The 72,089-nt window shown below is 34.8% G+C and overlaps 1 protein-coding gene across 1 annotated transcript; it reads left to right on the top strand.

Moving 5' to 3' along the window:
* The first annotated feature begins 41,107 nt into the window (after window positions 1-41,107).
* Window positions 41,108-45,187, top strand: LOC149373802 (uncharacterized). The gene is made up of 5 exons (XM_089595728.1): window positions 41,108-41,299; window positions 41,606-41,962; window positions 42,006-42,369; window positions 42,522-43,749; window positions 44,899-45,187. The coding sequence occupies exons 1-5, from the start codon at window positions 41,108-41,110 to the stop codon at window positions 45,185-45,187; spliced, it is 2,430 nt and encodes an 809-aa protein (XP_089451854.1).
* Window positions 45,188-72,089: the final 26,902 nt, after the last annotated feature.

Genomic DNA, 72,089 nt, shown 5'->3' with positions numbered 1-72,089 from the left:
TTGTACGTGGATGTTGGTAACGAAATTTCGATTATAAAAATAGCTATCTGACAGCAGACACGCTCATGGATGTGAATGGCAGAGATATAGTTCTAACAACTGGTGTAGCACAGGGTGCACGTTGAACGTGAGGAAAAATTCAAATACCTCTGAACGGTAATAGGGTAACTCTGCACGTAGTCCCCAATAACTTCCTGATCAATGTGGAAGGCATAATTGGCTGGGACACGTTTAAATTGTATGGTGGCTGTATAAGCGCTGAAAGTGAAGTACTAACATGAAATGGCACTGAGATGACCCTATACGAATGGGAATATTTAGAGATTCCAGCAAAAACGAGAAATAATATTTGCACCCGTAAAAGAAACTTAGGACAATTGTAGTTGTTGGCTGGGTTTTTCTATAAAACATAAAATAGAAAATCCTGTTCAAAAGCTTTATAGCAGAAAATAGAGAGGGCCAAATGTATGCAGCAATAATAAATATAACTAATTAAAAAGTAAAGGTACCAATAACGGAAATAGAGTTAATAAAATGCGAGACAACGTGAAAGGCAGGACCATTTGGCATCGAAGAAAATAATGCTAGATGCTTGCAAAAAGCGGTAGTAGGACTTATTAATTCAGAATCAAATAAAAAATCAAAGAAAAATCAAGCAGGGGCAAACAACGCCGAATCAGTAGATGTTCAAGAATGTTAACGTTGGGCAAAGGGGGAAGACAAAAAGAATTATAGTGATAGGGGGGCACATATACTAGCTCAAAAGTAAACATACAAGAACGGGTAGGAGATATGATAAAAATTGTCGATACATAAAGCTGCAACGATGAAGAAGTAAGGCACGTGCGAGAATTAATAGAGTTTGATTCTCTCGTATTCAGTCTAGAGAGTAAATCACTAATGGCAACAAACTTATTAACACATAGGATACAAAGAACGACAGATAGACTCATTGCTGCAAAAATGTCTAGATACCCTGTGAAACTGAGGGAACAGATGCAGACGGAACTAGAGAAACTACAAAAGTAGGGTATAATCGAGCCATTAAAATCACCATATAGCTCCAACATATGGATTGTGCTGAAAAATCCAGGCCCAAATGGGGAAAAATGCTGGAAAGTCGTGACAGACCTTAGATTAATTATTAAATAAGGTGATTGTGGGCTTGTAGTACCAGTTACCATTTCAAAATGAAATTTTAGAAAATTTGGCTGCTACGCGATACATAACCATTATAGACTTGAAGAACAGGTTATTTCAGGTACAAATACACGGGGATGACGCAAACAAGACCACATTCTCTAGTTTAAAAGGACACTACCAATATAAAAGAACGCCGACGTGATGCCGTGATTCACCAAATACCTTTGTGCGAAACACTGGCGGTTTCAGGACTGAAGGGCCATAAAATCGAAATACATATGGATGATATTATGGTGTTCGAAAAAAATCTGGAACAGCATGGCATATGGCTTAAGAGATCGTTGCAAAGGCTAGCGGATGCAAATTTAACGATAAAGCCCAAAAAATGCCAATTTCTAAAGTATGAGGCAAAGGTACTGGGACACAGTGTTAAAAACGGTAAGAGCAAGGCAAACCCACAGACGATTAAGGCCGTAAAAGAACTTCTCAGACCGGCGAATGCCAAGAAAATAAGACATTTTCTCATGCTTTCGGAGTACTGTAGATGGTTTATGAGATATTATGCAAAAAAAGCCTAACCACTTTTAAAACTGATAATGAGAACTATTGAGTTCAAATGGGAACAGACAGAGAAACAGTCATTAGTAAAACTGAAACACGCTTTATGTAGCTAGCCAGTGCTTAAAGCCCCAGACATAAGTGAGCCATTTATAATTACACCTGGCGCATCTTACTACGCCATTAAAGTAATTTTTAACCAACGAAAAATAGGCTCAGATCACCCTTATGAATACGTGTCCAGATGATTAAAAGGTAGCGAACTACGGTACCCAACATACGCTAAGGAGTTGTTGGCGATAGTGTACGCTAAAAAGAAATTATGACCATATTGGTTTAGTCGTAGGCTTACAGTGATGTTAGACCACGAATTGCTCGAGCATTTTCACACATCAGAAAAGTTGGACTCAAGATTAACAAGGTTGAAGGCAGAACTTCGAAAATATAAGTTTGACATTGTCTACAGACCCAGACTAGTAAACAAGGCACTGGGTATCCTGAATTTGATACGAAAGAATAAGTAAGATAAAATAGAAGCATCTGACTAAAATGAGTCAGGCAAGAAAGTTATTTTCAAAAAACCCAGGGAACTTGGAGCAAACGAGCACATATTAAGCACCAACAACTACAGAGATAGAGATATAGGACCAGAATGGGAGGGAATGAAAAAATCACAAGATAAGACAGATAAAGATATTTTTGCAGTGATAAACAAAAAAGAGGAAATTTTGTCACAAGGACCATTGGACAAAAAAGCTAGCATACATGTGCAAGAAGAAAAACATGACAAAAGGGGTGAAAACAACGAGCACACCGTTTATAAACGAGTGTATCATAGAGAGAATTCAACAAAAAAATTGTTAACGTCAACTGGCCACACTACATAAGAAAATACCAGACTTTTTTAATACGCCTGAGCATTCACACAACTTAAAGGAGATTATTATTGCGCATGGTAACTTACTGGTAGAAATGCAGAGTAAGCCCAAGCCAGCAAAACATAATAGAATCTAACTGGTGTGGACTAGCGAGGCAGCCGAAATAGCAGAAAAAGAGACCTAATTACTTATTTAAAGTTAATTTTTAATAAAAACAACGAATTGATTTTGAGCAAAGGTCTTAATTGACGTTAAAATAAAAGATATAAGGGAAAAAGAGAGCACAAGAACCGATTTGTTGGAAATAATGATACAATGATAGTGATGAACAAAGAAGAAGACCCAAGGATTCGAGTATCTAGGACTTACTGCGTAGATCTCGACAAATAGCTAAAAATGGTTTATGTCCCTAGGGATGGAAGCTGTCTGTTTCATTGCCTAATACTCATGTACGGGTTGGAAAAATCAGCAGATGAATTAAAAGAAATACTATTTAGGTCAAAATGAAAAAACAAATGTAAACACCCAAAAGAAGCGTAATAAATTTTTAATAACAGCCATGAATCCAGTAATAGTGAATGCGCTATTTAATTTTTACAACAGTATATGGCAAGTATATGCATACACTCACAAGTGACACCCGATACAGTAATAAACTATCACTTTATAGAGGGAAAAAACGCAGAATTCGAGCATATACACATTCAAAACCAACATTTTTAAGCTCTCATCCAGGACGCTGGCAGTGATACATCACCTACAGCTAATAATAAGAATCAAGACAACGACCCCAATGAACTAAATTCTCTAGATGATATTGAAGAAAACCCCGAGGAAGATAGCAACTACCAATCTGCTAACAAACTAGACAGAAAGACTAGAGAAGAGAGCCAGTGGGACACAGAGTGCGAAAAAACAGGCAAGAAATGATGATAAAACGAATTTGTTAATACCAAGGTTTCATAAATCGTTTGACAACCAAAAATACATAACTAGAGAAAGAAAGCGACAAGGCTGATAAAGAACCCATCATACCCCTACCTAAGCCTCCACCACCACTGAACACTAACACCAAAAGAGACTTTCTCGTATCAAATAGTGACCGAGGCCTTAATGAAGCTTTAATAGAAGAAAGTGACAATAGTCCTGGTGAGAAGAGGAAAACTTTCGACAAAACGGGTACAATAGAACAGTACATAGTATGAAGGGCACGATTGCCACGTGACATACCCCAATGGGCCCCACAAGACGGCTCGACCCCGTCCCGTTTTGAAAAATAAAAAAAGTCGAAAATCAGCTGTACAGATATCTAGACAACCCAGCTGTTTACATTGTAAATAACAGACGATATTCCAGGCACAGTGACCATCAACGCGCTATACAAGCAAGGCTATATAAACCCAGTAGTTTTAAATACCGAGACAAAGGCAGTCAGTGACGACATGCTTTCCAAAATAAGGAAAGTTAGCGTTATTTGGATGTATGTGAAAACTCACTTCGAGAATTCAGCACTAAAATCCAACATAGAGAGTGTGTGATAACTTTCAAATCACTGGTTATGGTGAACAAATTAAAATTAATAGGAAATATAAGAGATTCAGTGTTACTAAATCTCAAACTAATGAGCACACGTGGTCGAACAATTTAAAGAAATTTTTAAAGACATAAAGATAAGCGCTAAGATATACACAAATACGATGGTAGTGCCACCAGTAGATCAAGAATATAAGATCATAGAAGAATACCATAAATTGGCAGAAGAAGGACACCGTGGTATTAATAAATCATGTATCAAAACAGCAAAAGCCTTCTGTTGGCAAAATGTGAGACTAGACGGGAGGCAGTACGTACTCGGCTGCTCATCATGTCAATCGAAAAAGCTTGTGCAGACGGAAACAAAAAAGGCTATGGGCATTACTGACACTCCGAGCATATCATTGAAAAAGATATCGATAGACTTCTATGAACCGATAGACAAACTCTTAGCTCACAACAAAACACAAATTTTATCAGTACACGGTTGGCTAACCAACTATATAGTGCTGGCCCACGTCCAAAAACGACAGCAGAAGAAACAGTAAAAGCCCTAACAGACAAATTCATGTCATATTGCAAGGCCCCAGAAAGTCGACAAAATCAGTAGCACAGCTCATCACCCCCAAAGTAACGGTGTAATAGAGTGCATGCACTAAGTCCTAACAGAATATTTGGAAGCATTCGTCAGCCAGGTCGAAAAATGGAACGAGGTATAACCACTGTGCGTATACAATACGTCAGAGCACAAGAGCACAGGCTACTCTTCTCATGAGCTCGTATTCGGTCAACGTGCAAAACTTTTAACAAGCTTTAAACAGCTGAATGAGGATATACGTACACAGACTTGCTACAATAAATAATAGGGAACCTTACACATTTAAAAACGCTGGCAGCAATGACACGGACATAAAATAAGTATAGATCAAATTACATTCACGTCAGGAAAATGAATACGAAGTTATCTATGGTTGGAGAAATGGTATATAAATTGAAAGAACCGTCCAAATGGAAGAACGAAGACCGTTTCAAGGAGCCATACAAAAAAAACAGGCATATATTACAAAAATAACAACGTAAAATTACAAAAAGACAAGAAAATATGAGTAGCAAATTTCGACAAAATTCAAAAGCATAAATACTTAGATCCCCTACCTGGCAGAAAATTAAAAGAAAATGAAGCAAGATTCTACATAATTAACACGATACTTTTTTTTGCAGCTCTCAGACGAGCTACGAGAGGACAACGAACGATACAGAGGGAGAATGTAAGATCATCGATAAATGTGCAACCTTCGGATGTTCAGACAGTTAAAATCCTCCCCTTCTTACAAAAATAATATTGATGAAATCCATACAAAGTTCATAATTATTTTTTCGCGACCCCAGATGCCCCCAGCATGTCACAAAAATCTTACAACAAGACGTAGACAAAACTTTCTTTCTATATCCACAAAAATTATAATTCATTACTCCATTATCATTACTGTCCACTATAAGTTTAAAAGAGAAAGAAAATAAAAACAAAATCACTTCAGTTGAAAAATTTTCTTTTATATATGGCAAATGATTGTACACCCAACGTTCACGGATAGATCATTGTACGAATAATAAGTTACATTTTGCAAATCTTAAAGTTAAATGGTTTAAGGCAATAAGGGATATCATTTATAATAATAGAATTATATGGTTCCACTCACAAATGCTGAGAGAAAAAAGAATTATGTTTTTATAAAGACAAAAAAAAACTTTGGAAAAAATAACAAGATAAACTGTTATCAACAAGAAAAAGATTAACAACAAAAATTTAGTAACAAACATACTCGTGGGCATAATATGAAGTACACTTTAGAGCTGTGTAATTAGTAGGTTTTAGAGAATGTAAAAAATGCGAATTATTAAGAAAAAGTATCTCCAAGTAATGTTAACTTAAACTATAAAGAAATATACTTGCAATTCGAAGCTTGCATCAATTGAGCACTAAGGTATAGTTTCTTCATTACCTTATTCATGAAGATGCTTCAATTCCTTACCAAAAAAAAGTTAGCAACAAAAAAAAAAGATAATTATCTAACTTGCAAGATCTCCTACTTTGGAATCACACAGAAAGCTATGACTGTGTAATTAATTATAAGATTTGGATTGAACAGTTATCAGTGGATAATAGGAACTACTTAAAATTCTAAAGATTTGTTTTATACATCACGACTAAAATAAAACTGAGCAAAAAAAAATAATCACATAAATTTGGTTTCAAGGCCCTGTAAAATAAGGTACCTTTCACCATGTGAGGGATTGAAATTACAATTTTCTCTAATGCAGTAATTCACCGTGACAATAGCATACACATACGCAGTAACACAACATTATAAACCCTATAAGACACAGTTCTCAGAAAAAAGTACAAAAGTTGAAAAGCATATATTAAAGAAAAAATTAAAGCATACACGTGTATGTTAATAATAAACCCTACCCAAGAGAATAGTATGAGTCATAAGTCTCATAAACAAAGTCAGAACATTATGAGCAGACACCTGTGATACAATTTTAAAGAACTCGCTGTGAGCCTAAGCCATAAGTTGCCAGAATGATTGAGCAACCCTGCTACTAGAAAACCTCATGGTATTATAAGTAAATGTCAGCACTACAACAGCAGAAGACATGTGCACCAGTAAAACAAAAGAAAAAAAAAATCACAACTCGATGAACCACGTCATAAAGAGAAGCCAAAAACCCTAGTACTGTCAAACAAGAGTATGTGTCCAAAGGAAAAAAAGCCAAATATCTGCTGGTTATACAGAAATAAGAAAAAAACCAACAAGCTGCTGCTTTAAAGTATCTACGAATATCCTACAAATTTTCCTTTCAACAATATACATAGTCTCTACTCAGAAAAAGTAGCAAATATTTATTACAGCTGAGAAACGTTTTTAATTATTATCGGGTTCGAAGGAAAAAACACGTTTTGTATATGATTGAACTGCGTACGTAATCAACTCATCCTTCATATAAGTAATAAAAAAAAAGGAAGAAGACGATTTTATATTTAATAAGAAAACTAGTACAAGCATTTTGTAAACAAAACAAAAGTTGGCTATAAAAGAATAAGAATTTAATATAAGGCAATAAAATATATGTGTAAAATAGATGAAAGATATAAAAACTTAATATAACCAATCCATTTACATAATACGTTAGTGATGGATCATTTTTCTCCCGGTACGTTGAGCGAACACATTCAGTGTATTCACTCAATGCATATTCTCTTTCTTTATTACAACAGTCGCATCCAAGTGACGTTTCTGGGGGGCCCCACTACTGATTGTTCTAGAATCATTTTATGTAACAGGCGAAAAAGCACCAATCAAAGAGCCAACAAGACGTTACTGGACAATTGTTTGGTATTGAAAACAGCAATCATATTACAGGAAGGAATAAAAACAATTTTAAGTGACGTATTGATACAAGAGCAATAATCATCCAGGCAACAAAAAAAATAAAAAATTTAAGAATGATAAGTTAAGTAAATTACAATAAGACTTTGACCAGTGCATCTTCGACAACAATCTTAAAATACATTGACCATGATAACTAACACCATTAGTACCATAATAAAGTAAAAAAAAGACAGCGAGAAAAATTGTAGATGCATTGTAAGATGAATATAGTAAAAAACACACTCTGCACTAAAATACTCTTAACGCCATATATATGTGTATACATTAACTATAAGGAGCAATATTATGAAAGAAAAGAAAAAAAACTTTTATGTATGATAAAAAAATAAAAATAAAAAAACAAAAAAATAACCGTAACATTAATACAATTATAATTATACTTAAAAATATGACATAATACTAACAATACTACTAGAAATAATTCAAGCATCTCTACTAGAAATAAGTCTTTTCCTGACTACGCAGAAAAAAAGAAAAAAAAAAAAAAAAAAAAAAAAACAAGTTCAAAACTAACAATTATATAATTATGCAGTAGTTGCTTATGGATTAATGCGAACTGATTGTATAGCTCAGACGTAAATAAATCTAGAAACAATAAAGAATATATATGTTAGCCATTTTATACCTTAAATTACTAAGAAAATCTAGAAACATATTTTTTCTATGAGGGAAACGCGCAAATCACAACCAAAAATGTATTCACACGAAAACCAGCGGAATAAACCAGTAGAGAAAATAAAAACAGGGTGCTTTAATCCACCTTTGTTTCTCTCACTGAAAATAGTATAAAACACAACAACATCACACAGACACTACTTTATCACAGACATACAGATCAAGAAGGAAATTGCTACTAAGGATATCGGCGTTGCGGTCGCAGACGTGATACGTACGATAATATGTAGATATGTACGCGTGCGCCCCCGCTGGCCTATGCCCAAAAGGGTAGGGGACTAAAGAGGAGAAGGCATAAGAAGGGAGACGAAGCAACAGAGTAAGAAAGGGATCAGCTAGAGATGCGAGAGCAAAAGGACCAGGTCTACGACACTAGAGTACACCCGCAACTCTCCTCTAATATAGGTTATGCTAATAAATCATTATTCAACACTAAGTAGCACTTTTATTTATTCCTGCACTGAGAAACCCAAGTAACAATTGAGATTACAGATATTTATTAAATAGACTATCAGATTATGGTTAACAAAAAACAAATTTGTAAAGAATTAGAACCAGCCCTTTGTCAAGCCCTTAAACTTGCATATGATGATATAAACGAACCATTTATTGTATTAACATACTTATTAATTGAGGGTCTTGGTGCTGTTTCAGATTAAGAAGAGCTGAAAGATATTAAGTCTGCAGCCTACATGTCTCGTACTTCTAATAAAAGCTAATGAAATTACTCTACTACTAAAAATTTTTTAACTGAACATTTTTTACACCATTTGAACATGTGGAAATTTGCAGTTCATAGATACCACGAGCCTTTAACACAGATCAATAAAAGATTTAAAACACAGATTAAATCAATAAAAGATTTAAAAAGTCAACAAACTGAATGAAGAGCAAGACTTTCCTGTTACAACTACAGCTATAAGCACCAACCCATACGTTTTAATTTTAATGCTGATGCTTCATTACGTTACCTCAAAAATTTCAATTAAATAAATGTAGTAAAGGATGTTATAAATTGTAAGGAGGAGTGTGAAAGTTTTACAACATCCAGCAGCAACAAAATCAGTGGTCAATTCAACAGCTTAAGCTCTGACAACGAGTTTAGTAGTAATAAAATATTACAATTTCATATGCTATCATTTCGGCCATTTTCAAAAAGCCCCTAACAAATATTCCTTTTACATGCTTATAAAGCAAGTAATACACACAATCAAAGCTTAAATGAACACAAATACACTGTTACAACAAAACAGGTAACGAGAGAAAAAAGGGCTTTAATTGTCCTTTTAGTATACTGTGAGAAATAAAAGTATAATAACTAAGTCTCTCCAGAGCATTAAAAGCTTAATGAGTATTTCAGTACCAAGTTGAAAAAAATAAACTATATTTCCTCTGATGGACCTACGGTCTTTTATATTCGGACAACACAGTTATTTTGAATACATACGAAGGTGAAGAGAACTAGACAGCCCCGATACCCTGAAGAAATAAATTTATTACCCTTCCCTACCACATCAGATTATTATAAAGAATAAAAAGCTTAAACTGTTGTCCGTGACTTAAAAAAATATTTAACCCCTTAATACAACCACTTACTGCCAGGACTTAGACAAGTACAAAAAATTGAAACAGCACCTCAAAAAATAGTAGAATTCAACTTTTACAGCGACTTATTAGATTCATTGGAAGATAAAGTGATTACTAAATTAAAATAAAACTCGAAACTACAACTAATTGCTCACAAATTAACGCATAGACATGATTTATAATAGAGTTCTAACGAAAGTAATGATAAGGAATGTCCTTAACCTAATAGTTTGCAAATGTAAATATTGTTAACACTTCTTTACTTGTGGGATATAACATACCACGGGAACTAATAAATACAGTAGAAACAATAGGAAGTCACAAACCAAACTTTAACAAGAGTCATTGAGAATTTAAAAACTTCGTATGTCTCACTAAGCTCTGGGGGAGTAAAAATTGTACAAAAAAATAAACCTTTGTGACGAAATTAAAATAACCTATAAGACGCTTCAAGGCTTCATCTACACTAAAATGAGACGATGTTATAAATGTATAAAAAAGCCTTATGTTTCTACTATCGAACAAGAGGGTAGTGTAGATACTAGAGAGAAAAAAAGGCTTAGTTGCATATCTTTTACCCCTTCTTGTTTAAGTACTAACCAGTAAGACATATTTATAAGACAGCATTTCACTCTAAAGCAGATTTATAACCATAGTCTACTCACCTCACAGTCACATTTAAAATGTGAGAACACTAATAGAAAGCTAAACGCAATGAAATACTGTAATTATTTATCACCAAACACTCAATTATAACAGAAAGAAATTACCTCAGAAGATTGAGTGCACAAAAATATTTGCACAATTGTTGAAAAAATATATAAGTATTATGTTTAGTTATCAAATCGAAAAAAAATTTAATTGAAGATTGGCTTAAGATATTCTTTCGTGCTTAGCAGGTGAAGCTAAGGCAATAAGAATTACAATAATAAAAATATTCAAAATATCTTGGAAGGGTAGATAAAACTTTTGATTTGCTAAGAAAAACATTGCCCACAGAAATTCCTGCAGAACTTAGTAATGTGATCATTGAATAACTGTATGTTTTGGTAAACGTGCTTACTTATAAAATAAAGTAAAACAAAAAAAATTAATTAAAAACAACGTCCAATGGTGGTACTGTCATATTTTGAATTTATTAAAAAACAAAACGACGTTTCGGCCGTTGGGACAACGTCCCGGCCCTCATCAGGTACAAAAATCTATGAGTAACAAAATTCTTTGCAATACAAATTTAAGTAAAATATAATAAACGCAAATTAAGTTACATGTATGACATACCCCTGACTCTTACGAAAGGGATGTAAAATCGTAATGTAGTCAGAGTTTCAAGCTAAGTTGCTTTTATACCCTGCACATATACAAATGACATAGTACACGCACATAATACAATCGAATAAGAATCGCAAGCAGTTACTTGAGACGCACATAAAAAGTTCATGTTTTCCTAATACTATGAATAAAAGAGGTCCTCGAATCATGTATATAAAGTTAGTCACCTTTCTTAATGACATAACGAGAGACCTATAACAATCTTTCAATTTTTCTGTATCTTGTTGTCTATTAATATTATTATTAAAGTAATGTATATTTAACATTTTGGAAAAAAGGTGCTTCTTGTAATTTTGTTCTATGTCTAAAATTTTAATATTATCAAAATTAAAATTATGTGTAAACTCAATGCTATGTTGTGATAGAACCGATGTAATTTTTTTTTTCTCGATGTCTCTTTTGTGTTCTGTCATTCTAAACTTTACAGCTCTCGATGTTTGACCAACATAACAGCAGTTGCAATTCGCACATGGTGTGTGGTAAACAACATTTTTTTTATCCAGTGGCTTAGTTACATCTTTTCCAAGTGAAAAGATCGATTTTAATTGATTGTTTAAACTGTATATAAGACCAATGTGAAGCTTCTTACAATAATATTTAATATGACTATGCAAGTGGGGAATATACGGTATTGATAAGATTAATTTATATTTATTTTTATTTCTGTTGCTATTGTCAATCATATTTATGTTTTTCAAGGTATTAATACTTTTATTCACAAATTTGTCAATAAATCTTTGAGGATAGTTGTTAGCTAATAAAAATTTATTAATTAATTTTAAACTATAATTATGAAATTGTGTGTCTGCTAATTTAATAGAAAAGTCTACTAGTGTGTAAATAATACCTATTTTATGTTGTATTGGATGGTGGGAAAAAAAATTCAAGTATCGGCCTGAGTGTGTGGGGTTTTCGTACCAATTAGTTAGAACTGTGTTATTTTTTTGAATAATAATCTCCAAATCTAAGAAACTGATGCTGTTATTATTGTTACATGTCTCAACAGTGAATTGTAATTCAGGACAATAGCTACTAAAAAAGTTTTTGGTACAGTTGATATATTTAGTAGGCACGCATATGAGGATATCATGCACATACCGTACGTACAATGGAACATCAAAACATAACTTATCTAAACATGAAATTTCGAGTAAACGCATTACGAGATCACACATTACTGGACTACAGGGACTGCCCATTGGAGAGCCGAAAACTTGTTTGTAAAATTTTTTGTTAAATTGAAAAAAAGTTGAATTTAAAACCAATGACACTCCTGCGCAAAATTCATTTAAAGAAACATTGATCTTATTATTCAAGAATTTTAAAAAATGTTTTATTGCATTTTTGATTAAGGTTTTACTAGTATTAGTAAATAAACTAACTACATCTAGACTAATAAGAGTGTAACCAAGTGGAATGATAACTTCTTTTAACTTATTTTTTAATTCATAGCTATTTTTTATGTGTGATTTTGCCAGCGGAATATTCTTAATCAAAAAATCAAAAAGGAATTTAGAGAAACTATATGTGGGTGAATTCAATGTTGGGACAATGATGCGGATAGTAAATTTTTTTTGTGTATTTTTATCAGTCCATAGCATTTAGATAAGTCTTCTTTATAAATATCTTTATCAAATTTACTTAATTCATCAAATTTATCAAAAACACTGTATTTATCCCACTTGCTTACAAAATTCTTAGTATCTTTTATTAATTGGTATAAAGGATTTTTTTTTATTTGTAAATAATATTTATCATAATTAACAATTCTTCTACTTTATTAATGTAAGTTTTTTTTTTAATGACAACAGTGGCATTACCTTTGTCTACTTTAGTAATTAAAATGTGTTCATTATTTTTAAGGAAGGCTCGTGTTCGCTTTAAATTGTCTTGGAGAACTACATCATTTAAAGAAAGACGAGTAGATACATTATGTTTATTGTTTTTGATAATGTTAAGAAGTTCCTTTCTAACAGTCTCAAATTCTCCAGAATATTTAAGTGAATGTTCAACATTCTTAAAAAGATGAAAATAATCAGATTTTTTAATATTAGAAACAAAATTAAATTTATCGCCTAATTCTAATATGCTTGATACACAATCTGGCAGTGGTGTATTAGAAAGGTTACATAGCCAGTTTTCTTTTATTTCACTTGTGCCTTCATGGTTGACGATTTCAGGGCACCGAACCAGGCCAGGGTCACTGACACTTGTAGCTGAAAGTGTATCGTATACCCCTTCGCGCTCGGATTCTTCGTGTGATAAAAGGGCATCAAACTTTCTATTTAACTTACAACGATATTCGCGAAAAATACTATTTAACTTTTATTCGTAATAATCAATAAATAAATTAATTATAACAGATTCACAGCCATTACTTTAAATCTTATTTCGTATTAGTTAAATTTTATTTCTTAAATAATAAGTTCTTGTGTAAGAGTCCGAAATTTCATTATTCAAAATTGATTTATGTAATTTAGATATGGTAGAGTTATGTTTTATTTTCGATCGGAAGTTAAAGAAGGTAATATATTTAAGCTTGTTAGTACTTTGTGTAATATGTTTTGGGAAAACGCCACAAGCCCTACATTTAATTAAAAATTTGCACTTCAACTCACTGCTCTTCAATTCGCTCTGAACACAACTAAGCTTATAAAAAATAAAACTTACATTTCTACCAAAGCGTGTACTTATAGAGTCCAGCACCCTTGAAAAAGATTCGAACTTTCTACTCGTAAGGATGATTAGTAGTTGTTGCAGTCTGGTGTTCTCCATAGTAGCGTAGTGCAGATGCAGATGTAGATCGAAAGGACGTACAGCTTTCACCAGCGTCCAAAAATATTCAAATAAAACGTCCAATGACAGTTGGTAAATAATTTAAAACAACGTCCAATGGTGGTACTGTCATATTTTGAATTTATTAAAAAAAAAAACAACGTTTCGGCCGTTTGGACAACGTCCCGGCCCTCATCAGGTACAAAAATCTATGAGTAACAAAATTCTTTGCAATACAAATTTAAGTAAAATATAATAAACGCAAATTAAGTTATATGTATAACATACCTCTGACTCTTACAAAAGGGATGTAAAATCGTAATGTAGTCAGAGTTTCAAGCTAAGATGCTTTTATACCCTGCACATATACAAATGACATAGTACACGCACGTAATACAATCGAATAAGAATCGCAAGCAGTTCCTTGAGACGCACATAAACAGTTCATGTTTTCCTAATACTATGAATAAAAGGGGTCCTCGAATCATATATATAAAGTTAGTCACCTTTCTTAATTGACATAACGAAAGACCTATAACAATCTTTCAATTTTTTTGTATCTTGTTGTCTATTAATATTATTATTAAAGTAATGTATATTTAACATTTCGGAAAAAAGGCACTTTTTGTAATTTTTTCTATGTCTAAAATTTTAATATAATCAAAATTTTGCGCAGGAGTGTCATTGGTTTTGAATTTAACTTTTTTTCAATTTAACAAAAAATTTTACAAACAAGTTTTCGGCTCTCCAATGGGCAGTCCCAGTAGTCCAGTAATGTGTGATCTCGTAATGCGTTTACTCGAAATTTCATGTTTAGATAAGTTATGTTTTGATGTTCCATTGTACGTACGGTATGTAGATAATATCCTCATATGCGTGCCTACTAAATATATCAACTGTACCAAAAACTTTTTTAATAGCTATTGTCCTGAATTACAATTCACTGTTGAGACATGTAACAATAATAACAGCATCAGTTTCTTAGATTTGGAGATTATTATTCAAAAAAATAACACAGTACTAACTAATTGGAACGAAAACCCCACACACTCAGGCCGATACTTGAATTTTCTTTCCCACCATCCAATACAACATAAAATAGGTATTATTTACACACTAGTAGACTTTTCTATTAAATTAGCAGACACACAATTTCATAATTATAGTTTAAAATTAATTAATAAATTTTTATTAGCTAACAACTATCCTCTAAGATTTATTAACAAATTTGTGAATAAAAGTATTAATACCTTGAAAAACATAAATATGATTGACAATAGCAACAGAAATAAAAATAAATATAAATTAATCTTATCAATACCGTATATTCCCCACTTGCATAGTCATATTAAATATTATTGTAAGAAGCTTCACATTGGTCTTATATACAGTTTAAACAATCAATTAAAATCGATCTTTTCACTTGGAAAAGATGTAACTAAGCCACTCGATAAAAAAAATGTTGTTTACTACACACCATGTGCGAATTGCAACTGCTGTTATGTTGGTCAAACATCGAGAGCTGTAAAGTTTAGAATGACAGAACACAAAAGAGACATCGAGAAAAAAAAAATTACATCGGTTCTATCACAACATAGCATTGAGTTTACACATAATTTTAATTTTGATAATATTAAAATTTTAGACATAGAACAAAATTACAAGAAGCGCCTTTTTTCCAAAATGTTAAATATACATTACTTTAATAATAATATTAATAGACAACAAGATACAGAAAAATTGAAAGATTGTTATAGGTCTCTCGTTATGTCATTAAGAAAGGTGACTAACTTTATATACATGATTCGAGGACCTCTTTTATTCATAGTATTAGGAAAACATGAACTTTTTATGTGCGTCTCAAGTAACTGCTTGCGATTCTTATTCGATTGTATTACGTGCGTGTACTATGTCATTTGTATATGTGCAGGGTATAAAAGGAACTTTGCTTGAAACTCTGACTACATTACGATTTTACATCCCATTCGTAAGAGTCAGAGGTATGTTATACATGTAACTTAATTTGCGTTTATTATATTTTACTTAAATTTGTATTGCAAAGAATTTTGTTACTCATAGATTTTTGTACCTGATGAGGGCCGGGACGTAGTCCGAACGGCCGAAACGTCGTTTTGTTTTTTAATAAATTCATAATATGACAGTACCACCATTGGACGTTGTTTTTAATTATTTACCAACTGTCATTGGACGTTTTATTTGAAAAAAAATTAATATTACTTATTATAAATTAATAGTTAAAAATTAATACAATATTTATTAAATTTTAATAAGTATTGAAATATTGAGTTACTGAACTATTATAAAAATTTCTAATGGCACAATACAATATTAAAAATATGTAGGCTACCTAGAACAAGGCTATGTAGTTTTTTTGAATACCGCTTTCTCTAATACGGTAGTATTAAATGCCAGTGAATATTTCTTGAAGACGTTCATTGCACGTACATTTTTTTTGAGAAGTTCTATTTAAATATTTAATGTGTATGGAAAATAGCATACAAAACGCACACAAAATCATGCAGCTTATTTAACTGGATCTATTTTTATATATGCTTCTTTTAAAGAAATTCCAATTGTACATGTAATCTTATGGAAAAATCATTTCAAATTGCCATTATATGATCTGCAGAAATCTCCCAATTTTTGTTCGTATAACAGATTTTTTTTCAATAAACCTATTAAATTTTTTAATAGATCTACAAGTAGTTATTTCTTTAATAACACAAGAAAAAAGAGGTCAAGTATGCGTTTAAGCATGTATAAAAGTACATCTAAATAAAAAAAATAATTGCTAGTGTTGCTGCACATGTTTGTTTGTCTTTCTCCTCTCTGAACTTTATCTTTGTAAGTATGCGATGCACTTCCTCCAGTCAAAAAATCACCTCAATCACAAATTAAAAAACTGTGAAAGAATAAAACGTAATCAGAATGAATTGTTGTACTTATAGCGTATGAAGAAAGTTTTCTTTAATTTTGGAAAATTTTGAAAAGATACGATAAAATTGTTTAAACTGTTATTTACTTATTGCATAAGTCGTACGTTAGTTATGAAAAAATGAATGTTTTGTAATACATAAGAGATCTGCTTGTCTAAAATTTACTATTGCCTAAGTTAAAAAAAGATTTTTGAACAAAAAAAATTCATTCATCATGTAAGTAATAAGTGCAAAAATAATTAATCAGTGCAATTTGTAATGAAACAATATTAATTAGGAAGAAGTAAACAATTATTAACATTAAAAAATACTTATGAACCGTAGTATAAGAAGATGTAATTAAATTTCTTACATTGGAAGCGCTCATAGCAAGGTGGGTAAAATTTAATGAATTCTAAAATGTGTGCTGTGCTGTTAGTAGCGTGCTGTGGTGTGGTGTGGTGTACAGCTAAGGCAGTGTATAGTGCAAATGGAACCGGAAGTACGTCAAAGAGGATGGGGCGAAAGGGTAAGAGTCAAGAAAAAACCACTTTTCTCACACTTTTTTATAAGGCCACCAATGTGAAATTGTTTATTTACTCTTACGCATGATGCGCCTATAGAAGTATAACTTTAATAAAAAACCTATTATTATAACTAGTACTTAAGCTAAAGTTTTTTTTTAAAAGCCATCGATACAACTAAACCGTAATCAACAATGACATATTGAGATGAAACTACAAAAAATATATACTGCTTATTTTTTAAATACCGTGTAGCAGTAGCTATGCCAGACATCTGATCTACCACAGTCACAGAGTCTTCAGCAAGATGCTTAATAGATTTTTATAGAGTGCTGAAGATGGTACTTAGTGAAAGAGTCTTCGAAATAATATATTGTACTTATAAATTTAGCCAAAATCATCAGTTTTAATTTGAAGACAAGTTTACCTTACAATCCCTAATCTAACGTTTTACAAGAACGCACCTATGCCATGATTATGAGCTTTTTAACAACAAAAGCTACAATCAAACAGGACAAGGATGAAACACTACTTTTTGCTGAACTTGGATGTAAGACATCACTGCAAACGGCTACAGGATAACACCATACAAATAAGTATACGGCAGGAAGGCTCATGCACCAAATTTATATCTAATCAAAAATCAAATGTATTTTTATAAGAATTATCTTATTGATTTGATTCGTCGTTTAAGAGACATGCATAAAAAAGATAAGGATAAGTTCGTAAATGTAACCATAAAAGTAAACAAAATTATGATCATTATGCTACAGTTCAAAATAACGAAGTAAGTATGAAAAATTACACACTAAAAGAGCCTCGAAAAAAAATCTAAAAAAAAAATAGGATACCATGAATCAACAATTTTATTAAATACGTTTTTTTTACTTTTAAAGAATAAAGTTTTTTCATTAATTCTGTCATTTGTCTGTTCATGTCCCTTAGTAAAGTTCCTGTTCTTAATATGCAAGTCTTTCATCTTGTTAACGTGGATAACTCTAATTTTATTATCTCTTTTTAGCTTTACATTAGAGCTTTTGCAGTCAGTTTCTACAATTTTATGGAGCCCTTTGTACATCGCATCATACCTTTTTTTATGCGGTTCTTTTAGAATGAACACAGAGTTTCTTTTGATAAACAGTTTTGTGCTGAGTTTTCGATCGTAGTAATATTTTAAACGGTACTTTTCCTGTACCTAACTTATTGCTACTGTCGCTCTTACTTCAGTGAGTGTCCCTTCTAGCTCATATGAATACTGGTCGTATGTCTGTCCTTTCGAGAAAATTTTTACACTTGTAGTTATTTGGCCCTTTGGCTAAATACAAACTCATGCGGTGAGTATCCAGTACTCTCATCATCTGTTATACTATCGGAATGCATACACATAGGCAGATGATCATCTCAGTTATTATGTGCATGTACGTAGGCTTTTAAATATTTTGTGAGTACGTGGTTCATTTTCTCTATAGAATAATTACTTTGTGAGTGAAACGTTGTATCACCAATTTAATCCATCTTAAATAGTTTTGCGAATTTTTTGACTGCTTTATTTATATCATAAGCCCAATGGTTGTATAATATGCATTCTGGGGATCTGAAATACAATATGAACTTGTGCAATAAGGCTTTTACTGTCTCTTCTGCCGTTGCTCTTTTTACTGATATCGATACGATAAGCTCCATCAGCCAGCCTTGTATTGACAGTACATGTGTGTTACCGTTTGTCAAAGGCTTATTATTATGTCCATAATAACGAATCAATATTTCTTCTAAGGGCTTGAATTAGGTGGTTTTTCGGTTTAAAACTTTTATCATACCTTCTAGTTCTTAATGCCACACGGTTTTTGGTGACTTTTAAAATGATTGACTCACAATGGCGAAAAATTAGAAAAAAGTGCTTAAAAAACTTATAATTTTTATTAAATTTTAACTTTTTCGATGACTTTCCGATATCCTATGAGCCTGACATTCAGCCCACACCATCAGTTCTAATAATACTGTAAGGTAGTACGGCTTATAGCACCGAAGATACAACGTGGCAACCATGAGAAAATAATGGCCTATATGTTTTAAAAATCCCTTGACATAAGTAGTAAATAAGAAGGCATGAAAAGCAGAATAAAATAAGCTGCCTTACCTCATGTAAGATCTAATATGGTGGCGAAAACAAAATAAAGGACAACCATTTTTTACACACCCCCATACATGAGTGCCAAGTCAAAGGAGAAAAAAAATATAATAAGTTATGTAACCATAATCAAAATAATTAATGGTGGATAACAAAAAGTTGAGAAGTCTCATTTTTCTTACGACTTTTGTTGATATGAAGGTCAAGATTATTTCAATGGCAAAGCAAAATTACGGGATTTATTGCGTTTATACGTCCTTATTCCTTTTTTATTGACCATGTGATTCCACTATTATTATTGAAGTACTTTTAAAAAAACCTAATTCTTATCATAATATTGAATAAATACGTTATGTATGAGAATCTTAGAAACAGCATTAGCATTGTCTAACCTTTTTTTAAGTTTTTTCTGCCATTCCTCATAATATTGTTTATCCAAATAGAATACTGCTATTTTCTTTGCTAATGATACAAAGTTTAAGAGTTTAAAACTGCATCTTGTGGTTTTGCAGAAGACTTTTTCTGTTAGACTTTCTTTTAATGTTTGCACTAATGCCATCATAAGCACTTTTGCCATGAGCAGTTGCACAATAGTGCCACTTAGCCTCGATGCCAAGATTTTTCTTATGATGCAACAAATTGGAAACTTGATATCTGCTTTTAAAGTGCTGCTTAGCACTGTCCGTTTAATACAATAATTTTTTTACGTTTTTCAGGTCTTTTTTATTCAAGGTATTGACAGTGTTTCAATACTGTCAACTGCAGCAGTATTATGTTTTAAGCTGTCTGATAAAAATACGTGAATTCTGTGCTTTATTTCTCTATTGTTGTTGTTATAAAATATCACAGGAAAAACTGTATATTGGCTATTATAATAATAAAAAGCCTCGGTGGCGTCTTGGCATACAAAAGAAATGGTTTTCCAAATTATCAAACATTACCATAATTCTACCTTCATTAGGAATTATACAATATGCGTTAATATAGTTAACCTATCGATTCCAGAGCAAGGAGAGGATTAAATATTTTAAACGAAAGCATCTAGTTACAACTTTTTAATACCTCGAAGTGCTTGTTCTATATCAGGACATTTACTCAATTGATTAAGATGTCATTGACTTGTGGAGCTTGCACTTATAATATTTCTTTAACAATCCTTATAATCAGTGAGTGTTGTACTTATATTGTTCATTGAATTTTTTTTATTCATTGCTTTCAACATTAATTCAACATTTTTTTGTATTGTACAGACATATACTGTATGTGTACCAGAAGCTTCTGGAAAAATGCAGCAATCACTTTTTATTAAAAACAAAACAGGGAATCTGAATAAACGTGAAGTTGTAGGGATGTCTGTTTATTCAAAAAACTATTTCTTTTTATGTCAAGACGCTGACGAGGCCTTTTGTTATTGTAATAGCTCATAATAGCTAATATATAGTTTTTCCTGTACTATTTTTTTAAAACAAAAATGGAAGCATAAAGCACAAAAGTAACGTATTTTTATCAGACAGCTTAAAACATGATACTGCTGCTGTTCACAGTATTGAAACACGGTTAATACTAGAAGTAAAAAAAGAAATGTAGAACACGTTAAAAAGTTATTATCTTCATCGGACAGTGCTAAGCAGCACTTTCAAAACGTGTTTATGATGGAATTAGTGCAAATTTTACAAGAAATTTTTACAGAGCACGTCTGACTGTAAAACCATAAGATGCAGTTTTAAATTCTTTAACTCTTTATTATTGGGCAAAGTAACATGCAAAAAATAGCAGTATTCTATTGAAAAATAAATAATACCATGAGAAATAGCAGTGAAAACTGAAAAAAAGGTTCAACAATAATTATCTGGTTCATAAAATTCTTAAAAATCATATATTTATTTCATATAATAAAAAGAACTTTTTAATAAGAAAGGACTTCAATAAGAACAGTGGAATAATATGGTCGATAAACAAAGAAACTTTTTGTTGTCCACTATAAATTATTTCAAGTAAGGTAATATAGTTTTTTATATTTTTTTTGCCACACCCTTTGATTGGACATCTATGTATGGAGATTTGCACAAAAATGGCCGTCTTTCATTTCGTTTTGGCAACTATATTGGATCTTACAATTCGTAAGACAGCTGACTCTACATTACTCGTCAGTCCCTTTCATTTGATAATTACATTAAGTGGTTTCTGAAAAACATGTAGTCAGCCATTTTTGGATGGCAGTCATGTTGGATCTCCGATAGTATGAACCATACCACTTCCTTGCAATGGAATGTCAGGAAGTAATTAAAAATGTTGAAATTTAATGAAAATTATAAATTCTTAAGCACTTTCTTCTTCTTTTTCGTCATTGTGAATTCACCATCTGAAAAATCACAAAAGACCATACGGCATAAAAAACAAGACGGTATAACAAAAATTTAAATTCGAAAAACATACAACTATCTTGAGGGCTTAAATGTACCTTGCTCAAGCAGTTTTCTTATCTAGATTGTTATCTGCTCTCTTAATACAAGTGGATATTTATATCACTCCACCGTGATGAGTTTACTCAAAGTTGTATTTATACGGTGTTTTAGAATTTTGTTGCCTTCTTTGTCTAGAATAAATAAAAACGCACTATGTTCTATAAGTTTTTGAACGTGTGACTTTTTCTCCTCGTTGCAGCTTGAAAGATTTACAAGTTATTGTACTTCATCAACTTGTCTTTTTCAGTAAATTATTACTTTTCTGTCATCTCTTTAACTATTTACTTTTGCCGTGCTGCTGCTATAGCAGCCTATCCTTCTAATTTCTTGTTTACTCGCATGTTTATAATTATTCCCTCTTGTATTTTAGATTAGTTCTTCAGTTTTACTAAGCCATATGGATGTTTTGCCCAAAAGCTCCTACTTACGTCGTTTCTGTTATACTTTAACGAGTTGGCCCCTTCAATTTAATTAATCTACTATTGGAAACAACATGTTTATTATCTTGTTTACTGCATGTATATATTTAGGGTATACCATACTATTGTTATTAACTGCTATAAAATTTCTAAATAAATAATTTTTATTTAATGTTTTTAAGGAAACCCAGCCTACATCTACGTTTTTGTGCACTCTACTCTCATACGCGTGAATAACTTGCCTCATTTTCACAAGAATGTCAATGCTCTGAATTTCTGTTAACAGGATCTTAATTCTATTTCGATTCAGTACATTAACTGTGGCACTTACTTGGCCATATAAAATTCAAATAAATCTCATTATATTGTATCTGTTTTTTTTATTGAGACATTTTCAGTGATTACGTATGCAGGACACATTCAACTATTGAGAGGTACTGACTAAAACATCTGGCAAGCTTCGTGAGTCACGTCCTCAACTCCTTCTTTCTTTTTTTTTTTTTTTTTTTCTATTTGATTGTATTCTAAAATCTAGACAATTTTCTGTTACTACCATTAATTTTTTTTTCCTCTCGTGTCCACATAAAACTTTGCAGTTTTATTAAGGTAGCTTTCTAAAATTACCAAGTGTGGGGTATATTCGATACAACATGTGTTCATTTTTAGTATGCAAATTGGACACTCCTTTTTTTTTTCTTTTTACCTGTTTACCACGGTAGCTTATTAGCCTAGTCCCCACTCACTACCTATATGTTGGGGTGTATTGCCACACTAGTTTACTACTTTCTTAATTGATATCATACTAATGTTAAACTGACACTCTTTGCACCAATGGTGAATTGGCTCCACTTGCCAATGTACAGCCTTTTCCCGGAGAAGACTCCGTATTTCAGGACGTCCACTCCTTGCCAGTTAATCCAGCATCCTCTGCCAGAGCATTGGATTCAGGCTAATTAGCATTACTACAGAAGCCCTATGTTCCAGTGATCCCTGTCCACTGGATCCCTGGCATCGGATCCACGACTTCCTGCCTACAGCCCTAACATTGTTTCGCATTTACCCAAGCCTAGAGCATGAAGAGAAAGAAAAAACCCTGGAATTACTTTGAAAGAAGATTCCAAGAAGAAACCCACCCTAAAACGAGCCCACGACCTCTAGAATAACGATTTATCAGTAACAAGCATGCTTACTGCTGAGCCAACACTACTCTATCTTTTTTTTTTTTTTTCGTAGCATGGTTTTTCTATTTTGTTGATGGTGGCATTTGTTCAATGCATTTAACATTTTTGACATTCACTTTATATAGTGGGATTTTCTGTTTGTGGCAGTTTATCCTTTAGTTCTCTGCTGTAGACATCTATATTTTGCACATATACTATAGCATATGCTCTCAATGCCTTACATTTTTTTACCCTTTCTTCTTTTTAGACTTAGGACCAACAAGTCATTTCATACGTCGACAAATGCTTTTTCCAACTCGCGCCTTGCCATAAAAATTGTTACATCCCACGATCTTTATTACGGATGCAGACACGCATTTACATATCCTTTATATCTACCTTATAGGCCACTACAAACTAATGGAAGTGAATCAAGACTACTGGAAGAAACTACTATAAGTCTGGACATGAATTGAGTTAGTCATTTTGACTAATATCTGATAATTTGGTCACCGAATCGAAGACTAACCTTAGTTTTTCCAGTGTACTGACGTTGAACATGCCAAAGTGTGGCATGTACTATGTTCTATTTCACGGCATGTCGTGTATTAGTTATTATGTTATTATGCCACGGAAATAGCCAAGCAACAACAATTCTTATAATATTGGCCACGAAAAATCCTTTGGATATCTCTTAGAAGTAAATTCTGAGTATCCAAAGGAGCTCTACGATTTTTATAAAGATTTGCCGTTTTGCTCCAAACACATTGCAGCTCCAGATTTAAAGCAGCCTTTATTAATGAAAACACCAAATAACAAGCATAAATATGTACTTTATTATAATGCTCTAAAGCAAGCCAAGAATCATAGATTAAGACTGACAACAATTTCTCGAGCCTTAAAATTCTGGCAAAGAATATAGCTCAAAAAATTAATTAATCTCAATAGCCATAAGAGAAAAAAGGCTAAAAATGGGTTTGCAAGAATGCTTTTTAAACTATTCAATAATACTTTTTTTTTTAAGCAATGGAAAACAAGAGAAAGACTATCGATGTCAACCTCCTCAGCTATTATGATGGACGCTATGGTGTGGCAGCATACATTGCAAAGCCAACTTTTTACAGCTGTAATATTTTTGATGGAAATTATGGCTACAAAAAATTTTCACAGCAGCAATGTACAGATTTGATGATGAGAAAGCCAATATACATTAAGTTTAGTGTCTTATATTTATCTAAGATTCTTGTGTATCGCTTTCACTACGATTATATGCTAACCAAACTCAAAAATGATTGTAAGCTGTTAAACACTGATAAAGACAGTCTGATATAAAAGATAACGAATCATGATATTTTAAAAATGATAAAATTTTATATTATCAAACTTGACACATCAGATTCTTAAAAAAAATTTGAAGTTTATGACACCGTTAAAAATAAGGAAATCGTTGAGCTAGTAAGACACAAGTGCAATGGCAATATTCTACGGGAATTTGTTAAGCTCGAAAGATGTGTAGAAAATCACTCGAGTGTTGCAAGTTAACATACTTAGGTTTACCGGTAGTTAAGGTACTAAACTAAAAGGAAGGTACTAAATAATTCGACAAATATTTAGTGTAAGAAGGACATTAGAGAAATATAAATATACGTACATCCAGTTGCATGTAATATTATGTGTAATATATAACCTTGTTTCAAACATTGAAGGATACTGGTATTTAGATATGATAGTCACCAACATTCTAAAGTCTCATATCAAACAGCTTTATCAGACTGAAGAGAGAATCGGGTAGGATATAACACATTTGTATACCTGTTTCTGAAAAAAATCGTGTTTTTCGTAAAATTTAGATCTTAGAAAAATAAAAAATACTCATACAAATATTTTTTCTCGATTTAACATTAACTTAAAAGTATGGCCTAACAAAAATCATCATTCTATCTAAAAGAACAAGCTTCATGCAAACTAAAAAAAGAATTAGGTTAAATTTAAAACATTTTTAAACGTTTTTCTGAGAAAATCGTGTTTTTTTTTTTAATTCAGTGGTTAGAAAAATAAATATTACTTTAAAAAAAATTTTTTCTATATTTAACTAATAAACTAACAAGTATATCTTAATATTAAATATTATCTTAATTCGTTCTGATTAAAAAAAAAGAAAAATAACCAAAATGCACGATTTTTACTGTTTTAATGTTACATAAAGCATTTAAAGGTGCTTATAGGTATATTTAGATGATATAGTTTGGGTATGGAAATTTTTATTTCACAGTTGTAAGCGTAAGAACTCTATCGTTATACATTAGTGTATGCCTCATTGCGTGGTGACTCTTTGCTGTGTGCATATATAGTTGGTCGAGAAATAATACTTTGGCTATATCGTTTAAGAACGTGAGGTGTGAGAAGAAAGAGGCGTGGAAAAAAGATGATTAATAGGTGTGTCGTGTAAAAAAATTCTCTGGTGGGTAACTTTTACAAAGAGAAACAATTGAGCCTCAGTTGTGTCTGGGATCTTGAGCCGATGAGACAATCTTAAAACAAAATAAAGCAAAATGGAAGTATTAGCTAGCAAGTCCTAATTTCACAGTGAGTCGGACGATAGTGTTTCTAGTCCGAATAGTTTATTAAACGTTGATTTAAAAGTACACCTATATTAATTTAATGTTAACAGAACAGTACAAAATAACAAGAAAGTCTTTAATAAAACTACTTGCCTTAAATTTTGGGGGGGGATCAAAATTCACTAAGTATTCTCTCTTCCAGTTTGCGATCCTTTTAAATCATAGACTTTTCTATTAATATTGGCACGCAAATAAACATAGTGACTAAGATCCTAGAGTCTTATATCAAACAGCTTTATGCAGACTCAAGAGAGAATTGTTATAATTTTAGAACGTTTTTATACGTATTTCTGAGAAAAAAAGTATTTTTTGTAAAATTTTGAGGTTAGAAAAATAAGAAATAGTAGTATAAATATTTTTTGCAAATTTTACATAATCTCACGAGTATGGTCCAATTAAATTCATTATTTTATCTTGATTTATTTTTTAGACATTTGATTTTGAAAAAAAGTATCAAAACACCCCACTATGCACCGCTGATCAAAGAATATCTCATTTTCAGATTGTTCCTCGAATAACCAACTACTTATTCTTAGTCAGGGAAGTAAGTCTGGAAAACACCTTCTCTGTAGGTATGTTGGGATAACCACTAAGAAGGAGGCCGTTGTGACTGCCTGTACTCTTTAGGGCTATCGTCCTCAGCTTGCATTTGAAGTAAAAAGTTCTCTGATGGTACCATGCCGAATGTTCGAACAGCCACAAAACATTGAGGTGTTGGAGCAGGTTAAACTCTGGCTAGACACGTCTCTTTGTAGTGCCCCAGAGACGTTGACGTTCTGAACGCCTTTTTTTTCGTAGTACTCGGTTATCACGGTGATCCGTGGTAAAAACCGATTTCTTTCCTTGCCCACGATACAAGAGTGTCATCAGTAGCTGGCATGCCTAGCTGTACAACTAACAACTTTGTTCTTTGTATACTGCCGATGAACAACTACGATAATCGACAACTCTGTGGGACATCTTATAATCACTTTCCACTGTCTTTGATTGCGGGTGGATTCAATTTTACCTTTACGACACTTAGCGAATCCTACTGAAGTAAAGTGCAAAGCTAGCTTATTTTAGTGAAACTTTGAGCTTATTTATTACTATTCTTATTAACTTTTTCAAGAAAAAATCTATGCGAAGACCATCTCAGAATCATTAAGAATTAGTATGCAAGATGTAGCAAAATCGGTTCAGTAGTTTTACAAACAATACAGAAATAGTACAGTACGTTCTAAGGGCTTAAAGAACAAATACTAGCGCCCAAATGGCTTAGTAGGTGCACGGTTGTATTTAAGTCACGGATATTGTTTTTCTTGTTACCAAAGACAAAATAGCAGTTTTGGTCACAAATGTGTAACGCTCTAGGGCAGTCCTAATTGCGAAGCAATGCCCAAGGGATTGTTGGGACCGCCTTGGTTAGATGCATATTTTTTGTCCAATCATATTTTGTCTACCATGGGCTTACTGACCTATTAAAAACGTCTGAGGCAGAAAATATTAGTTTTTTCACCGTTATTTCATGTTACTCTGGCAAGTATCAGACTCTGGGAACTCTGTTTTACGTGCAAACAGGGTATCACCTGATTTCTCTACCAAATGTGCCCGAAACCTTAAAATTCAAACAGCAATACATCTGATGACTGGAGAAGCCTTTCATAGCTTTATAAAAATAGTCTATTTTCAAGCTACATCTGCATCTAAATTAACAATACATAGATGTATCTTTGATTCTATTTGTGATAAGTTTAATAAAGTTGAACAATGGTATACAATGACTTTAAACATGCATACGGTACGATGATGGTTAAAACCATTACAGTGCATATCAGACAGCGTAATGTATTTTAGCATATGATTTTTTACGAACACGTATAGGTATAGTTTGCATTACTGTTTCCTTTCAGTCACCGATACACATGGAATTGTTTTACATTAGCAAGAGCGAAAGTAAAAAATTAATATTCTTGCTTATATGTCTACGTATTCAATGACGTGAAAATCGCTTAGGTTGTTAACAAAGCTATATAGAAAATGAAAAAAGTTGGAAATAGGACACGAGATATGGCAAGTTCACAACAAATAGAGTTGTAACTTTGGAGTTTTTCTGTAGAAAAAAGAGTGAAGCAAAAGTAAATTTGCAAATATTTTAAGGTATTGTATTGTTATTAACTTATTAAGGTTAGTTTAGAATTAAATATTACCAGAATGGATAAACGATTATTAATTTATTTGGCTTATCCCATCAAAAAATGGGTTAGAAAGAACCCGGTGGAGCGCAAGCTTATACTCATTGTGATTACACAGACATGGTGGTATGCAGTGGTTGGGGTCATCATAATGCCGCTGCAGCTACTTACTTGTGAGTTTAAAGAGGTTATCTGAACGATGATCTTTGTAATTTGGCAGAATTATTTTTATCTGTATGTATAATTTGTAATAGTAAAAAAGTTTTTTTTTTTTTAATTTAATAATATAATAATAGTTTTTATCACATCAGCGCCGTCTCTGCTAGGGCTGTTTTGTCGACCCAGATATCTGCAAAGGAGGGGCCAAGAGTACGTAGGATAGCCTTAATTGAGTGGTCCTCATATAACGAGATCTATTTTTCTTACTGAAAGTGAAGTAAACGTCTAAAGGTCTTAAAAAATGCCAGAAGTAGGAGAAATAGATTGTTTTCACTCAAATTAGGGACGCATGCGATAATTACTATTGCTACTTGTTAGAAAGCTGGTACTAAATACTTTTTTCCCTTTTAACAGGAAAGAAAACGTTTTGTCTCTATCGTCGAAAATATAACAATAAAAAGTATTGTTTACGCTATGATAGGTCGCTATTGGTGAGGGACCGTACAACTACAAAAGCAGTCAGTTAGCTGCTCAAAACCCTATTTCACTTATAACAACTTAATAGTTTTCAAATTGTGTTATATTTACACTTGTAATAAATACTGGCACTTCTTTTTCAATTACTATAACTTTAATGACATGAGACCTAAACCGATATGTAGATAATTGAGAATGTTTTCAGCTAACTAAGCCTCCAGCAAGGTTATAAGAATGAGGATTTATAAAACAAATATTTCTAATATTATTACAAGGTGACATGACACCCTGTAATAGTGTGTTGTGGGCAATGGGATAGGAGTAATTGGCATAGTTTGTGGGCGTAAAGATTAGGAGAAGTAAAAAAAATTAAATTGGGACCAAGAAATAGCATACTTTTAATCCTGGCGTAATATTAACTGAAACTTCTTACAATAATCAACTGAGACTAGTTGGATATCAATTCTTTCTGTGATCAAATTTTCTTCTTGATGAATTTTAACACACTCTTGATACAGAACACAGACCAAGATTTCTTAAATTTCACTAATATTTAAGTAAATACATTCTTTATTTTAAAAATTATAAGTGTATTCTCATCTGTTTTCTTCTGTTTCAATCATATTTCGCAACCCACTCACGTCTTGCTTAGTTTTCAAAAAAGTTCTATAGACCTCGGAACTAAGCCACCACGGTGGGTGACAGGGTTGTATTGAGCAACTGCATATTGCCAAATGGCATATCAGTTTTCGATGATTCAAACCCTATTCTTCGAGCTTTTTTTATTTTGATGGATACTATTGACCTTAATAAAGCCATATCTGACACTAAATTGTAAATGCATTTTTCCTAAGAGGATATTAACATTCATATAAAACACAACCCAAAAAGTAAGTGACTATTACTGTTTGGGGAAAGTATAGGGTAAAACATATTTTACTTAGGCAATATGCATTTAACAAAGCCCTCAGCACTTTTTTTTTAATTTTTAAGTTTTTCTGATATTTTTCCTTTTTTCTATTACACCCTTTAGATGTCTCAGAAGAAATGTACCTTTCTTAAGAATATGAGGGTATAGTGAACAAATATTTAAAAATCTTGTCCTTTCATTGTCTTTAACCGTATCATCAGTAATGTTACGCTCCAAGCAACTGCCATAAAAAGTATCGCGAAGGTTTAAATTACATACTCTTACAATTGGACGTTTTTTGTGTAATTTTAATACCTGGTATTGCTTTAAATAAGCTCATGAAATTTGTGCTCCCATATCTCAATCATTTCGTAGAAGTATTGTTTTATTTTTAAATCTGTTTTAATAATTTTTCTGTATTGGTCCTTGAAGGTTTTACTATAATCTAATTTTCAATATTCATCGTCAGAAAAACAACAAATACGATTTTGAAAATAATACTGTTACGTGGGTAAACCGAAAGGTAAGGAGGTGCTTCGCGAGAACGATCAAAACCTTGGAACCTTAAGGACCTCAATTCAAGATACTTAATTATAAGGCAAAGACGCGTGTGTGTGTTCCCGATTGATTTCCCGATCTCTCCGAGTGTTCTCTTCGCTCTTCCTGTCTGCCCGAGTACTCCCTTCATTCTGCCTGTCTGTCCGAGTATTCCCTTTGTTCTCCCGATTTTGAAGCTTGCCGGGCCTTATATTACCTCGTTCCCCTTCCGTCGGTACCCTCTTGATAGGGTAGCTTCGTGGTCACCAGAAGGAGTTAGTATGATATGCCTAGCATATCGTACGTAACACGTCCAAGGCCGCGACGTCGTCGCCCTCGACGACGCTGGCTTTCCGATGTTGGTGGTACTGAGCCTGTGGATTTGTTGCGAGTGTGCATGTGTGTGCTGTATTGTATTCTGTTGTTTGTGTTGTTAATGTAGTTTAGTATCCTACACTCATTCTTCCATTCTTTTAGAGAACCACTGTTCCCTTTACATTTATATTTTTTCTCTCACAATCATTCAGTCTCCTCTCATCGTGTGCTAAGTGAATAACAATATTGTTTTTGTGTGCGCTTTGCCTTACATTACAATTATATATGAAATTGCCGCGAAGCGGGCTTCTGTTTACGACTACTTTACATTGAGTGTGGTTTTACAATGTGGTTTTTTTTTTTTTTTTTTTTTTTTATACTTTCACTTGCGCTTATTTATCAAAAAAAAAAGAAAAAAATTTCGTACAACCTTATCATCAAAAGAAAAAAAAATTTTATTGTCCTACGGACTGTGCCCCTTGGTATAGCCGAGCGACTCCCGGCGCTCATTCTCATTTTTTCATTGTTAAAATGGTATTTGTTGTTATTATACTTTCAACATTACTATTATTATTATTATTATCGCTACAACTACCAGTTTTTTTTTTTTTTTTTTTTTTTGACTTACAGTGAATTTTTCGATACTACATACTTAAAAAAAAATTCTTTCCTAGTTTAATAGTTTCATCCTTTGGACTGCGCCCTCCGATATAGTCGAGCGACTCCCGGCGCTCATCCCCGAGGCTCACGAATTCTAATTTTGGTCACCGACAATTCTATTATCCGTCTAGAGGATCGCAGTCACCTTTCTGCTCTGAGTTCTACTGTCGGTGTGGTTTAAATTACTGCCAATTCTCGTGCTTCTTCTTGAACCTTTTGTTTTTCTGTAAACATTCTATAACATATCAGTAGTAGGGCCCCCCGATGGAGAAGGCACTTATACATGAGAAAAAGAAGCCCCATGCCGAATTCATTATTCCTGTAATATATAAAGCTGTTAGCTATTAGTTACCAACCCTAATTTCTGTGGTAAATACTTGTCCTAACACTACTTATACTTCATCGATAGGTATTTATTTAAATGTATTACCGTATGTACCTTACCCTTTCTCTTATGTTTCCCCTTTATTTGGTTAGCGTTGAGCTGCGAGTGTGGCTCTCTCCTCACATATAAAGTATATAATAATAAACGTACATCTTCTTATTCTCTTTCTTCACTTTTTTTTCGTACAATTATTGTAATTTTTTTTAGTGTCTTTGTCAATGTGGGTATTTTTCTCCTAGTTAAAAAAAAATCTCCATCGTAAATATGTTTCATTACGTTATCTTTTATTTCGCATTGGCTCTACATTATAAGTCGCTTATTGAATTTGTGAATAGTCGGATAAAATATAATGCGCTCCATTTTGCCTGAGGGGTCATATAACATATTCGAGAACACTGTAGAGTCTAATAGTTTGACGATTGGTTGCCTTACATTTTACTAGTATATTTTTTTTTGTCGAGACAAGCTTGGAGGTATGAATTAAAAAAAAATCATTTTCTGGCAGTGAAGTTTTGACCCGTATCGTACATATTTCTAATACTTTTCACCCTCACATTTTTTTATATAATGTTTCCCTCATACTCCTCAAATCTCTTTTTTTATGTGGTCAGATTTATGAAAGGATTTATAAGGGTATTTTTTTTTGTCAACAACCACTCTTGACGCCGTAGACGTATTTGCTGAGTTAGTTCGCTGCTTTTTCGATATTCTTTTTTTTTTTTTTTTTTTTTTTCACAACAACAAAGCTTTCATTTATTACTCTCTAATGTCAAGAGAAAGCGTACTTTTTAAGATGTTTGCGTGGCGACTGAGTTCTCAAAGCTGAGCTTCAACTCTACTTGCATCACAGCGTGATTTTTTTTTTTTTTTTGCGCCAGTAGAATCTCCGTGTGTGGTCCTTATGGATGCAATTTTATTTTTTTCTTTCTTGCAAAAGCAGAAGCAGCTCGCGCACACTGCTGCGCAATGTCGTTATGTAAGTGACAGCTTATGTGATTGCAAGCGTCTTTTATTTTTTTTCAGTTAAGCATGCGGGTTGTAGATTCGTATGCTTTCTCTCAATATCGACGACCCTGTTTGAATGAGGATGGCCTAGTAACGTTGTCTTTCGATGGCCAAGTTCTCAGAAACACTGCTGCACACTGGGTGTGGTCGATTATTCCTCTCGATCGTCGAGCGGTGATCTGGGTGCATTATTTTTAGTCTCCTTTACATGAACGATTAATCGTACTGGTCCATGTAGTTTTTTGCAAAATTATGCTAACTTCGAGGTGGACAGTTTGACGAACGGGCTATTCGTTAATTTAGACATGGTAGTCAATTCTATATCCCGTTACGATTATGTGTGGCTTTCAGGTGTTGTGGTTATCAGTATATCATGATGGTAGGAGTGGGATTGTTTCTAATGGAGAACGATAGCAGGAAGTAAGAAAAGGAGGTTTAATCTCTCATACTTGACGTGGGCTCGTGGGCCTTTTTAAAAAATAGTTTTATTTTTTCTGAAATTAGTTTATTCATTTTTTTTATCATTCCTCTATGCTCCTCTCTACCTAACAATAATTGCTAAAATTTTTTTTTTTTTTATATATATTTTTTTTTTTTTTTTTTTTTACAATAATAAAGTCAATCGGGTAATCAAGAATGAAATTATTCTAATTTACAAGTATATGTTGGCTTATACCTCTGTTTTTTCCTTTTTATTTGTCTTTACCATGCGTAATTTGTACATTTGGCCTGTGAGTTAATTCTACTCCTATTGAGTACGTCTACTCACTAGAGAGTGCCACACGCGCTCCTCATTCGCTTTGCTTTTTTTTTCATTCACATTACATCAAATTACAATTGATTAATATTATTAATGCTTTGTTTATGCGTACCTATTCATAATAGTTGTGGTTTTTTTTTGCAAATCTAAGTCTAACGTATGTGAATATCTAGTTTGCGGCGCATCCGGGGCCGCGAAAAAAGTTTTATCGTAAACCTAATTGATCCCACTCTTTCCCTAAAATATTTTCGCGCCACGTCCGGGGGCCGCGAAAATTTAAGTAAAGTCAAATGTTTAATTCCGAACCTCCGTGTTCTTCACCCTGTTCGCATTTTCTGGCGGTGCCTTTACCATGCATGCTTTTTTGATTTTATCTACATGCGATACTCTTATTTCGTCACCTTTCTGTAATTTTACGTTTTTGTTCATATAATTGATACCTGTTATTTTATACGGGCCCTCGTATAGCGAATCATAATTGCCTTTTGATGGCTCTTTTAATATGTACGCCATTTTTCCTTCCATAAAAAATTTGGTGTTAAGTTTCCTGTCGTAGTTATATTAGGATCTATACTTGCTTTGTACCTGTTTCAGCGCTGCTATTGTTTGCATTTGTGTGAGGGTATCCGTGATATGCTCAAAGTATTTGCTATACGTTTGGTCTGTTTCAACCCTTTTAAAGCTCGAAGGGATACGTGCTCTCTGTCCGAAGAGTAACTCGTACGGAGTGTACCCCATGCTCTCATGCTCGGATGTATTATATGCGAGCATGCATAAAGGTATTAATTCATCCTATTTTTCGTATATGTCGACGCATGCCTTGAGATACTTGCATAGCACATGGTGCATTCTTTCTATTGCTCCATTACTCTGTGGGTGGAATGCTGTGCTGCCGATTTTATCGATTTTGAACAATCTTGCGAACTCTTCCATTGTTCTGTTAATAAAGTGTGTCCCCCTGTCTGATAATAATTTTTCTGGGGCTCCAAAATATGCCATAAAGTAGTTTAAGAGAGCTTTTACCGTCTCTTGCGCTGTTGCTCGCTGTACCGGCGCTAATACTATGTATTTTGTCAGCCAGTCCTGGATTGACAATATATGCATATTACCATGGTCTAAAGGATTATTTATTGGTCCATAAAAATCTTTTGAAATTTTCTCAAATGGTTTGCTCAGTGTGTCAGTAATGAGCATCGCCTGTTTGGTTCTTACTCTTTCCAGTTTTTCCGTTTGGCACGATTCGCATCCCGCCACAAATTGCCTAACTTCAGGTCTCATGTTTCTCCAGTAAAAATCCTTTGCTATCCTATTATAAGTTTTGTTGATCTCTCTATGTCCTCCCACCGTTGACTCATGGTACTCTTTAATAACTTTGAATCGTTGATCTACCGAAGGCACAACAAGCGTGTTTGTGTATAAAGTAATTATAATGTTCATTTCCTTGAGAATTTCTTCTAGCTGCTCGATCAAATACATCCATTGGTTTATGTCTAGAATCGCGAGGTCCCTTATTATTCCAATGTTTTTTAGACTATTGCTTTTCACTAATCCCTAAAGTGATTTTAAGCATATCTTGATGTCTGTCCGTAACGCCCTGTCATCGAAGTGTTTTTTCACGTACATGCGTCTGACCGATACTTTCCTTTTTCTAGAAAGCATGGCGTTTCCGACCGCCCTTACTTCGTGATTCATCACTATAGGATCAATGCATCCCCGCTCGTATAGCGCGTCAATTGTCTCTGTGTCCGGGACGTTTTCCACTACTGTACAGAAGGCTAGGTTGTCTAGGTATCTGAAGGGGTGATCTTCTACTTTCTTTACTTTTTGAAATGGAGGGGGGTCTGATCCATCGCCTGGGACCCATGGTGGCTTATCACGCGGTAGTCGGGTTCTGCATACTCTATATTTATCTAGCGCGCTGAAGTTCTTGAGATTACTCCCCTCCTTTCGATCGCTTTCGCTTTCTTCGACTAGAGCTTGGTTAAGTCCCCTGCTCTATTCTTCGCTTCCCGAGGCTATTCTCGATGTGCTATCGGAATCAGGTGGTGGTGGAGGGTCGGGTGGTGGTGTATCCCTGTCCTCGTGCACCTTCTCTGTTGCACTCTCTCCCTCTTTTTGTGCGAAATTTTCACTGCTCGTCTGTCTCTCTCCTTTTCCTGACTCATCATTGGAGCTCTCCCCATTGCTCATACGTCTTACATCACTATCTCCTGTTTCGTGTCCTTCTTCACAATTGCCCTGCTCACTGGTGCTGACTTTAGTATCGTTCAAATCTTTCCCGCTAGCTGAGCCCTTTTCACTATTTTCTTCGTGATCTGTTGTCGGATGGCTGCCTTCATTGTATTCTATCAAAGCCTGATAATGATCATTCTTGAGGCGTATGTGTTTAAGTGTTTCCCCTTTTTTTCCCAATAAAATGTTGAAAGATTGTTCTTTCTCTTGATAATTGAAAGTGGATGCATATGTTTACTTTATGTATTTGAGAAAATACAAAGGCGCATTTCCCGTCCCCAAAAGCGTGGCTCTCCTTTAAGATATTTTTTGTGCCCTCTGGGTCTTTACATTTATTTATCTATTTCGAGCTAAGGAGCGTTTTTCTCAGTCTGTCCTGTGACATTTCCAATCCATACAAAAGTATGAGGCAATAAAAGAGACAGCTTCCGTCCCGGGGTACGTCGACTAACGTGAGCCTCTTATTCGGCTCTGCGCAAGAATCTCCACATTCACGAGTCTCTCTATCTTCTCCTTCGCTCATTTCGACCGACGTTGCATAATTTTCCCTTAACTCATTTGTTGGTGGCAAATCGTTCCTAATTCTCGTGTTCTCATTTCCTTTTTGGTTTTTACTGTCCATTGAACTTTCAAATTTTTCTACTCGGTCATTTTCATCTTTCCATAGGTCTATTTTTAATCCTTGTTTACCTTCAACCGCTCGTTTTTTAACGTCAATTAGGACTTTTGCCCGAAATCCGCCACCAAGGCCGTCTATTAGGTCGTTAAGGTGTGCTTCGTGTCGGACTGCGCCGTTTATACGTTTAGTATTATTATATATGTTGGTGCCGTTGGTGAGCGGGCTATTCATCGTATGCTCGTCCCGTGCTAGCTCCTCTTCGCTCTCTTTTTCCTTTGGCTCGCTTCGTGCTTGGTCGGCTCTCTCCATCACTTCGACCTTCTTGCTTCTGAAAACGCCTTTCTCTGTGATCTCGGTCTTTTCTGCTGTTTCGTCTATTTCCGTCAGCTTTCGGATATCGCTTGCTTCTTCTTTGTCTCTCTTTTTCTCCGCCGCTTCGGCTGCTAGTCTTGCTTGTATCAGCTGCCGACCCCAATCATCAGGTTTTGGACTATGGTTTTCTGAATCATCATTTGTTATTGTTGGTGTCCCGCAGTTTGTAATTATAATATCTCTTGACGGACTTTCGTTGTGTTCTGTGATAGAGAATGGTGCTTGCTTCCTCGTAAGTGTGTCTTATTGATGCTTACGAGTTTTCCGTTCTTTTGGTCCCATTTCGTTTCTCTCGATTGCTGGTGTGCTTGTAGCAGTTATCCCTTTTCGAAAGCCCGGTTCTTTTATAATGTAGCCCGATTTTCCGTCTGCTGGCCCTTGTGAAATAAATTCCCCTTTTTCTGTAACATCGCGTATTTTAAACTTGTTTTGATTCCATAGTGCTTGCAGCAGCGGCGAATACCTTTTGCTAGGGTTCTCTGATTCAGAGTCCGCATCGCCGTTTTCTTGACCTTCTGTTCCCATATCTGAATTTTTTTTAATATTTTCACCCTGGTATCGTTTCTTTTCCTGTATTACGACGTTCGAGTTTTCTGAGTCGGTGCAGCGGATTCTTATTTTCTTCGGATTACCTTGAATTCTTTTCTTAAGAGTTGCCCGTACTTTATATATGCGCGCCGGTGGTCCACTGCTATCAGCCAGTTCTTCATTCTCTTGTTCGTCCGCTAGCTGATATAGCTCTTGGCGTGGCCGTTTGGGATTTACTTCCCCTTCTTGTAATATTGGGTTTCGTGATAATGCGTCGGGTGGTCTGTTGTTTATACCTAGGCGGTATGTAACTCCGAACTCATACCCTCTTAATTCCGCTTTGAGCCAATTGAAACGAATGTCTGGTTTTTTAGATGAATGAAAGTGTTTAAGCGGCTCGTGGTCTGTAACTACCGTAAATTTCCGTCCGTATAGGTATGGCCTGAATTGCTCTTTTGCGAATACAATTGCCAAAAGTTCTTTGTCGTACGTCGGGTGTCGGAGTTCACTCCCTTTGAGACAGCGAGACGCGTACTCACACGGTCTATCTTTTCCAATCTCTCCTTGACTCAAAATTGCTCCAATCGCGTAATTCGATGCATTTGTCGTAACGATAAAAGGTTTTTCTAAATCCGAGGCGATGAGTACAGGTCCGCTGCACAATGTATCCACAAGAGTTTTAAATGCCTGCTCTTGCTAATCGCCCCATTCGAATTTCGTGCCCGTTTTTAGAAGATTTGATAGGAGTTGGGCAATTCGTGCATAATTCTTGATGAATCGTCTGTAATAGCCTACGAATCCTAGAAATTGTTTTATCTTTTTTGCATTTGTTGGTTGAGGGTAATTTCTAGCTGCCTCAAGTTTCTTTGGGTCAGTCATTATCTGTCCATTGCCTACAATATGACCGAGCACTTTCGCCTCTCTTTTCAAGAATTGACATTTCTTGGGCTCTATCGTGAGGTTGGCGGCTGCGAGCCGTTTTAGCAATTTCGTGAATCGTTCCCCGTGTTCCTCAAGGTCAAGGGCAAATACCATTATATCGTCGAGATAAACTTCTATTTCATGGCCTTGCAATCCTGCTAGTGCTAGTGCGATAGCCTTTAGGAATGTGGTTGGTGAGTCCTTGCACCCCATAGGCATCCTTTTATATTGGTAGTGCCCGTCTGGGCCCGAATATGCGGTTTAATGTGCATCATCTTCGTGTATTTTTACCTGAAAAAATCCTGATTTGAGGTCCACTACCGTGATGTAACGTGCTGATGCTAGATTCTCTAAAATGTCACTCTGAAACGGTAGCAGGGAACATGACCCTACTGTGACTTCGTTTAGTAGTCGAAAGTCTGTGACTACTCTTACTCTATTTTCATTGTTTGGCCCCGGTTGTTTTGCCACTATCCATGTATTTGAGTAATACGGGGAGGTGGAGGGTTCAATTATCCCTTGTTCAAGCATTTTTTAAATTTCGACTTTCATTTGATCCCTTATTGCTAGTGGATATCTGAATCTTTTCGCTACGATGGGTTTATCCGACGTCGTTATAATTCGGTGTTTTATCAAATGTGTTGCCTTAAGAGACTCACCGTCAAGGCCAAATACATAAGGGTTTGACTCGATCAGTTTTCTCACATGTTCTATTTCTTCCTTGTTGCAACCAGCTGTGTCTACGAGTTGCATTATTTTATCTACCCAATTTTGTTTCTCTAGCTCCCCTTCGTTTTTTGTGAAAATTTCAATTTTTTTCTTGTCATCTCTTTTTTCTTTATTAAATCATCTTATCATTGCTTCTCCCAAGCTTTCGACGTCGTCCCCTTTGACGTCTTCTGCGCGCTTCCGGTAAATTGTCTCATATTCTAGCAGCTCTACTTCCGGAACAGGCACGTATTTTATTTCGTTACTTGTATTAATGCACTCTGCGACTATTTTACCATTAACATGCCTGGTGTTCAGTCGAGGGACGGAATTAAGCGAATTCCTTTTCGTTCCGAATTCCAGAATCGCACGCACCTCATTTTCTCCTGGAGCCTTGCGCGCGCCCGCCTCCGTCGCTGATTGGCTCATGTCCCATCGGCACGGTGACGGGAGGGGCGGGATTTCAAGACTTGACAGTTGCTTTTCGCTTGCACTCTCTCTCTTGCTTGGCCTGCCGAATTGGAAGCATCTTCACGCTAAGTGTTTTTTTTATCGCTTGCAGTCTGCACCGTCATCAGGAGATTTCGCTGCTGTCATCGAGCCCCAGGACTCAGGACATCGACATCGAGACGCTAAGTCTTTTTATCACAATTCATTTAATCTGTCTTTTATCTTCATCCTTCGTTCATTAACTCGACCTCTTATTCTCTCATGACTTGCCTCTTCATAACATCTCATTAAGCACGCATCGTGCTAGGTCTGTGCCTCTACAACCTCCATTCTCATTTGCTCATCGTTCATCAATCGATCCCTTGCTCGTCCTCATCGTCATCACAACCTTTTCTCCTCTCGTTCGTGCTACTCTTCTGTTTTCTATCCAACCCTTCTCTACCCGAAATCACCTTTACAATCGCTCTCGACTTATCTTTTTTCACCCGTCTGCACGCCTACGCTTATCCCATCTGCATCATCTGCGCCCTGCTCAACACATATCTTGCTAATTATTTCATCTCACGTCAACGAACAGCTTATCCATACGTCACGTCACCCTACAACCTCTATCATCATCCGCTCAGTATCTCTGTCTACATATTTCCAACATTATTTTAGGTTAACTTCTTTCCACGCATCCGCATTCAATCACACCATTACCTGCATCAATCATACGTCTATTATACCAATCACACGTCTGTTACACCATACTCAGTGCATATCGTCATCCCGCTGTCATCACGCCACGTCTCATCCGTTCAATCCCGTTTCTCGTTCCGGAATCAGGGTCCTCACCCGAATACGCCATTCACATAACATCATTACTGAGCTGCCGCAGGTGGTAGTTAATTTCGACTTTCGGGCGTCGGCCCGCTTTCACCAGCCTTGCGCTGACTCGTGCGACCATGCAGGGCCCGCCGGTTCGCAGAGGAGATCACTCCTCCCTCATTCGCCTTGAATTCACACACACTGGGAGTCGTTACCACCAGGTCCTCCCGCACATCCTCACACATACCCATACTAACACAACATAGGCTTATTATTGGTCCCATTGTTAATGGTATAATTGGTTTAACTGTTTTTTCTTCAATGGTATTAATTCTGATTCGTTTTTTAATAAATCTGGGTTTTTTTTGCCATATGCTTTTTCCCATTAATTAGTTGTTCTTATTGTGTTAACTGTCCTCTCCCTTTAAATCTATTTAATTTTTAATCACTATTTGTTTTCTTTGTATTATTTTTCTTTAATTTAACTTAAACAACCTCTCTATACAGTACAAGCCCCCCCCCCCTATATCTATATCTCATTCCTTTGAATTCGAACCAGGCAATCCATGTGGGATCGGCTGTGTTCACACGCAACATTTTGGTGCCTCCTGTGAGGTCTGAAGTATCACGGCCTCATCACGTACACGTCAATCATCGTCGCTTTCAGCGCCGTCGCTCTCAAGGACCATCAACCTGCTCCCAGCTGCCAGGAGTCGTGGCAAGGTCTTTAAACAGATAAGATTTGATTTTTTCTCTTTTGTTTTTTCCTTTCACTTTTTCCTAATTAGGGATAGCTTAATTTATTCATTTATCTAACGGGGCCATAGGGGTAAAGATTAGGGGGTTTCAAGTTTATATACAGTAAGAGGGATCCTTAGGTCGACACCATCAACATGGCAACTACACTTCCCAAAAGTTTATCGGTAAAGGTAAGACTATTTGCTGATAAATTAAAAGGCTTAGAAAATTTTGTAGAGGGCGCAGACGTCGACAAAACCAGCGTGACCTTGCGTTTGGGGGATCTAACTAGGAAATTTCAAGTATGTGAGGACCTTATAGAAGAGCTTAGTGTTGCGAGCGAAAAGGTGATTGAAGTGCAGGCTTGGTCAGAACTCAGCACACGGTATTACTAGGTAGCCAGCGACATTGCAAGGTTAAACGCTCGCGATGGGAGAAATAACGCTTCTTTGGCAGGACAGGGAGGAGGAATGGGCTCGTCGACCTTTATCGAACAGCAGCGACTTTTGAAACTCCCAGTAGCAGAACTTCCTAAATTTAGTGGGGGGCACGAAGAGTGGCTATCGTATAAAAATTCCTTTTTAAGCATGATCGACTTTCGGACTGACATCGATAATTTAGTTTAGTTCATGTACCTACGTAACACGTTGCAGGGGGATGCGTTAAGTAAGGTGGCGATTTATGACATAAGCGCGGGAAATTACAGCAAGGCTTGGAAGACTTTGACGGAGTCCTACGAAAGAAAGCGCATTCTAGTCTCGAAACACCTTGATGCCATTTTAGACATCGTCCCACTTGAGTCCCCAACATCTAGAGACATCTCTAAGATGGTTGATGAGGTGAAACAACACCTGAACACCCTTCACTCTCTAGGTGTTGAAGAACCCTCTCGTATGGTAGTACGTTTGCTTGAAAGGGCCTTACCGCCCTCTATTAGACAGAAATGGGAGGATTCTTTGACCCTAGATGAACTGCCCACCCTCGATCAGTTCTATGAATTTATCGACGGAGTAGTGTCTAGGTTATATACCATGGAAACCGATGTTCCCAGAGGAAGTGAGGCCGCAAGAGAAGGTTCAGTCGTTAAGCCCAACGTCGAACCTAGAAAGGCTAGAAAGGTCCAAGATGGGACACGCGTTTTTGTTACTTCTGCTGAGCAAATTAGTTGTCCCCAATGTAGCCAAGCTCATTCCTTATACCGTTGTCCGGGATTCAATAACTTGTCCAGTCAAAGACGATGGGATTTTGTCAGAGCTCATCGACTGTGCTTTAACTGTTTGCGGTCTCACCCCGGCAAATGCGTACTTGGCCACTGCAAGCGTTGCGACCGATATCACAATACTCTTTTGCACTCAGATTCAAAGGGTACAAACTCTCAGAAGTCTGACCAAGGTACCAAAAATCCTCAATCCACAACGTGACTAGATTTCAAAGTATTCAGTGCAGTTTCTAGGTCTCTTACTTCCCAGCTATTGATGAGCGCAGTTGTGTTGGTTAGGACTAACAGAGGGCAGTTTTTAGAAGGGCGCGCCCTATTAGACACATGCTCTACAAATCATTTTATAACAGAATGGTTCGCTCGAAAGCTCCAGTTGCAGATACAAACATGCGAAACCTCGATTAAGGGATTTGGGGGAATCGGGTCCAAATCTATGGGGAGCGTTGAAATTGTCATTCAGTCTCGCATCAACAAGTTCCAAAAGACGTTAAACTGTCTTATCGTCCCTAATATAACTAGTGCTATTCCTAATGAGCCCTTTCCTCGAGAAGCAATCAACATACCTAATGGGATTCGATTAGCTGACCCACAGTTCCATGTTCCACGTTCCGTTGAAATCTTCATAGGCTCAGGTGAAACACTCTCATTCCTATCCATCGGGCAACTTCATCTGTCAAGAAATAATTGCGATTTGTATTTACAAAAAACTCAGCTAAAGTGGGTAATAGTAGGAGGCATTAGGTCAAATCCAGAGGGCGTTGCTACATGTAATTTGGTAGAATTGAACGAACGGCTCACGAAATTTTGGGAATTGGAGGAATTTAGTAGTCAGTCAGTTTCTACCACGGAGGAAAGCGCATGCGAGAATCATTATGTACAGAATACCAGACGTGATGATAGTGGTAGGTATATCGTTAGGCTGCCTTTTAAATCACCAAATCCAGAATTAGGGGATTCTCGTTCCAAAGCCTTCCGGCTACTGCAAGCTATGAGACATCGATTTAAGGGTAATCCTAACCTCAAAGTAGAATATACAAAGGTTATGCAGGAATATGTAGACTCAAATCACATGACACTGATAGAGGATAAGGGTGCCGGGGGATATTGTATGCCCCATCACGCCGTTGTCAAACCATCTAGTACCACAACGAAGACCCGAGTAGTTTTCAATGCATCTTCCAAGACCGATAAAAATCTTTCGCTGAATGACATGCTCATGGTGGGGCTTACAATTCAACCAAAACTCTTCAACCACCTCCTCAGGTTTCGCACTCATACTTACGTCGTTACTGCTGACATAGAAAAGATGTATGGACAGATTTTAGTAGATCCCCGGGACCGGCCCTACCAACGAATTCTATGGGTACATCAGGGTAGAATTAGGACTTACGAGCTGAACACGGTTACCTTTGGAGTATTATCCACCCCCTTTCTAGCTATTAGGACGATTCATCAGTTAGCAGAGGATGAAAAGGCAAATTTCCCTAGGGCTAGTGTTATCTTGAAGCGGGATTCTTATGTAGATGATCTACTTACTGGGGCAAATTCTTTACAGGAGGTTCTACAAATTCGGGATGAGTTAATTTAATTGTTAGCTAGCGGGGGGTTTCCTATTAGAAAATGGGCTTCAAATTACGCTCATGCACTTGACGATTCAGAGGGGAGGGTCTTTAAAATGGATAGCTTAACAGAGGGGGATCCGATAGTTAAAACCTTAGGTATATCTTGGAACTCCCAATTAGATTGTTTTTCATATGTAGTTGAACGAATAGAAACGCCCCAAATAGTCATGAAACGAGTCATTCTATCCGAAATGGCTAAGATTTTCGATCCCCTAGGGCTTTTAGGGCCAGTCGTGTTCGCAGCTAAGGTCATCATGCAGGATTGTTGAAAGGCAAAGGTAGGATGGGATGAATCAGTGCCACAAGAACTACACACCAGGTGGCGTTTATTTGTAGAGCAACTAGATCGATTAAAAGAAGTATCGTTCCCTAGACATCTTATTTTACCCGGCGCATTAGCGATTGAGGTGCACGGATTTTGCGACGCAAGCAAGCGAGGATATGGTGCTTGCATATACTTAAGATCATTCGATAAAACCAACCAGGTCCTCGTTCGCTTAGCGTGCGCCAAGTCTCGGGTAGCTCCAGTCAAGCAAACCACCATTCCCCGGCTTGAATTGTGTGGCGCTCTAACGCTAGTAAGATTGTTTAGGGAGTTTCGGGAATCATTTGAAGTTTCGTTCCACAAGGTCGTGTTTTGGTCCGATTCAGAGATTGTTTTGCAGTGGATTAAAAAGCCTCCACAAGCCCTTAAGGTTTCTGAAGGGAATCGTGTCACAGAAATATAAGAGTTGTCGAGTATCGTTGAATGGCGTCATGTCTCCAGCAAAAACAATTTCGCCGATGTTCTTTCTAGGGGTCAAGTTCCAGCCGAGTTCATTCAGAATGATACATGGAGTTCAGGGATGAAATGGCTGTACTAATCAGAGGAAAATTGGCCCAAATCTGCGAGAGACCCCAACGTCAAACTTCCAGGATTAAGAACTCCAACCTGTCTTGCACTCACTGCTAATGAAGTTCTGCCTTCAAAGGTCCCTAGGCCCAACCCCTTGTCACAGGACCCATTAAGTTACAGGCGCTTTTCATCCTATCAGTCGCTACTTAATTCACTTGCGTATTGTTTGCGTTGGCGTTTTTCAGCTGATCGAAACCATGATTCACTCAGGGTGGCCGAGAGATCCAGAGCAGAATGGAGATTATTGAAATCGATCCAATATGAGCAGTTTGGAAGGGAAATTAGGCAAATCGAGAAAACTGGTTCAACAAAAAATACGAAATTAGCAGCGTTCAACCCCTTTATCGATCCCAACGGTTTACTTCGTGTAGGTGGCCGGCTTCGCAACGCGCAGATTTCTGATGAACAAAAATATCCAATATTGCTACCCTCTTATCACCACGTAACGGATCTTATTATTCGCCAAACTCATCAGTCGTTATTGCATGCAGGAATCTAGTGCACGTTGTATAGAATTCGTCAGAAATTTTGGTTGTTAGATGGAAAAAATTAAGTTAGGAGAATTGTGCGGCATTGCGTCACATGCGTAAAACATCGTCCAGTAGCCTTTCAGGGAAAAATGAGCGATTTACCCCAGGCGCGCGTGCAACAAGCTTCGGTCTTCGAACACGTAGGAGTAGATTACTTTGGCCCTATCAACATCAAGGAAAAACAGTTGAGAAATCGTGTTATTCTTCAAGCTTATGGTTGCGTTTTTATTTGCATGAACACAAAAGCAGTCCACATTAAGATAGCGAGCGATCAGACTACCGATGGATTTCTAGGTGCGTTCAAAAGATTCGTAAGCCGCCGGGGAATTCCATCTCACGTATATTCGGATAACGGGACAAACTTTGTAGGTGCGAATAATCAGTTGAGTGAGATTTACGCCTTGATTCAGTCAGAACCCTTTTGCTATGCACTTAGCGGATACACCCAACAACGTAACATTGTCTGGCATTTTAACCCACCTCTATTCTCCTCACTTTGGGGGTATTTGGGAAGCAGCCATCAAATCCTTTAAACATCATCTTAAACGAGTTATAGGACAGCAGTTACTAACCTTCGAACAACTTAATACTTTATGCGTAGAAGTAGAGTCGATTTTAAATTCTCGCCCGATTAGTTGTATGTCAGCGGATCCAAACGATCCTGCCGCACTGACTCCTGCGCATTTTCTTATTGGCCGACCACTAACTATGTTACCTGATCATGACATGACTTCTATTCCAGATAATCGTCTTCCAGCATAAAAATTCATCGTCAAAGCACGGCAGGATTTTCGGAAACGTTGACACACAGAGTACCTCAGCGAATTGCAACAACGACAGAAATGGCTTGGGAGCAAGGGAGAAGTCAAGGTGGGCGCAGTCGTAGTAATCAGCGATAAGAATAGAGATTATAACCACTGGCCGTTGGGAGTAGTCATAGAGGTTTATCCTGGGAGCGATGGCGTCGTCCGAGTGGTGTCTGTGAAAACCAAGACAGGAATCTACAAGAGAAATATCACTCAGTTATGCCCGCTGTTAGACTGTAGTCAAATTTAATTGTATTTGGACTCAATATGTAGCGCCACTAACATGTTACAAAGATACAAACACACTTCAAATCATTTTGCTCGCATACTCTCGCAACGGGGGGAGCCTGTTCCGTCGAGAGACGGAATTGAGCGAATTCCTTTTTGTTCTGAATTTCAGAATCGCACGCACCTCATTTTCCCCTGGAGCCTTGCGCGCGCCCGCCTCCGTTGCTGATTGGCTCATGTCCCATCGGCACGGTGACGGGAGGGGCGGGACTTCAGGACTTGACAGTTGCTTTTCGCTTGCACTCTCTCTCTTGCTTGGCCTGCCGAATTGAAAGCATCTTCACGCTTAGTGTTTTTTTTATCGCTTGCAGTCTGCACCGTTATCAGGAGATTTCGCCGCTGTCATCGAGCCCCAGGACTCAGGACATCGACATCGAGACGCTAAGTCTTTTTATCACAATTCATTTAATCTGTCTTTCATCTTCATCTTTCGTTCATTAACTCGACCTCTCATTCTCTCATGACTTGCCTCTTTATCACATCTCATTAAGCACGCGTCGTGCTAGGTCTGTGCCTCTACAACCTCCATTCTCATTTGCTCATCGTTCATCCATCGATCCCTTGCTCGTCCTCATCGTCATCACAACCTTTTCTCCTCTCGTTCGTGCTACTCTTCTGTTTTCTATCCAACCCTTCTCTACCCGAAATCGACTTCACAATCGCTCTCGACTTATCTTTTTTCACCCGTCTGCACGCCTACGCTTATCCCATCTGCATCATCTGCGCCCTGCTCAACACATATTTCGCTAATTATTTCATCTCACGTCAACGAACAGCTTATACATACGTCACGTCACCCTACAACCTCTATCATCATCCGCTCAGTATCTCTGTCTACGTATTTCCAACATCATTTTAGGTTAACTTCTATCCACGCATCCGCATTCAATCACACCATTACCTGCATTAATCATACGTCTATTATACCAATCACACGTCTGTTACACCATACTCAGTGCATATCGTCATCCCGCTGTCATCACGCCACGTCTCATCCGTTCAATCCCGTTTCTCGTTCCGGAATCAGGGTCCTCACCCGAATACGCCATTCACATAACATCATTACTGAGCTGCCGCAGGTGGTAGTTAATTTCGACTTTCGGGCGTCGGTCCGCTTTTATCAGCCTTGCGCTGACTCGTGCGACCGTGCAGGGCCTGCCGGTTCGCAGAGGAGATCACTCCTCCCTCATTCGCCTTGAATTCACACACACTGGGAGTCGTTACCACCAGGTCCTCCCGCACATCCTCACACATACCCATACTAACACAACATAGGCTTATTATTGGTCCCATTGTTAGTGGTATAATTAGTTTAACTGTTTTTTCTTCAATGGTATTAATTCTGATTCGTTTTTCAATAAATCTGGGTTTTTTATGCCATAGGCTTTTTCCCATTAATTAGTTGTTCTTATTGTGTTAACTGTCCTCTCCCTTTAATTCTATTTAATTTTCAATCACTATTTGTTTTCTTTGTATTATTTTTTTTTAATTTAACTTAAACAACCCCTCTATACAGTACAAGCCCCCCCCCCTATATCTATATCTCATTCCTTTGAATTCGAACCAGGCAATCCATGTGGGATCGGCTGTGTTCACACGCAACACCTGGCTATAAAGTTCCCGAACAATATTTCTTCCTCCATTTCTTGGAGGGGTATCCAGCCATTTTCTGAATTATTTTTGCTTTTTCTTATTCGCGCATAAATTACTTGCCTCGATCTCGCAGGTATTTTAAAACACTCCGGCCTTACCAGTGGTAACTCTACGCTATCCAATTTAATCGTATTCTCGGCGGCGCTTATTTGGCTCCAGTATCGCTTAAAAATATCCCACCCTATGATTCCTTCCGCGTCAATTGGGAAGTCATGGGGGACTACATGTAATGTGCTTTCTAATCCGTGCAACTGGGCCTGTACTGTGCCCAACGTTTTGCGTGCTCCGTGAGTCACGCCAATGATAGCTACTCGATACCTACTGTCTATTTGCATGTCTGTGCTTAATAAGTTAACCATAACAATCGAAATCTCTGCGCCTGTATCCGAATAAAAAGTCGCCTTTCCATTCTTTAACTGTCGTCCCTGTAACTGGACCGATGGTGGCCTATGCCCTGTTCTCACGAGTTTTATAGTTATCTTTGGAAGCTGCTCTATTTCTTCGTCGCGCTCTGAAAGCTTGGGTTCATCATTATCTACATGTGTGTCCGGTGCCTTTGTCCAATTACTCTTCTTGCGGGCTCTCCTGCCTTTCCTTGTGTGTTTTTCGCTTTATTTTATCGGAGTGGTATCCTGCTGTGCCGTATTACTTTCTATTTTTTCTTGCACTGTGTAAGTACTCGGACTGTCGTTGTGCGTCTTCTTCTCCACTATCTCTTTCTCCGTCTTTTGTGGCCTCATTCTCACACATTCTTCCTCACTGGACACACTTTTCTCTATCTCTTTCTCTAGTTGATGCCTGACGTTTGGGGAGCACGCCGAACATCTAGCGAGTTTAAAGCTGCCAGTACGTCCCTCCTATTGTCATGCCCGTATGCGTTACTTTCTCGATGCTGTGGGCCTCTATCCCGTGGCGGCTCTTGCCTTATTAGGTCCCTATTATAGCCGTTCCTACTGTCTTGATTTTTATAGTCGTTCCCATAACGGTTGAATGATTCCCTGTTGTTGTTATTATACTGGTCACTGTAGCCGCGGTTGGTGTAATAATTGCTCCCTGTAGGGTTGTAGTTATTATACCTGTTATTGTAATGATTCCTGTCATAGTAGTTGTTATTTCTATTAGTGTAATCGTTATTTCTAATATTGTAGTTATTATTTCTATAATTGTAATTATTATTCCTGTTATGTTGTTCCGCTGGGCCATTATTATAGCCCCTGTTGTAATTATTGTAATTATTGTTATTAAAGTTATCATTTTTACCCCTATAATTACAGGCATTTCTGTTGGTATGGGTATTATTCACGGGTTGGTTATTTCCCTTGTTTCGCCGTCTTTCCTCTTCCTCTATGTCTTGCATACGTAAACGACAGTCTCTCGCGTAGTGTCCTGGTCTCTGACAATAACTGCAATTTCCTTCTAACTCTCTTCCGTTGTCTCGCGAAGTTTTTCTGTCCTTGATTACTGCTAGTAATTTTCGGAATTCCTCGAGTGAATGACCGGTTCGGCCGTCGCAATATATACAGCGTTTTACGTTTGCTGCGTTCCCTTGTGCCTCGTTAGTGATTTCTGTTGTGTTATCCTTTTTACTTGCTAGGTTTACTAGTGGCCCTCGCTCGGTTGTTGCCTTATTGTATGCAGGCAGTGCACTTACTGGTAATGCGTGCCGTAGACTGAGGTCACTCTCTATTTTTAATGCCTCTATGATTGCTTCACAGAGAGTTCTCGGATTTAAGCTTGTAATTTTGCACCTGTATGTTGGGTGCAACCCATATGTGAATTGTTTGACTGCTTCTGCCTCCACGCCTTCCTTTAGTACCTGCTTTTGAATCGGCAGTAAGCTTGGATTCGAATCGTGCAGCATCGTGAGCCTGTTATATAATCGTTGTACCCTTCCGCCGTAATCTTCTATCGATTCCCGATTTTGCTGTCTGATTATCTTCAATTGTGCCATTATAGTGTCCGAATTATTTATACTCCCATATCTGTTCGAAAGTTCCCGAAGAAATTTCTGGACCGTGCTGAATAAAGATAATCTAGGCGCGAAATGCTCAGCTGCTTTTTCCTTTAGTCTACTTGCAATTGTTCCAAGGAAAAATAATTCATATTCTGGACCGATCATTTCAGCATTTATTCTTACCATTCTTTCGAATAGCGGCAGATTGATTGGGTCGCCGTCGAAGAAAGGGATGCTATTTGCCATGTGGCTGAGCGTAGGCAGAATGTTTTGTTGTAAATTCTGCGGTCTGCGTGGATGGTTATGATTACCTGTAGCTTGCATATTTTCTGTATATAGGCCCATGGTTGGTGCTATATTTTCCCTATCCCTATGTTCATTAAACTCGGTCCAGTTTGTGTAACTATTAGTCAACGGTGGTTCTGCTACCATAGACACGAATTCCTTTATTTTTCCAGGTTCTTTGTTCATATCCCTTAATCTGTCCCACAGCTGTTGAGCATATGAGTCTCTCGTCCCGGAGTTTCTTGTGCCTTGATATTCGTAACGGGGTGTAACGTGAATCGGCCACTCTTGTTTCTCTGGCATGCTCCATTGTGTTGACAACATATTTGTTTTATTTTTTCAAGTTCCACGTATTTCTTCAGTTTCTCTTAAGCTTCACCCAAAGACTTGTTTGCCAGAAAGAGGGTCTATTTCTTTATTTATACGTCCTGTGTTTGCGTTTGTGTCGCACAATATGTCCCTTTGATCCCTTATCGTCGGTGACAGATTTTGGCTAGTCTCAGTGTTTGACTAATGTGGCACGTTCACTTCCTCTGCTCTTTTAAGTTTTTCTTTTATCTTTGAAAATAAACTCATGACTATCGCTTTTGTTTCTTCGTCCAGGGCGTCTAGTTTCTCGCACCCCTCGGGTTCCAGCTCCAATTCCAACATTCGTTCCGTCATATTTTCCTTTTTTTGTTTACTATTGGGCTCTGGCCTGTACAAGTCTCCCGTCATATTACCTGTGTCACAGCTTAACAATAATCGGGTGGAAAGAGTAGTGACAGGCGAGATAAGAAAATAAAAGAGCAGCGTTCGTCTTTTACTAGCTCTCTTTAATTTTGGCCCTTTCTTTGTTTAGTGATAACTAGGAAGAAATATTATTTTGGGAATATCTGCGGTCTGTTTTGTTAATAATAATTATAATAATGAAATGAGTTGTGTATATGGGTGCCGGTTATTATTATTATATTATTATTTTCAGATATTTTCTATATCTGTGGAAGCCTACTTATAAATTCCCTCTGTTTTATGTTTGATATGCCCAAATTTTCCTAATCTGCTGTTTGTTTAAGTCTATTGTCTTGCATGATTTCTCTTCGGGTTCTAAGAGTGAGAAAAAAAACGCCAATAACGGGGAGCGGACGTGATAATAAGTATTAATCCAGAAACAAAAATTTTCTACGACCTTATTTTGCCTAATAAGTGCCTTCCCTCTTTTTTCCGGGGAGTAAGGTATAAAATTAATTTTATTATAAATGGACTTACGTTCTCGTTGATATGCACACCGGTAGAAATAAGATTTTGAAAATCATCTCTTTTCAGCGTTCGCCGCTTGTCTCCTTGATCCTTGATCCTGTGATTATCGGCAGTTGGTGTCCTAGTCCTGTTTTCCTGTGGGTTGATGTCACCGTCGCTTGCAGAATATGACTGCTCCTGTCCTTTTTGATCGGCTTCTCGGCTCCTCGATTTTTAATCGTTGTATTCTCGCGGCACTGCACTATGTGTGCTTTTCGGCGTGCAAAAAAAGATTTTGACTCTTACCAAACCCCACACCTAGCACCAAAACTTTAACGTGGGTAAACCAAAAGGTAAGGAGGTGCTTCGCGAGAACGATCAAAACCTTGGAACCTTAAGGACCTTTATTCAAGACACTTAATTATAAGGCAAAGACGCGTGTGTGTGTTCCCGATTGATTGCCCGATCTCTCCGAGTGTTCTCTTTGCTCTCCCTGTCCGCCCAAGTACTCCCTTCGTTCTGCCTGTTTGTCCGAGTATTCCCTTCGTTCTCCCGATTTTGAAGCTTGCCGGGCCTTATATTACCTCGTTCCCCTCTCGTCGGTACCCTCTTGATAGGGTAGCTTTATGGTCACCAGGGGGAGTTAGTATGATATGCCTAGCATATCGTACGTTACACATGTAACTGAAACACGGATTTTTGCGAATTCATTGTTTCTACTTAAAATTTTAGCGAACCATCAAAATAGGATTCTTAATTTAACGATATTTTCACAATTCATCTGTAAGGGCGATCTTAACATTCCTTATTTTTCCTTTTCAAAATAGCCAACAGATGCATTTTTCTTAGAAAATCACCCTGTGTTTTTATACCCGCTTGCAAAAGTAATACCGGTTGCATCTTTTTTTCATAATGGTGATGAGTTCTTGAAAAGGATTGCTTATCCATTGTAAAGTATTCTCCGTATCCATAGAATAAGCAGTTTTGAGTTTTATTGCGTAACAAACTGCTTAAAACGATGAAAAAAGAAATTTTCTTAACTGCTTTCTGAAGTAAAAAATTTAGTATCTATTGACGTGTCCAGTTTATCGGAGGTCTGTACGTTGATACTTCAAACAACTTATTTTATGTCGATGCTCTTACTGGTAAGGAAGTTTTTTCTGCTATTGTTTTATAGAAATACTATTTATTTAACCCACTTCATCTGTAGAGTAAGAAATTTTGGAATAGTCATAATGAAAAAGTAATTCAAGGTGTTCGAGAGATACGAATATAAAATTTATTAGGTACCTGCATGGGTTTTACGCATCAAAGTATTTTCTAACGAAACTTTATGGTTAGCCCCTCCTGTTGACAGCCAGATTGATTTTCTGTGTAATATGTCATAGTTAAATCTTAATGAATATAGTTTAAAGTTAATTGTGAATAATAGAGAAAATACACACTTAAAATTTTTGAGTTACCTGAAAATATTTTTTGCTTCTCATAATAATGCTCTACTTTCTGACAGCCGAGGCAAAGCCTAGTCCAAGAGACTTTTTCGTTTTGTTTGAAGCTTACCATTAATGTTTGGACAGTTCTCAAAACCATTTAAACATTTTTTGGAAACTGTTAGAGTATTTTATTAATTGCTTATATTAGATAAGCAGCTTGTACAATATTCTTTTAATTTGTTAACAGAGTATGCAGGCAGAACGTCACTGAGCCACTTGCTATTTTACTCTCTCTACGCATCCTCCAGAATAATAGCCACGTATTGCACCTAAAAATAGACGACCTTAAACGAAGTAGTGATTATTGCCGCTTTCACTTTTTCACAACAACTTTAATGTAAACGAGTTTAATTAATTGCGGTAGTAAAAGAAGCACACTGTATTAAACTGTCACGTAAACTAAGAATGAAACAGACGTTTGACAAAATGTTATGCATAAATTTGTTATAGATTATCAGCAAAGAAATATGAGTTAGTTAAGTATAACGGATAAGTACTAATTTTTTTCCAAGTCTTCTTATTTACCTTACCTATCTTTTTATTACCTCTTTTGATCCAAAAATTTGCAAATATAAAGGCAATAAGCATATACAGGCAAATTACTCTGCTCTCGTCATCTTATAAAAAATTTTGCAGGTACATTATGACGTTAAATCTTGTTACTAATAGACTATCATGCAGGTCTATTGTTGTTTCTTGTTGCTCTTCATAGTTTCAAAAAGATTAAAATTATTATATCTATAGGACAGTGGTACACTTTTACTAACGTCACATACTTTTCTGCATAGTCTAAAAAAGATTCAGGAAAAACTCTTTATCTTTTAGCGAATATATCTTGGACGACTGAAAAAAGACAAATGCATGTTTAAGCTTGCGTTCAAGCATGTCTGAGCAGGTTTTTTTTGTAGTATGGTACGTGATTAAAATGAAGATTGAACTATCCTTATAACATCTTTATAAATCATGTCTCAACAAAAATTTGAGAGCATAAGAAAGCAGAAAAAATGAATTTTGGATGCTATTGTACTACCATTTTATGGGACTGTAAGTCACCATTATGGTGCGTTGCGGTATAGCATTGACAACGAGAGACGCAAGGATTTTGTTAAAAAGAATTTTTGTAGGTCGAAAAGAAAACCGTTTGATAAGTGAGAATATGCATAATTGGTCAGACCACAAAAATATTTCCTAATTTAAAAAAATTAATTTTAATTTGGTAAAATATATGATTCAAATTTAAGAATGTTGATTTATCAATGGAATCTACTGTTATTAAAAAATTATCATTTTAAGTATAAGAAACAGCTGTCTATTTCTTCTATTTGAGCCATATATTATGGTTTTATTAGACTACATCAGTACTTCGAGATATAATAAAATAAATTTAAATGTTATGAAATAGACTATTTTTCTCTAATTAAAATTACTTTTTTCTGCAATAAAATGACTTTCAAGAAATATCTCATATACAAAAAAAAATTTTTGTAGATTCAATTTACAAATTCTTTCTTCAGTAACCAAATTTTTTTCCTGTTAAGCTAAAGAAATATTAAAAAAAAAATTTTGTTTCTAATAAAATAAGGTATTTTATTTTGATAAAATGAGAGTATTCACGCAACCAAATATTATAAAATGAAGTTCAGTAAATTAAAGTAAGCTTTTAAAGATTTCCGTAGCAAGCTCATCCTTTGGCAACTAAATTTTAATCTCATTAAAGCATACAAATACTAATTAAAGTTCAGTTTCTTACGAAAAACTAAGGTTTTATGTTGTTACGTGGATTATAATGGTTTTGGAGTGCACATCAATGTATTCAGATTCTAGTTAGTTTGAAATGGACTCTGTCTGAAGAAGGTACTGTGTTGCCGAAACAGCTTTAAGAACAAGCAATAAAATAAAATGAGTGAAGATTGCACAAATAGTACACTTTAATTCTTCTTTTTGAAAATATTACTGAAGGCAAATACTTTTATTGCACGAATATAATTATACATGTATATGAAAAATAATTATGCAAAGTCTGTAGAAGGTAAAATGACAGGATAGTGCTATGACAAGGATCTTATTCATAAGTGTCTGCACATTTTTTTAAGACGTGTTCTTGCGAAAACAACCATGCAATCGTAGAGTACTTAGGACATGTAATAATGACACGAGTAGTTTTATTGATTAGGAAAAGACAAAAACAAGGGCACATACATTAATACAGACATTTTAGAGTGGCTACAGAGACGGACAAAATAAAAAAATTGAAAATTTTAACGGATTGGGCTACTTTTTTTCATAATTCCCGAACGTATAGTATATTGTAGTTACATTTATTGCTTCTAGCTATCAATGTAATACATTAGAGTATGACCAAGCGTACCTGTACTTTTCCTTCGGTCTTTGTAAAAGTTTGTAAGAACTTAAACCCATCACTGGTATTTGCCTCTTCATGTGATACAGACTAAGGTGACCCGTTTCTAATGTTTATATAAGCGTTATCGTCTTCATTACTTGAGTGAAGGATCGGTGATGGACCAAGATTCTTTGATTTTCGTATTTCAGATTCGTTTTCAGAATCACTTTCGACAATGGGTAAAATTTTTTTCCTTATAGACTGAACTTCCGGCTTTTTGCTGAAGATATCGTCACCTGCTCTTTTGTTTTTGACAAACAAACTCTTTCTTGGATCTAGAATAACAAATGCATTAGTATTCCTTAACTCATTCATTTTTGAAAAATGTACACATCAGTACACACTATAGTTGCTGGCAATTAGTGATTTTAAACTATTCGAAGTAAAAATTTTTTAAATCTATTTACAAAAATATAATGCGATTTCACATAAGAAAATGGAAAAGAAGACGGTCAGATTAACTAGGAGAATTTTGGTTTTCAGACAAAGAACTTAACATTAATAAATTATTAAATTAACAGAACAGATAAACCAACATCATAGAGGCAATCACCATGTATACGAATTTAAGGTAGCTCCTCACTATAGACCTACAAAAAAAGTTAAGACACCGCAACACCGCCTCTCATTGGCTGTGGAGGCTCTTGACTAAACATGGATGGATAAAATTTTCTGCTTTTTGGTGTAGCAGACGCTCTACTGTTCCTGATTCGCATAGATATCCACTGTTTCCACTAAATATCTCATAAAAATCCATGATAACACGCAAATATCTTTATATCATCAAAAAGCTTGTAACTTCCTCCACATGCGCCCAGTTTTTGATTAACGATTGCATTATTTCTGGTGAGATTTCATAAAGCTTATAACATAAATGTTAAACCGTCCGTAAGAGGTTAAGTTAGGGAATAGATTTTCAAGTTACTTTTTTTTAAGAAATTCCATGATAAGTTCTGATATTTAAGGGAAAGACTCAAGGTATTTTCATAAACCATTCCATTAAATATCATCCCGTTCTGCAGTGTTTTCATTTAGTGGGGAGCCACCTTAAAAAGTTGAGCCTTAAATGCTGAAAGTCAAAGACATTATTGAAAAACATTATGTGGTGTATTGTTTACCTGTACGTGATCCTCCCCTTGGCGTTGCGTTGTCGACCATTGGTTCATTACTGACTTTTACCAAACGCTCCTCTAGATTTACATCTACATCCTAAAAAATACACTATGTGATTTCGGGCATTATATATAAATATGTAATATTACAGTTGTATGTAGGTACTTCATATCATATTTTTTTAACTTATTGTTTATTATTACTATTATGTAAAAAAGCACAAATGCGTATACAATATCGTGATTACAGCAAAATTAAGTACTATAGCACTTAAGTTCGCTATTTTAATAAGTTAGTAAGTGTAATATTACATACAATAATACAATTAATCCCGATCAGATAGTCCAACAAAATTCTTGACTTCCATGGCTAGGTGAATTTGCTCTAGGAGCAATGATAGGTCGACGTCGTACAAGTGTATGTTGATATATATCACTATATTATATAGTACTTGTACGGTGTGGGGCTGTGATCTTCCTCCCCTACCCTTCCTAACTCTCACGCAAAATAATGTATTATTCGTTGAATTGCTACCTTACTTCTTTATCGATACATTAACGCTTATCTCCCCCACCCTCTCCTACCGATCCCCCACACAAGCAAAATGTAGATTCCTCTTTCAATTGACGTCAGATGATATGTCATCTAAGATATCCTCTGGTGTGTCATCGGATATGTCATTACAATGTCAAATAAAATTTTCCAGATAAAGATTAATTTGATAAGAAACTGTGAAAAATACGATTCACAGCACTCTAGTTTGCCAATTCGTTTGTACTACAATTCGCATCATACATCAAAAGATACAGGTATAGAAGCTGAATGACAGCTTTCTGTGAATACTGTTTCCCTCGTTCATGTAGTAGATCTCGGTGCCCGAAAATAAAGTATGGTATGCTTCCTCGTACATAGGTGTGTTACCTGTAAAAGCCGGTTGCAGCGGTTTGATAGGGACTTGTACACCATCAACGTATAACGACAAAAAATTTATAGAATAATTTTGAAAGTTGAATGGATTCATCTTTTGATCCCCGTTGAAGGCTTTGTTGTCAACAAAACCTAAAATGATTCTTTTCGAAAGTTGTCCAAGGATAACGTTATCCAAACAGTCACCGCTTATACCGCTATGTAAGGTAAAAGATTTGACTTCGACGCGCGTAATTGGATACTTTGCCGTAGTGTTAGCCAAAGTTTTTGCGTGTGCGATCAAAACTGTAGGGCTAACTTTCACTCGCCGAACGAGAAGCGTAGCCTCGGTAATACTGATAGAAAAATTTTTCGTTGAAGCATCCATGAGACAAAAAGCATCTTTTGAGCGTATTAGACTTAAACGAACTTCGACGCCGTTTAATAATAATTTATCCTGATTGAATACGTCGCAGTGTAAATGACCCATTAAGTCTATGGTCTTTTCGTCTTTTAAATATTCTTGACGTTTAGTAAGAGCTGAATTTTTTGTCGAGCCAGGTAATTCGTCCATTTCACCAGCAACATCTGTTTCCCAAAGATTTGTTGACAAATGCGATGATTTTGCTGCAGGGCCGTAATTTAAAAGGGTTTTAATGTATGCTCTGTAAGAGTAAGCATTATTTGGGGGAGTCACGAGTTTTTGATTAAAATAAACGTCAACTTGGTTGAATATCGAGTGTAAAAAATTGTGTACTGGAGCTACAAGCGCATCCCAATCCTTGTCATAAGGTGTCAATTTGACATTCACTCTGAGCATCGTATGGGCCAAGTCGACGTAATCCTCGTTTTGAAAACTGATAGCAAACTCTATTGGACTCTTGTCACTTAACAACGAAACAGGTTTGTAATGCACCCATCGCCATCGGTTAGCTTCCAATGCCGTCTGCGTGAGAGGAACGGAAAATAAATCCAATCCGCTCTTCAAGCAAGGGTCTGTTAAGGGTCTGGTAAGGGTCTGTCAAGGGTTAAGTTCTTGAGAGTAAAAAAATCCTTCAATTTTTTCGTCATCTAAATCACTGAGCTCATATACATATAAATTTTGTCTTTTCAAAATTCGAGTAATTTTAAATATCTCTTCACTCCATGTTTTTACTGCACTTTTTTCAAACACCTTTTTATAACGGCTTATGTGTACATAATTATCTATTTTATATTTATCTTTATTTTGACTGTGATGTTGTACTGTTCGCGGTTGTCGCGAATTCACCAAATTCTGTCGTTCTAAATGTGCCTTACATATTGTTACACTACTTGGTACTTACTTAGTTGTAAATTTGGCGGTATCATTGTATCCATTACTTAAATTTTGTAAAACGTCTATTTAACGGTACGTATTTTTGTATATAAACTATCTGTATATACGCTCTTTGAACGTTTGAATCACACGGTCTACTATGGCAGCTTGAACATCAGGGTTTTTGGCAACTCGAAATTTTATAGCATTGTCTTTCAAAAAGCGTTGAAATTCACTGCCTAAAAATTCAGTCCCTCGATCCGTTTGTAACATAAAGGGCGAGCGAGATTGACTTTTTTCAAGAATTTTTTTAAAAACTGCTGTTACATTACGGCAACTTTTATCTTTTAAAGGTTGCACCCATACAAATTTGCTTAATACATTAATTACAGTTAAAATAAAAGACACTCCGTCGTTGTAGTTTTTTAATAACGTCAGTTGAATGAGATCTACTTCCCACAATTTATCTTTAGCATTAACATCGTAAAACAATCGTGGAAACTTTCGCCGAATAGATTTATGTGAAGTATAAGCATCATGTTTTTGCAGCCACTCTTTGATTTTCTCGGGGAAGATTTTGTTTTTATTTACTCTTATTAAATTGCGGACCCCAGAAAATGCTGCTTCATGGTTAGGGGTAAAATATTGTTTCTCTAGCACATTCATTATTTATTAATGTCGTAACCAGCTTTTAACACTGCTTGATTTTGGTGTAGATGAATCGTGTACAGTTTTTTCCAAAGGTGATGAAAAAGTCTCGTGTTCAAACGTTACTTCGTCTTCTCCGATCGACTTTATATTACTGGTCCCATCCAACAGCAAGCTTGAACTGTCGCGATCTACGATTTTCAAGAGGTCTGTATTTCCCACAAGTTCTTGAGGAGTGTTTATCTCCCGAAGTACTTTAGCAAATATGTTTCTCCCCACCGATTTAACACTTTTCCTTCACCTTGCAGCATCATTTATTAAATCGATAATGTTTGACCCATCAATTTTTTTACCTTTATAAATTATTGTACCTGTTCTATCCCACTTAATGTTGTTTTTGTATCCTTTTAAATGTTTTTAAAGCAGCATAGATTTTTGTTGGTACACTTTAGGTACAGTACTGACAATCGTTTCTTCGCGCATTCCATAATCATCTGTATTAGTAGTGATATTCTTAACTTCCTTTTCAGCAATCTGCATTGGCTCAGGCTTTTCATCGATAAAGTATAAATACCTGTGTAAAACTCTCAAGTCATCCTTAAATTTCTCGTATTCATTGCTATACGAATTTGAATCTAGAATTTTTTTCATCGAGTCGTCTAATCGACTCAAGTTATCTCTGGCTGTCTGTGTGGTTTGTAAAGTAGAATGTGTAAAAAAATTATTTGCGGCTGTAGGAGTAGAAGGACCAGGGCTTCCTTCAACAGTAGTGCTTTCTCTTTTTATTATTTCAAGTTGGTCTTTAGACAGTAAGATCATTTTTCTCCCTCTTTCCATTTTGTTATTTTTACAGTATTCTTGATAATATTTCACTTAGAATAGGTTGTAATATTAACGGTAAAAAACCGTTACCTTTTTGAACTATAATTTTCCTCTTTTTTTTCCACGAATTTTTACCTTGACTTTTCGCAATCAATTGTCTTAAAACACTTTTAAACTTTAAAAAATTTTTTTTTGACTGTTTCTCAGAGAAACAATACCTTTGAGAATGCTTAAAACACACTCGCACAAGCAGTCGATTAATTTTTCGTCTCCTTTTTTCAATAATGCAACTCTCTGTTCTCTATTGAGATGAGCGAGAGCTTGTAATATTGCAATGTACTTTCTTTCAAAAGGAGCTTAATGAGCCTCGTCTACACGATGAGGGGGTCGTTTGAAATGTCCGTTTTTCGGTGTGGCTTCATTGTCAAAAAAAAACTGAGAGCTATGCGTTACTACAAACTATTTTATCTGTTAATTAAACCCAAATGCGTGAAAGCACTCGTTGCATATTTTGGCAGGTAAACATATTGATACTCGTTGTCGGGGAATATACACGCACGAAATCTTAACTCATCCAAAGTGTCCTGTTTGCAATCAATCATAAGGTAACCATGACCTTTAGCCGTTGCATCTTGATAGGCCTCTTGCACAAATTTTGGATCTTCAGGATGTATCTGTCTCGCTAAATGTTGTATCTGCGCGCGATCGCGAGGATTTTTAAATACGACAATATAAGATTTGTTCAGACTTATGTCTCGCGAATGAGTTCACTTGTGAAAAGCATTTTGCGTTATAAACATTACACTAATATTTTTATGGTGACTCCCTTTTGTAAAAAGATCTACCACAACATGATTCGACGATTCGTGCATCAGATCGTCGATGATTAAAAGTTTTTTAAGATGAGGATCGTTTCAATAATCAGAAGGTTTTGGCAACCCCTCGTGAAATTCAATTTGTCGTCCGTTTTTCAAAAAATTCTTACTTTTATAGCCATCCTGCCACTCTCCATAATAAAATAAAATACGGTCAAATGTAACGCTTGCCATTTGTTTTATATCATTTAGAAATCTTTTAACAAAAACTGTTTTTCCACAACCAGCTGGACCGCAAATCATGCTTGTCCACGGAGGTTGCCAACGGGTATCCATTATGACAATATTTTTTATACTAATTATATTTTGATAAGCTAGTACGTTAAACACTTTACCGAAAAGCATACCAACTTTGCCTAATATTTGCCTCACATTAGCCGTACGAGACGACCTCTGCTTGTAGACAAAACTAAATCGCTTGTTAACAAACAACGTGTATCAGTTAATATGCATACGTGGTTTAGGCACCATGTCTAACTGTTTTAGCCAATTCATCACTATTTCACTCTTCTTATTCATAAAAGACAGAGATAATCAAGCATTATGTATAACTTAGATTAATTTAACTGCAGATATCCTGTGAGATGGATTTCTAAATAGTATGAATAAGCAACAAAAAAATTTGACGCACTAATATTTGCCCCACAGCAAGTAAGATTTTATTGTTATTTTTTTTAATAAGCATTTTATCCGTTTTTTTAATAATTACAAATTTATTAAGCAATATCCGTGTCTTTTTACAGAATTTTTTGCTAACCCATGCCGTTCAACCTGAAATTTTCAAATACTTGATATAATAAAAAATAATTAAACTAATAATTTAATAAAAAATTTGCTATTTTCAGACATATTCATAGTTCTGCATAATTAAAGCTACTTTTTTAATTAAATCTTATTTCAAATTTATTTCCTCAAAAATTTAATTTTTAATATGCCGCTCTGAAGTTACCACAGCCAATCATAGGCCCTATTCAATCCAATAAATGAACCAATCACAAAACGAAAAAATCAATGATAATTAAAACTCATGTGTAGATCGTCAAAAAAAGATTGATTGGTCAACAAGAAATATATCTTCTGGAAAATAATAAATAGTAAAAAAAAAGACGGAACCGCATGAAATTTCTTTCACATAAACGTATTTAATAAGCAAAGATATAATTCTATCTGCAAAGTAATCTCATCCTATAGAGTTCTGAGAAAGACAAACGGATCCAGCATTACGTATAATCAAAAATATATCAACTCTACACTGTATGAGACGACCTCGGCCTGATAATGAAACTAAATCGATTGTTGATATAGGATGTATTCAGTTAATATGAATGAGTGATACAGGCACCATGCCTAATATTTTAGCAGATTTGGTACTATTATACCCCTTTTTTTCTTGTAAATAGTGAGGAAATAAAGTTTTTATGTATAACTTAGATTGATATAACTGCGAATGCCCCGTGAGATAAATTTCTTAGTAGTAACTGCATAAAACAAAAAAATTGTACGCACTAATATTTGTTTATAGCAAGTAAGATTTTACTATTATTTTTTTAATTGAGCATTTTCTTGGTGGTGTTAATAATATTAAATTCAAGAGGCGATATCTCTGTAATTTACAGAATTTTTTTTGTAAAACAATAAAATTTGATATTTTTTTTTAGTATAATACAAAACAAGTGCACCCTATTTAATATCATATCGTCTGGTAAAGATTAATAAGCCTATTTAAAGTAAATCAATTAGAGAAGAGTCAATGGTAGAAAAAAGACTAAAACACTTATAAATTATTTCAGGAAAACGTTTTACATGAGCAATCAATTTAGTTCTATAAGAAAAATATTTTTATTACATAGAGTTTTGAGAAAGACTAACGAATCCAGCAATACGTATAAGTGAAAAAATATCTACTTTACTGTACAAGATGTCTTCAGCTTGTTACAAACACTAAATTGCTCGTCAATACAAAAAACGTATATCAGTTAATAACTATAAGTGGTTGAAGCACCATGTCCTTCATTTTAGAAAAATAATTATTTTTATAACATTTATTTCATGTAAATACTAAGGAAATTAGGCTTTACGTATACCTTACATTCATTGCACTGCTGATGCCTGGTGAGATAAATTTTTTAGCAGTACCTACCTACATCAAGAGCTTAATTTTATTTTTTTTAACAAGCCCTTCATGAGATGTTATTGGAAAAAACTAAAATGCATGGGTAGATCATCTGGAAGAAAATTCGGTCTGCGCAAAAATAAGTCATCTTAGGCTAAAAAGATAGAAAAAAGATACTAAACCGCTTATCAATTCTTCTAAACATATATTGTTTATAAGTAAACAATTTATTTCTGTCAGCAAAAATATATATGTGCCATAGCGGTTGTTCGTCCGGAGAAAAACTTACAGATCAACATAACGTATAATTAAAAATATATCTACTCTACATTATATAAGATGTCTTTGGCTTGTTGACAAAACCAAATCGCTTGTTATTACTAAGCGTATATAAGTTAATAAGTATTAATGGCTTAGGCACCATGTCCACTTATTTTAAATAAATAACTATTTTTTTACCATTTTTTTCATGTAAACACTAGCAAAATTAGGCTCTTCGTATAACTTAGAACAAATGCACTGCTAATGCTCCGTAAAGAAAATTTCTTAACAGTGCCTCCCTACAAGGATAATTAATTTTTATTTTTCTTAATAAGCCCTTTATGAGTTGTGTTAATAATGTTACTTATAAAAAGTAAAATGCATGGGTAGAACGTCCCAAAGAGAATTCTGTCTACAAAGATATAAGTCATTTAGAGAATAAAAAATAGTAAAAAAGATACTTAACCATTTATAAATTCTTTTAAACATATATTGTTCATAATTAAACGATTTTGTTCTATCAGCCATAATATTCCTATGCCATAGTGGTTGTGCGTCCGAAGAGAAACTCATAGATCTAAAATAACGTATAATTAAAAATAGATCCACTCTACACTACATAAAATAACTTTAGCTTGTTGACAAAACGAAATTGCTTGTTATTCCTAAACTTATATCATTTAAAAAGAATGAGTGGTTTCGGCACCATGTCCACTTATTTTAGTTTAATAATTATATTTTTAACATTTCAATCATGTAAATGCTTAGGTAATAAATAGGGCTTTTCTTATAACTTAAATTGATTGCGCTGCCAATGCCCCGTGACATACATTTTATAGCAGTATTTTCCTACATAAAAATACTATTTTTTTTTTTAAGTAAGCCCTTTATAAGGTGTGTTGATAATGTTATTTAAAAAAACTGGAATACATGAGTAGATCGTCTAAAATAAAATTCAGTCTACGCAAAAATAAGTCATCCAGAAAATAAGAAATAGTGAAAAAGTTTTAAAACCACTTATAAATTTTTTTAATCATATATTGTTACAAAGAAAGCGATTTATTTAATAAGCAATAAATTCCTATGCTATAGCGGTTGTTACTCCTAAGTAAGACTAACAATTCCAGCACAACGTAGAAATAAAAATACATCTATTCTACATTAAATAACATGTCTTTGGCTTGTTGACAAAACCAAATCGCTTGTTATAACTGAACGTCTATAAGTTAATGAGTATTCGTAATTTAGGCACCATGTCAACTTATTATAGATAAATAATTGATTTTTTACCATTTTTTTTATGTTAATACTAGAAAAATTAAGCTCTACGTGTAACTTAGATCAATTGCACTGCTCATGCTCCGTGAAATAAGATTCTTAGCAGCAGCTACCTACAAGAATAACTTATTTTTATTCTTTTAGATAAGCCCTTTATAAGTTGTGATAATAATGTTACTTAAGAAAACTAGAACGCATGAGTAAAACGTCTAAAAGAGAATCCTGTCTACGCAGAAATAAGTCACTTAGAGATTAAAAAATGGTAAAGAAGAAACTAAACCGCTAATAAATATTTTTAAACTTTTATTGTTCATAAGTAAACAATTTAATTATATCAGCAGTATATGCCTATGCTATAGTGGTTGCTAGTACTAAAAAAGACTAATACTTCTAACACAACATATAAATGAAAATATATCTACTCTACATTATATAAGATGACTTCAGCTTGTTGACAAAACTTAATCACTTGTTATTTTTAAGCTTAAATAACTTAATAAATAAAATTAGTTTCAGCACCATTGTCATTTATTTTAGATCAATAATTTTTTTTCTTACCGTTTTTTTGATGTAAATAATAAGGAAATTAGGATTTACGTTAAACCTACATTATTCGCTATGATGATGCCCCGTATGATAAATTTTTAAGCAGTACCTACCTATATAGAAATTTTATTTAATTTTTTAAACTAAACCCTTTATTACTTGTGTTAAAAATGTTATTCGAAGAAACAAAAATGCACAGGTAAAACGTCTTAAAAAGAATTTGGTCTACGCAGAAATAAGGTATCCATAGAATGAAAAAAAGGTAAAAAATATACTATACGGCTTACAAATTCCTTTACACTTATATTGTTCATGAGTAAGCTATTGAGTTATATTAGCAATGAATTTCTATGCCATAGTGGTTATTAGTCCAATTAATAGCCTAACGGATCTAGCACAACGTTTAAATTAAAATAACTCAACTTTACTATATATAAGATGACTTCATTTTATTAAAAAAACTAAATCGCTCAATATTACTAAACGTAAATCAGTTAACAAGATTATGTGGTTAAGGCAACATGTTCAATTTTTTTAGGAAAATAGGTATTTTTTAATATTTTTCACATGTAAATACTAAGAAAATTAAGCTTTCTGTAAAATCAAATTAATTGCACTGGTATAGCTGCGTGAAATAAATTCCTTAAAAGTACCTACCTACATGGAAATTTTATTTTTATTTTTATAAAAAAGCACTTCATAGGTTGTGTTAATAATGTAATTTAAAAAAACTAAAATGCATAATTAGATTGTTTGAAAGAGAATTTGGCTCACGCAGAAATAAGTCAACTAGAGAATTATAGATAGTGAAAAAGATACCAAACCACTTTTAAATCTTTTAAACAAAAACATCATTCATAAGTTGGCGTTTCAGTTATATCAGCAATAAATTCCTATGCCAAAGCGGTTGTAATTTCTTTAAAAGACTAACGGATCCCGCATAACCTATAAATGAAAATATATCTACTTAACAGAATGTAAGATGACATCAGCTTGTTAAAAAAAATACTTCACGCGTTATAACTTAACGTACATCAGTTAATAACTATAAGTGGTTAAGGCACCATGTCCATTTGTTTAGAAAAATAATTTATTTTTTACCATTCTTTTCATATAAATACTAAGAAAATTAGGTTTTACGTATAACTTGAATTAATTGCACTGCTGATGCCCCGTAAGATAAATTTCTAAACAGTCTCTACCTACAAAAACAATTCATTTTTAATTTTGTGAATAAGCCCTTTATAAATTGTGTTAGTAATGTTACTTACAAAAACTAAGATGTATAGATAGAACGTCTAAAAAAACAATCTGTCTACGCAAAAAAAAGGCATTTAAAGAACAAAAAATGGTAAAAAAAAGACTTAACCGCTCATAAATTTATTTAAACTTATATTAGTTATAAACAAACAATTTAGTTGTATCAGCAAAAAGCTCCTATGTCATAAAAGTTGTTAGTCCTAAAATAGTCTAACAGATCCAGCACAACGTAGAAATAAGAATATATCTACTTTACAATATATATGATGAATTCAGCTAGTTCAAAAAACTAAATCACTTAATACTACTAAACATATATTGAATAACAAGTATAAGTGGTTTGGGCACCATGTCCACTTATTTTAGGAGTAAAATTTTTTGTTAACAATTTTTCTATAAGAATACTGAGGAAATAAGGCTTTTTGTATTACTTAAATTAATTGCACTGCTGATGCCCAGTGAGATGAATTTCTTAAAAATACCTACCTACATAGACATTTAATTTTCATTTTTGTGAATAAGCACTTCGCAGGTTGTGGTAATAAAGTTATTAAGAAAAACTAATATGCATAAATAGGTCGTTTGGAAGAGAATTTGGCTTACGCAGAAATAAGTCAACTAAAGAATAAAAAATAGTAAAAAGAATACTAAACCACTTATAAATTCTTTTAAACATATATTGTTCATAATTAAACGATTAAGTTGTATCAGCAATAAAATTCCTGTGCCATACCAGTTGTTCGTCCGTAAAGAAACTCACAGATCCAGCATAACGTATACTTAGAAATATATCTGCCCTACAATATATAAGATGACATTAGCTGGTTGGCAAAACTAAATCGCTTGTTATTCCTAAACTTATATTACTTAATAAGTAAAATTGGTTTAGGCACCATGTCTATATATTTTAGAAGAATTATTTTTCTTTAACCAATTTTTTTATGTAATTACTAAGGAAATTAGGCATCACGTATAACTTACATTCATTACACTGCTGATTCCTGGCAAAATAAATTTCTTAGCAGTACCAACCTACATAAATAGTGTATTTTTTGTTTTTTATAGGCCTTTTATGAGTTGTGTTAATGATGTTATTAGATAAATCTAAAATGCGTCGGTAGATTCTGGAACAAAATCCGGTCTACGCAGAAATAAGTCATTCAGAAAATAAAAAACGTTAAAAAAAATTCCAAACTGCTTATAAATGCTTTCATACATGTAAAGTTAATAGAAAAGTGATTAAGTTTAATAAGTACTTGATTCTTATGCTACAGCAGTTGTTTTTCCTAAGAAAAACTAACGGATCCAGCGCAACGTATAGATAAAAATATATCTACTGTCCGTTAAATACGATGTCTTTGGCTTGTTAACAAATCCAAATCACTTGTTATTACTTAACATGTTAAAATTAATAAGTATTTGTGGTTTAAGAACCATGTTTACTTAATGTAGATAAATAATTATTTTTTTACTATTTTTTTTAAGTAAATACTAGGAAAATTAAGCTCTACGTGTAACTTAGATCAATTGCACTGCTCATGCTCCATGAAATAAGATTCTTTGCTGTAGCTACCTACAAAAATAACTTATTTTTATTTTTTTAAATAAGCCCTTTATAAGTTGTGTTAATAATGTTACTTAAAAAAACTAGAACGCATAGGTAGAACGTCCGAAAAAGAATCCTGTTTACGCAGAAATAAGTCATTTAGAGATAAAAAAAATGCTAAAAAAGATACTCAACCGCTTATAAATTTTTTTAAACTTATATTGTTCATAAGTAAGTAATTTAGTTATATCAGCAGTAAATGCCTATGCTATAGTAGTTGCTAATACTAAGAAAGTCTAATACATCTAACACAACATATGAATAAAAATATATCTACCCTACATTATATAAGATGACTTCAGCTTGTTGACAAAACTAAATCGCTTGTTATTTTTAAGCTTATACAACTTAAGAAATAAAGTCAGTTTTAGCACCATTGTCACTTATTTTAGATCGATAATTATTTTTTGACCGTTTTTCTGATGTAAATAATAAGGAAATTAGGATTGACGTACAACCTTCATTATTCGCTATGATGATGCCCCGTATGATAAATTTCTAAGCAGTACCTACTTACATAGACATTTCATTCAATTCTTTTAACTAAACCCTTCATTACTTGTTTCACAAATGTTTTTCAAAGAAACTAAAATGCACGGGTAAAACGTCTTAAAAAGAATCTGGTCTACGCAGAAATAAGGTATCTAGAGAATGAAAAAAAGGTAAAAATATACTAAACGGCTTACAAATTTCTTCAAACTTATATTTTTCTAAGCTATTTAGTTATATCAGCAACGAATTTCCGTGCCATAGTGGTTTCTTGTCTAAAAAATAGCCTAACGGATCTAGTACAACGTTTATATAAAAATAAATCTACTTTACAACATATAAGATGACTTTAGCTTGTCAAAAGAACTAAATCACTTAATATTACTAAACGTATATCAGTTAACAAGTTTATATGGTTAAGGCAACATGTCCATTTATTTTAAAAGAATAGGTACTTTTTACTATTTTTTACATGTTAATACTAAGAAAAGTGGGCTTTTTGTATAATTCAAATTAATTGCACTGCTCAAGCCACGTGAAATAAATTTCTTAGAAGTACCTAGCTACATAAAAATTTTATTTTCATTTTTTTAAAAAAGCACTTCATAGGTTGTGTTTATAATGTTTTTTAAAAAAAACTAAAATGCATGATTAAATTGTTTGAAAGAGAATTTAGCTTACGCGGAATTAAGTCAACTAGAGAAAAATAGATGGTAAAAAAGATACCAAACCACTTTTAATTCTTTTAAACATAAACATCATTTATAAGTAAGTGATTTAGTTGTATCAGCAATAATTTTCTATGCCAAAGCGGTTGTAATTTCTATAAAAGACTAACGGATCCCGCATAACCTATAAACGAAACGTTGAAAGAACTACTTCGCGCGTTATAACTTACCGTATATCTGTTCATAACTATAAGTGGTTAAGGCACCATATCCATTTGTTTAGAAAAATAATCAATTTTTTACCATTTTTTTCATGTAAATACTATGAAAATCAGGTTTTAAGTATAACTTGAATTAGTTGCACTGCTCATGCCCCGTAAGAAAAATTTCTAAACAGTCTCTAACTACAAGGACAATTCATTTCTATTTTTGTAAATAAGCCTTTTATTATTTGTGTTAATAATGTTACTTATAAAAACTAAGATGTATAAATAGAACGTCTAAAAGAAAAATCTGCCTACGCAAAAATAAGGCTTGTTAAGTATAAAGAATGGTAATAAAAATACTAAACCGCTCATAAATTTTTTTAAACGTATATGAGTTATAAACAAACAATTTAGTTTTATGAGCAATAAATTCCTATGTCATAGAGCTTATTTGTCCTTAAATAGTCTAACGGATCCAGCACAACGTAAAAATAAAAATATATCTACTTTACAATATAATTGATGAATTCAGCTAGTTTAGAAAACTAAATCGCTTAATACTACCAAACATATATCAAATAACAAGTATGAGGGGTTTAGGCACCATCTCCATTTATTTTAGGAGAATAATTTTTTGTTAATAATTTTTTTCATAAGAATACTGAGGAAATTAGGCTCTTCGTATTACTTAAATTAATTGCACTGCTGATGCTCAGTGAGATAAACTTTTTTAGAATACTTACCTACATAAGCATTTTATTTTTATTATTTTAAATAAGCACTTCGTAGGTTGTGTTGATAATGTTATTTAAAAAAACTCATGTGCATAAATAGGTCGTTTGGAAGAGAATTTGGCTTACGCAGAAATAAGTCAACTAGAGCAGAGATTAGTAGGGAGATTGCTGACTGCCATGCTACGAAGTGTGCCCATTTTTTTTTGGTGGTTCAAGCGCCCCGCTGCGGCCAAGTGGCCGAACCAGGTGCAAATTTTTTTTTTTATTTGAGAAGCACAGTAGGGGTATGAGAAGAGTGGATTCGCGTGGAAATGTCTATATAGGTGCACATTTCGGAGACGCGTGGAAGGGGTATACCGAGTGTGCGCCTACGAGAAGAGGAGTGGAAATGTCGGCTATATAGCTTATGTATATATCTGAATGCACAGCCAAAGCAAGCGACAACACGAGTTTTTTTTTTTGAGAGTCTTTGGACTCTGCAACTGAGTACATTCTATGTATATATTTAACTGACTTGCTTTCGCTCTAGCTTCAATGTAATCCGTAAATCTTATTTAATTAAATTGTGGAACTAAATGCTTATAAATTATATACACAGAATTTTGATTTAAATACACTATGTTTTAACTCTTTCGTACTCTTAACATTCCCAAATCCATTTATGTTTTTAAAAAATTAACCACTCATTTATTAATTTTACACATCCTAACTTCTGTAAACTGTAGGACAAGCACCGGAGGATATCCATGAACATATGTGACTTGGAAAGAGGTTCGTCCCGTTCTTACGTCAGCTAAGATAGATAAGGCTTATGCCCCTTCGTAAATTGTTTTGCACTTAAGGGTTCAAATCAACTTTATGGTAGATATATTTTTTTTTTTTTTTATTCAATGTATCATTTTGTCTTAATTTTTTTTATGTATGTTTTGTTAAAATATATATATATAAGTAGTCAACATTTTTTTTCGGATACATCAAAACAAATTAAATTAAGATTGTTACTTTGATACAAGGCAATTCTATAAGATATTGTTTGATTCCAAGAACAGCTAGTAATACAATAAATAACGACAAGTACTAAGGGCTATGCTGTTCAAATTGACTTTATTTGAAAAACGACGTTTCGACTACTCCAAGGCAGTCCTTATCAAGTCAAATATTAAACAATAATCGCAGAGTGTCGTCAATGTAAGATGTTTATTATACTCAACTGCGATATAGTAGATTATTGTTTAATATTTGACTTGATAAGGACTGCCTTGGAGTAGTCGAAACGTCGTTTCTCAAATAAAGTCAATTTGAACAGCATAGCCCTTAGTACTTGTCATTATTTATTGCAATTCTATAATTTTATAACACTCAAATGACTTTTAAGGATTTTAACATAATTTATGTATTTTAAAACTCCCAAGAAATTGTGAACATCTTATTGACGACAAAAAAAAGCCGAAGGCAGAAAAAAATTCAATCTTTTACTACGATTATATCAAATATGATTAGTACTAGTAAAGCTCAACTTACATTCAATTATACGTAAATATTTAACTACGTACGTAAATTATATTTTTGAGCTTATATTTACATCCCTTATCAATACCTTGCGGTTATTGCATTGACAAAATTCGTACTACATATATATGTACAAACGTAAAAGTAGATTCTTTAGTCTTTATAAATAGTGCGTCTTTTAGATTAAAGAGTCTTACAGAGACTGAACGAAGCTTTTTTTATTCAACACATACTAGTTTCAACCACTTGTAACTTACAGTATTGTTTAAAAAAAAAATTTGTATTCTGTGTAAACAATTAATCTTTTTACCTATAATTAATTGTTATTGTAATTTTTCAGAATTAGTTACCAAAATTTTTGACAGTGCGTAAATCATATACAGTTAACAAAAATTTTTTTTTCTCTGTTTTGAAGGTGGCACTATATATATTTTAATAGATG

Source organism: Copidosoma floridanum, unplaced genomic scaffold, assembly GCF_036245765.1.
Source record: "Copidosoma floridanum isolate Cflo_tuat_1 unplaced genomic scaffold, Cflo_Japanese_pri ptg000027l, whole genome shotgun sequence".
In the NCBI taxonomy this organism is placed as follows: domain Eukaryota; kingdom Metazoa; phylum Arthropoda; class Insecta; order Hymenoptera; family Encyrtidae; genus Copidosoma; species Copidosoma floridanum.
This window is presented reverse-complemented; position numbering and strand designations above follow the sequence as displayed.

Excerpts from the sequence above, each read along its gene's own strand:
- LOC149373802 (XM_089595728.1), top strand. The coding sequence starts at position 41,108 with ATGGCAACTACACTTCCCAAAAGTTTATCGGTAAAGGTAAGACTATTT. Across the intron at positions 41,963-42,005 it reads TCTATGAATTTATCGACGGA|GAAGTGAGGCCGCAAGAGAA; the intron begins GTAGTGTCTAGG and ends ATGTTCCCAGAG. Across the intron at positions 42,370-42,521 it reads AAAAATCCTCAATCCACAAC|AATGGTTCGCTCGAAAGCTC; the intron begins GTGACTAGATTT and ends ATTTTATAACAG.